Source organism: Hypomesus transpacificus, chromosome 19, assembly GCF_021917145.1.
Source record: "Hypomesus transpacificus isolate Combined female chromosome 19, fHypTra1, whole genome shotgun sequence".
In the NCBI taxonomy this organism is placed as follows: Eukaryota; Metazoa; Chordata; class Actinopteri; order Osmeriformes; family Osmeridae; genus Hypomesus; species Hypomesus transpacificus.
Genome location: NC_061078.1, coordinates 14707412 through 14779500, shown reverse-complemented (window position 1 = coordinate 14779500; position 72089 = coordinate 14707412). Strand labels below are relative to the sequence as shown.

General features: G+C 40.8%; 3 protein-coding genes and 3 long non-coding RNA genes across 6 annotated transcripts; 4 read left to right on the top strand and 2 right to left on the bottom strand.

Annotated features, from left to right (window-relative positions):
- The first annotated feature begins 989 nt into the window (after positions 1–989).
- On the top strand, positions 990–1630 carry LOC124481880. Its single transcript, XR_006957700.1, has 3 exons — positions 990–1099; positions 1332–1450; positions 1533–1630. It is a non-coding gene; the product is annotated as an uncharacterized LOC124481880 (long non-coding RNA).
- Positions 1631–1802: 172 nt separating this feature from the next.
- On the top strand, positions 1803–2195 carry LOC124481881. The gene is made up of 2 exons (XR_006957701.1): positions 1803–1904; positions 2053–2195. It is a non-coding gene; the product is annotated as an uncharacterized LOC124481881 (long non-coding RNA).
- A 12408-nt stretch (positions 2196–14603) lies between these two features.
- Positions 14604–18099, bottom strand: LOC124481896. Its single transcript, XR_006957702.1, has 4 exons — positions 18043–18099; positions 15918–16015; positions 15365–15545; positions 14604–15114 (listed from the first exon to the last, which is right to left on the bottom strand). It is a non-coding gene; the product is annotated as an uncharacterized LOC124481896 (long non-coding RNA).
- Positions 18100–19962: 1863 nt separating this feature from the next.
- On the top strand, positions 19963–24238 carry LOC124482207. Its single transcript, XM_047042647.1, has 5 exons — positions 19963–20042; positions 22489–22637; positions 22762–22959; positions 23291–23368; positions 23749–24238. The coding sequence occupies exons 1-5, from the start codon at positions 19969–19971 to the stop codon at positions 24015–24017; spliced, it is 768 nt and encodes a 255-aa protein (XP_046898603.1). The 5' UTR covers positions 19963–19968; the 3' UTR covers positions 24018–24238.
- A 29596-nt stretch (positions 24239–53834) lies between these two features.
- Positions 53835–57583, bottom strand: LOC124481917 (haptoglobin). The gene is made up of 5 exons (XM_047042207.1): positions 57464–57583; positions 56992–57080; positions 55460–55731; positions 54960–55285; positions 53835–54777 (listed from the first exon to the last, which is right to left on the bottom strand). The coding sequence occupies exons 1-5, from the start codon at positions 57496–57498 to the stop codon at positions 54510–54512; spliced, it is 990 nt and encodes a 329-aa protein (XP_046898163.1). The 5' UTR covers positions 57499–57583; the 3' UTR covers positions 53835–54509.
- Positions 57584–61482: 3899 nt separating this feature from the next.
- Positions 61483–67459, top strand: LOC124481954 (beta-2 adrenergic receptor-like). The gene is made up of 3 exons (XM_047042257.1): positions 61483–61745; positions 63912–64292; positions 65005–67459. Exons 2-3 carry the CDS (start codon positions 63998–64000, stop codon positions 65907–65909), a joined length of 1200 nt encoding a protein of 399 aa, XP_046898213.1. The 5' UTR covers positions 61483–61745; positions 63912–63997; the 3' UTR covers positions 65910–67459.
- Positions 67460–72089: the final 4630 nt, after the last annotated feature.

Genomic DNA, 72089 nt, shown 5'->3' with positions numbered 1-72089 from the left:
AAGGTTCCATGGAAAGGGGAGGGTTCTCGTGTGAAGCCCTTTTGCTTGGTATCAATGTGTCTTTAACTACTGGATGGCCTCGATGGCATCACTTCAGAACATGTTTCTCTAAAAAACACTTCCGGGGATGAAGCAACAAAGCAAAAGAGGGTGTGGTATTTGTCTTTGATACATCACCCCCTAAGCCATTTTACGGATGAGTTTGACACCTGTGCCCGAACTGGTTTAATTTCTGGATAAAAATCAGGATAATTTATCAACATAGTTGTCCACACCTAGATTTTTTTCATTTATTTTTTTAATCAACGTTAGGCACACCATAGTGATGGGAAGTTCGGATCATTTCACTGATTCTGTTCTTTGTATCTCGTTCAGCAAAATGAACGAATCTTTTTTTGAGTCATTCGTTCATTTCAACGGGGGTTCATGCTCAACATGTTATAGCCAATTCCCTGGCCTAAATACGTCCACTGCAAACACGTTCTCATGTTAGTGCATGTAGCCTAAACCAGCAGATACTATTTCAAAAGAAATTCCAGAATTAAAATGTTGTATCATGACAGTTTGTATGATTTGAAATGGTCATTTATTATCACACTAGCATTTAATTATCACGGAAAACAATTACGCTGCACTGAACTAAGTACAAAAAAGTGAAAATAACAAAACCTGTCATTATTACTTGTGAACGAATATCATTCTCGTCTTACTAAACCTATTTCATTGTTTCTATCCATCCATTATCTGTAAAAAGGTGACTCCATTAGCATGTGGATATGTGATGAGATTATAACGTAGTATGACAGTAGTCTTATTATAACAGTCAGCCAAATGTTAAATACGACTTATTTCCAATTTCCGTATTACTTAAGTTTTCTTCTTGAAATTGACCTCAGCTGATGACAAACCTCACATATCCACTTCAGATTCTGTGGAAACGTTTATCTGAACAAAGAAAACTGCTTTTAACCATATAAGGAAGTTCCTCCTCTTAAACAGACATGAAAACACTTGTTCAGGATATCTATAAAAGCAGTCTTTTGTCCTCAGGTCAACAACAAGCTCAGCTCAAAGCACAGGACAACAACTGAAACCAGTGGTAAGATGGAGATTGCATGCGTGTCTGTTTTTCAGTCAACTGCTTTCTTCTAGACACAACTCATTTACTGTCATATATTTTATGTTGCATTAGATATTCAGGCTATGACAGAGTTTCTTACACTCTGTGCCAACGTTAAATATTCAAAGAGAGATACCCAATACGCTAAAACATGTCAAACATTTTGGCTGAACCCATTTGTATGATAATCATGGTTTTACTTTCCTCTCAGTCATTCTCTGACTCTCTAGATCTCAGCAGGAACAATGTCAAACATTGGTAATACCGACAACATCCACTTGGGCTGCAACTCAGGCAAAGTTGGTTCCAATAATGCCTTCACCGTTCAAGGTAGATCTGAGTATGTCTATTCTCTTCGGTCAGGTTGTCTTGACAGTTTCATAAAATCCCTTTCTCGCATGTTCTCTTACAGGATGTGTTGGAACCAATGCTGCTGTGGGCAACACCTCTTGCATCGATATCAGAGGAAATGCAGGATGCATTGGATCAAGCAACACAGTTGATATGAAAGGCAAGATATTCTTCTTATAGCTTATCCTCTTAATAAATTGAATTAAATTGCCAGAACTGTATGAACAGTTCAGTTTATTACGTATGTTCAGATATCAGGATATTAAAGGCAAAAATGTGAGTTTCTATTGTCAGCTTTGAATTCCTTATCTCAATTCTCATATTTTAACAGGAGGAGTGGGAGCTGGTCAACGGGTTGGCAACACCTCCAATGTTAGCGCTGGTTACAACTCCGGATCCATTGGTTCAGGGAATAGCTTCAAAATGAGCTGAGGTAAGAAATGGAAGAGATTTACTGTCAGATATCAGCATATGCGTGTGATATGTTAATTCTTTACCTGTCAATGAATCATTAGTATAATCTGGATTTACTCATCAATATCTTTGATCTTTTTTCCTCTCTTTGTGTTTCTCCCTTTTAGGAAATCGGCCTCCAACGCTTCTAAAAACAATGCAACATTTGTCGAATGTAGAATTCATGATTTCAAATCAACAGAAAGAGTGAGTGATCTGATGAATGTAAAGGAAATATGAGTGTAAATAAAGTAGAGTACCTGCTCTATGAGACCGTCGTTGGCTGAATATTTATCATTTCTACTGACCTTGCTCTGAGGGATATTCACTGCCTTCAAAGTGTTCTCATATTCTTTGTCCTTCTTCCAAACAATGTCATGAATTTGTTTTCATTGTGATATATTTTTGGTCAGTAAACTGACTAAATAGCCATAGGGTTTTCTAAATACATATTCCAGTATTTAACCTAAAATGATTTACTGGGATTGCACACTGATAATCTCCCTTCAATCTGTTATGCGTCTGTAAAACAGTGGCTGCACCAGGTATGACGTAGTTGCGTCATAATAATAGGGGCACATACTCTTACTGCAGAGCTATAGGCTGAGTTAATGAAGAATACGAAGCTCAATATTTTCAATCAATAAACACGTGTTATATTGTCGAAAAAAATGACTTTGGTGAAAAGGTCTTAATGGTCTTAAGTGTTTAATGGTCTTACAGTTTTTTACAGTTTTTTACAGTCGCTAGGACACATTTCTTAATACATAGGTCACTTTTTCAAAACTCTTCACATAGTTCTCCTAACCAACTTTCAGCTCGGAACAGCAGGTAATTGCATATTCTAAATGCACTAAAACTACCAAATCACTTCATACATGTTTCAAATCAACTCATTCTTCCATAACGCTAGCAAAGTTTGACGGCCAACAAATGTACTTTGTCACCCACAAAACAATGACCTAAAAATCACTAACAACAGGTAGCATTATACAATGTTTTCTTATGTAAAACAAGGACACCTCTCTACTGTTTAGAATTCACTGCAATATATGTTACTGGAATGAATCAGACATGATGCTGTATGCTTCAATATGTTGTACATCCTTCTTCTTTTTTTCACCACAGTAATTCCAGCATACAAGAATTTGTATACACACCACTGATACAGATACAATAGGAATGCTACTGCAATCTTCTGCATTTGGCCACAGGTTCTCATCCATATCACATCTTATGTCATCTAGGCCAATACACCTAGGAAAGAGTCTTCTGGCATGCCTGATCCATCCCTGGCAATGTCCAGGCATCCAGCATCCATTGCGTCCAGGAAGGACATTTGATCATCCGAATGGTGGTCATACAGTAAACCTTCCACCTCCATGAGGAAAATAATTATTCTATGGGGTTGAGGAATGGAGAGGTGGGAAGAAAAGTGACACCATACTGGGATGGGCTGCAAATTACTCGGTGACTGCACAGGAGTGGTGAAATGCCACCTTGTCCCATACAAATGTTGGCTGATTTCTTCTCTCTGCATCACTTTCCTCACCTAGCACAACCATTCCGTAGAGATCATTTTATAGCATTTCATTTTTTTCATTACAATACTACTGTGGAAATGTAGCAAATTTCTGTCTTATTCAGTTTTGTATTATGTTATTGTTTTGAACTGAAGTTTAACAGTTTTGAAAACAGCATGTAAGCATGTGCAAATTGGCCTGTAGGTACATAGAGTTTTGGCAGTTGTTGTGTCGAAGTGAGAAAAGAATGAACGTAATTTGAAAGATGTAGTCATTGAATGCATTTTGTGCCAAAACAATGATAAATGATCCACAGTTTAGCCCACAAATACTTCTGTTGTGCTCACTGTGTGAAGAGTTTTGAAAACGTGACTTAAGTATTGAGAAATGTGTCCTAGTGACATTTGACATTTGATTATGAAAGCATTGTGTTGAAGAGCAAGATTTCACAATTACATTTTCCTAGAAGTTCATCAAGGTAGGGAGGGGGGGGGGGGGGGGGGGTGCATCTTATTATCGTGCATCTGGCAACACTGAGAAGGGGGTCACTGTCAAGTTATCTGGGTGTAATGTCAGTGTCTGCCTCTAGATTGACAAAGGCATAGGGCGACGACAGAGGACACGGTAGCAACTCGATCACTTTTTCCACTTGTATTTACTAGGTGAGTGGTAGTAGTAGGAGTAGGTTGAAACCTTTGGGTAGCAAAGAAAAGGGGGGAGAGCATACACAATTACTCATTGCACGCTATATAAAGCAGTTAAACTCAAGTACACGGACCAGAAACAGACGTGTTTCTTTACTTTCACTTCAAACAAACAAACAAACCTAAAACAGACAATCCTCTCCTCAAACGCACTGCTCACTCACCAATACTCTGTTGGCTCCTGCACACTGAAGCACCCTGTCCAGATTTTCCTTTCTGCACACCTGACGCTTTCTGCACACCTGACGCTCATTAATTCAGTGCCTTTTGTATGCTGGATGCTATTGGTATTGCGCGACCATTCACTAATTTGTCTTAACAGTCACCCTAATTAATAGGATCATGGTGTGAACTGTGTTCAGAAGCCACTACTGCATAATCTCTATTATTCTTACAACGAATACATGAACATCACCGTTGTGACTTCATTTGTTCCATGACCTCCACACAGCCCGCCTCTTCAGCACCACTTCCTTTTCAGAAACTTCCCCCCGCTTATTTAAGGCTGCTGTGGTACAAAGTCTCTTCTTTCTGACGGGAAGCCTACTAGACATGGCCCGTCTGGATGTGACTGAGACTGTCGAGGGTGTCTTCTTCCCTGGACACCTGCACACCCAGGACTCCCTGCAGCAGGCCCGGGGCTTTCACTTCCAGGATTCGGACACACTCATCGTCACTTACCCCAAGTCAGGTAAGAAGAGTAAAGCTCACCACTCTTTCAAAACAAAACAGCCCACAACACAGTGGTGCTGCTAGGTTAGTCGGTCTGTGTGTGTGTGTGTGTCTGTCTATCAGGCTCACTGAGAATCTATGACAGTGTGGAAGAAATGGGGATTTCCTGTGTGCTTACATTATTCACTAATCAATAGAACTAGTCATTAGATACTAGTTAGTATGTTCTCGTGTAAGCTTGCTATTAATAAGAGTAGATTGTGCCTATGTGTCAGACTGTTGTAACGTCATTACTGCCTGACTGTCACTATCTACGTTTACATTCTTGTGCCCTATAAAAGATGGTCCTCCGGCCTTCAGAGCGGAGAGAGACGTCGTTGAGACCTAAGCCTGGTGTTGTGTTGTCATTTATTGTCAGGGGTCTGGTTTTCTCTCCCAATCTGCAGATTGATAATACTTATAAAAATCCAGAACTGAACTGAACTTAGTCATTCCGTTTATGAAGAGACGGACAAAACACTTTCCTCATCAACAGGCACCACGTGGATGCAGGAAGTGGTGACTAGTAAGTAGGCGAGGGGATCCCCAAAAGTCCCAGACTGTGCCTAACTGGGAGCGGGCGCCCTGGCTGGAGCAGTACTACAGCAGCCAGGTGGTAGGGGCCTCCCAGGGCCCACGTCTTCTCACCACACACCTGCCATACAGCTTTCTGGGAAACGCGTTGCATTTCTCCATCTTCATAATTGCAGCAGTGTGATGTTTTTTCCACAACAGTATCTCAGCAAATCTTTGATGGATTCAAAGCTGCATTTACGCAGAACCCTGTTCTGAGGATGTCTAAAATATTTTTTGTTCATTTTACCTGCTTTACCGGCTTGGCCACCTCATTGCCGCGTGCAGCTATATTTTTATGTGTTTACCTTCTCGTGATATTTTCAGGCATTTAGCCTACTCATATTGCATTCATTCATTAATAAAGAACCCCCTTTGAAGCTAACACTAACATTTTCCACTGGTGACACTTGCGCTACTAACTTTTTCAGTTACTGGCGCAAAACATGATTTGGTCGCACACATTATTTATAGTAAGCCGCTCTGGATAATAATGGACAATAATGAACCTGCAATGTAAGATCTGGATGTGTTTATTGTTTGCACCTTTCTGCCACAGTAAATCCTGTGTTTGTGTAAACCTACATGGCAAATAAACCAAATTCTGATTCTAATTAGGGAGTTATGAACTTTAATGGAACCCATCTTAACGACACATTGATACCAAGGAAAAGGGCTTCACACAATAACTTGCCCTTTCCATGGAACCGTAACATGGCTTGGGGGGGTGATCTATCAAAGACAAATACCACACCCTCTTTTGCTTTATTGCTTCATCACTGGAGCAGTTTTTTTGAGAAACATGTTCTGAAGTGATGCCATCGAGGCCATCCAGTAGTTAAAGACACATTGATACCAAGGAAAAGGGCTTCACACGAGAACTTCCCCTTTCCACCGGTTTCACCTTTGCAGCATGGTGGGAGTGGGACTCCGCAGACGTTAGTGATCGGTGACTCCATCACTCGTAACATTAGATTGGAGGGACCAGCGACAGTTTACTGTGTACCTGGGGCCAGAGCTACCGACATAGAAGCTAATCTTAGGGTGCTGGCTAGCACTAGGGCTAAGGCAAATGCCCAAGCTAAGGCACATGGCGCACGCACTGATGATAGGTATGAGAATATTGTCATTCATGTCGGCACCAATGATGTTAGGCTGAGGCAGTCAGAGGTCACGAAGGTTAATATTGCTCGGGCATGTGACCTTGCTCAAAAGATGAGTCGGCATCGAGTAATAGTCTCTGGCCCACTACCTGCTAGGGGGACTGACGAGATCTACAGCAGGCTTGTCTCTCTCAACCGCTGGTTGGCTCGCTTTTGCTCAGAACAGGGTTTAGGATTTGTAGATAATTGGTCTCGTTTCTGGGCCAAACCTGGCTTGTTGAAAATGGACGGGCTCCATCCTAGCTGGAGAGGTGCTTTTCTTTTGTCTAGGAATATTGAAGCTATTCTAAAGCAGACCTGACACTCACTAGAACAAGCCGGGCTACAGTCTCTTAGAGAGTCTGATAGGTATGTTGATAGGCATGCTGTGAGCTGTTGGGGCCCCGATAGCTCAGCTTGTAGTGTAGCCAGGGTGGTTGCTGATGTTGTTTTTCCCATTGAGACGGTGTCGGCCCCCCGCCCTTTTTCCAAATTCCGGCCCTCAATTATTAGGAATTATACCAATTTAATATATATTCAGCCTTGCTCACCCGTTGCTCTTCCTACTCAGTTTCCTGATAACAGTGCCACCTTTTCAGAAGTATTATCTACGTCTAAAGCTGCCAAAAACCCATACTGGAATGTTGGGCTCCTAAACATCAGATGTCTATCCACAAAGGCCGTTTTGATTAATGATCTAATGTCTGACTGCAGCCTGGACCTGATTGGTCTCACCGAAACCTGGCTAAAACCTGATGAATATTTCCCCCTGAATGAAGCATCGCCTCCTGATTTTGCGTATTCACACATCCCTCGTGTTTCAAAGAAAGGTGGTGGTGTTGCTATGTTATATAAAGCTAGCTTCAACCTCAGCCTAAAATCTGTAAATACCTTTAAATCATTTGAGATAATTTGTATGAAACCACCAACTACTTTAAAAAGGACTAATTCTACTACTGTTGCCCCCCCTCCTTCGTTTTGTATAGTTACTCTATACCGGCCCCCTGGCCCATACTCCCTCTTCCTTGAGGAATTTGCTGATTTTAGTGCTGATCTTGTGACATACACTGACAATATCTTAATTATGGGTGATTTTAACATTCATGTAGATGACCCAAAAGATCTTCTAAGTAAGGCCTTTACTGCTCTTATGGATTCCACAGGTCTCACTTAGGTGGTTTCTAAACCTACCCATCTTCACTCGCATACATTGGATTTAGTTCTCACGCGGGGAATCAAGATTAGTGATGTCATAGTCCATCCCCACAATCCTATATTATCAGACCACTGCCTGGTAACCTTTAAAATGGATCTCTGCCAGAGCCTTGGAGGCACCCAGAATATTTCTATTAGCCGCTGCTTAACCCCAAATACAGCTCTGGAACTGGCTAGTATTCTACCCGCTGCACTAGAAGCACTTGATGTCCCGAATAAATCATTAAATGCTAAAACAAGGGATCTGAATTTGGTTCTTCAGCAATCCCTAGATTCTGTTGCTCCACTCAAACCAAGGAAAAGAAGAGACAAGAAACTGGCTCCATGGTATTCAGAGGAAACCCGCACTCTCAAGAGGTCCACTAGAAAATTAGAGCATAAGTGGCGTACCACTAAATTGGAGGTTTTCCGCCTGGCCTGGAAGGACAGCCAAATAGAGTACAAGCAAGTCCTCATCAGGTCCAGATCAGAATATTTCTCTAAGTTGATTAGTAAGAACAAACACAACACTAAGTTCCTATTTGATACTGTTGCAAAACTCACTAAGAAAAGTACACTCTGTGTTAGTTCAGATCTCTCTCCCAATGATTTCTTAGATTTCTTTGACCAAAAAATCTATGCAATAAGGGACAAACTACAGACTAGTCCTGGAGGAGTGGCCATCAACACTGATTTTCCCTCTGTGCCCAGCATTCTGCATGTTGAGACTCTCACTCACTTTAACCCTATTTCTATGGAAGCATTCATCAAGCTGATAGATTCCTCGAAACCCACTAGCTGCCTTCTCGATCCCCTCCCTGCCAAACTTTGTAGGGAACTTCTCCATATTATTGGACCGCCCATGCTTAGTATTATTAATGAATCTATTGTAACTGGACAAGTCCCTGACGATTTCAAACAAGCTATTATCAAGCCCCTTCTTAAAAAACCAAACCTGGATCCAGGTTGTCTTAGCAATTACAGGCCCATTTCAAATTTGCCATCTCTCTCCAAAATTTTGGAAAAAGCTGTGGCAAAACAGCTCACTGAGCACCTCTCCTCAAATCAGCTCTATGAACCTCTCCAGTCTGGATTTCGTCTTCACCACAGCACTGAAACTGCATTAGCCAAGGTAGTCAATGATCTATTATTAGCTTCTGACGCGGGCTTTAGCTCTGTCCTTGTTCTTCTAGACCTAAGTGCAGCTTTTGACACTGTAGATCATGAGATTCTCCTGGAACGTATGGAGAACTATGTTGGGATTTCTGGTACTTCACTTCAGTGGTTCAGATCGTATCTATCTGATAGATCACAATATGTCCACTATGATGGTTGCTCATCCAGGAGCTCCATTGTAAAATACGGAGAACCACAGGGTTCAGTTTTAGGCCCTCTGTTATTTTCACTCTATATGTTGCCTTTAGGAAACATAATTAGAAGTTTTGGGGTAGATTTTCACTGCTATGCAGATGATACTCAGCTATACATGTCTATAAAGCCGGGAGAATTTCCACATGCTATGGAAACCTGTGTTTCCGGGTTGAAAACTTGGATGACTGCAAATTTCCTTCTTCTTAATTCGGATAAAACCGAGGTTCAAATTTTTGGTCCGAAAAAACACCGAAATAATTTATCCCATCTAACCTTAGACTTAGACGGCGTCAAAGTATCTTAAAGCCAGCTGGTAAAAAATCTGGGAGTCACAATGGACCCAGACCTTTCGTTTGAGTACCATATTAAGCAAATCACCAGAACAGCATTTTTCCATCTACGTAATATTGCCAAAATACGAAAATTCCTCTCAAAGGATGATGCTGAAAAACTAATACATGCTTTTGTTACGTCCCGATTGGACTACTGCAATGTGTTGTTCTCTGGCCTCCCAATTACCTACCTAAAAAACTTACAGCGGGTGCAAAATGCTGCTGCTAGACTATTGACTAAAACTAGAAAGTTTGATCATATAACATCGACTCTTATCTCTTTACACTGGCTCCCTATCCAAGCCAGAGCTGATTTCAAAGTTCTACTACTAACTTACAAATCTCTGCATGGATTGGCACCACTGTACCTCTCCGGTCTCCTTGCACCCTATTGCCCCGCAAGGACTCTAAGATCTCAAAATGCCGGCTATCTGGTAATACCCAAAGTTAAGAAAAAAACTGCTGGAGGTAGGGCGTTCTCATATAGAGCACCTCTTCTTTGGAACAAATTACCCATCTCAATTAAGGAAGCTGATACTGTCTCGACATTTAAAACGTTCTTGTTTAGTCAATTCTATGATTGTTAAATGGAAGTATGTGTGTACTTTCTATGTAAACCTGGGGTGTGTGCTTGCCTATGTGTGTATCACATGTAACTTTTAAATTTTAATTATAGCTTATGTTCACATTGCCCAGCTAGATGTTACAAATAAAGTAAACCTGTTACTGTATATTGTTAGTATTATTATTATTATAGTTCCGTTGCTGTATATTGTTACTGTTATAGTTTTTATTACTAGTTGGAGGCAACGGGGGAGTGGTTGTTTTCATCCTTATTCGTATAAATATAACCTACTTTAGAGTTCTTTCCCCTGGAACAGATTTCATGTTCCAACTGAGGGGGGCTGTCGTTGTTTTGGTGTGTGGGGCTGCATCAAATACCCTTTTTGCTCTGTTAAATTGCTGCACTAGTCCACACTTGACCGGTGGGGATCTCATTCTATTATGACTGTAACTGTTAGCTGCTCCTGGCATTCTCTAATCCCTGCTCTCCTCTCTGTCCCCCCCCCACACATTCCCTGTGGTGTGGGGGGTTTGAGCTGTCAGGACCTGCTTGGTCGTCGGTCTGCCAACGCTGAACCAGGTCGTCACCCGGAATCCAGTCTCCATGACGGCCAACAGCGAGTTTCCCGGTCCCATCCAACGTCTATAAAGCCGAACAATGGATTTTGGTGTTTCAAAACCCATTGACACTGTATGACTATGTTTAGCTTGTGTTCTGCTCCTCTCTCTTACCAACCGTCTCTGGAGGAGGGGATCCCTCTCTGAATTGCTCCTCCCAAGGTTTCTTCCATTTTTTCTCCCGGTGGGAGTTTTTCTGGGAGTTTTTCCTTGTCTTCCTTGAGGGTTTAGGTTGGTTGAGGGGCAGTTCCATGGGCGCATGTGAAGCCCTCTGTGACATGCTTGCGTGTAAAAAGGGCTATACAAATAAATTTGATTTGATTTGATTTGATCCATGGACCTGTGACATGGCTTGGGGGGTAATGTATCAAAGACAAATACTACACCCTATTTTGGTTTATTGCATCATCACTGGAACTGGTTTAATTTCTGGATAAAAATCTGTATAATTTATCAACATAGTTGCCCACTCAAGATATCTGCCAGAACGCACTTCCAGAGCTGGCAAGAACCGGGCCTGTATACAGCCTGTTGCCTGTGTGTGTTATATCTTTTTTCTTATTTTTATTTATAATAATGCTGCTTGGTGGTGGTGGTGGAAAATAATCGTTAATGTTTGTTATTGGAAGGTGTTTGAGGTGAAAATTCTCCCACAAATACAGTATATAAAAAGTATACATTTGGAAGCTTCGAGTTTGTGAATCTCCGTAATCGTTCGGTAAAGAGTCAAATGATGACGTACATCGATAAAGAGTTGATGACGTTCTGCGTGTGATAGATACATTTTCTGTTGATAAAAATGAGTAGGGTGAATTTACCTACAAACTGTACCTAAAACAGGTATTTGGCCTATATATGGCAGGCAAAATAGAAGTGTAAACCTGTGTCATAGATACGCCGAAGTATGAGACTGCGTTGGGTATTCATCGATAGCCTGACGTTGTCATACTCATAATTCTAGTCAGAATATGAGTCTGAGAACTCTCCGTTGGGCTTTGACTACAGGGCGTGTTTCAAACGAGCCTGGAAAACAAATGCCTCTTCGCTCAATTGGATAGATCTACAACCAATCAGAGCAACAGAGTATGTGACGTATGTTAAGCACCGCATAGTTGTTGTCAACAGAACTAAACTACAAGCAGACTTGAAGTATGCTTGAAGAATGAATACAAACGATTTTTGCCGGTGTTGTAAAATTAATTTAGGGGAAGGGAGAGTACTTGTTCACATGGTCAACCTTTTTGAGCGAAACAATAAAGGGCAATGCATATACGAAGTTCTCCGTTTAGGATTACAACTCCATTGGGGCCAGCTGATAAATTAAACTTTTACCGAATCCCGTAGGAAGGACGGCAAAAACATATTTTCCATCGACAAATGCCTTGATTGCGTCTCTCTGTTCCTCTTTCAAAATTAATGCGCTGTCGATGTCTTCTAAAACAGACTCGATGGCAGTATCATAACATCCCAGATCTCCAGCGGTAGCCATGTTTGTTTAAAACAAATTCAACTTAAGCGCTCTTTTGTGACGTGGGTGATTACGTTACTGTTGATCATCTGTCCATCATCGTATAAAGCCTGCCCTGGCAATTTCATTGGTTCGCCCAGATTCTGGTTTTCTGTAGTTGGTCCCCAATACGAGACCCTCCAGACCCAATTTCCCGAACAAATTTCTTTTGGGCGGGGAGAAGTTGGGCTGGCAGCCAGGCTAATTCATCGAGCCACTGGTGTCGAAATTCATATGTCCGTATCATTCTCACTCACATGCTCCGTTTGACATGGCGAATTGTCCGCTTCATGTTAACACGTCAGATGCTGCGTGCGTCTTGACGAAAGGTAGGCCTAGATTATTATTATTTATTTATTTTTAAATCAACGTTAGGCTACACCATAGTGATGGGACGTTCGGATCATTTTACTGATTCGGTTCTTTGTATCTCAATCAGCAAAATGAACAAATCTTTTTTCGAGTCATTCGTTCATTTCAACGGGGGTTCATGCTCAACATTTTATAGCCAATTATTATCTGTAAAAAGGTGACCCCATTAGCATGTGGATATGTGATGAGATTATAACGTAGTATGACAGTAGTCTTATTATAACAGTCAGCCAAATGTTAAATACGACTTATTTCCAATTTCCGTATTACTTTAGTTTTCTTCTTGAAATTGACCTCAGCTGATGACAAACCTCACATATCCACTTCAGATTCTGTGGAAACGTTTAGCTGAACAAAGAAAACTGCTTTTAACCATATAAGGAAGTTCCTCCTCTTAAACAGACATGAACACACTTGTTCAGAATATCTATAAAAGCAGTATTTTGTCCTCAGGTCAACAACAAGCTCAGCTCAAAGCACAGGACAACAACTGAAACCAGTGGTAAGATGGAGATTGCATGCGTGTCTGTTTTTCAGTCAACTGCTTTCTTCTAGACACAACTCATTTACTGTCATATATTTTATGTTGCATTAGATATTCAGGCTATGACAGAGTTTCTTACACTCTGTGCCAACGTTAAATATTCAAAGAGAGATACCCAATACGCTAAAACATGTCAAACATTTTGGCTGAACCCATTTGTATGATAATCATGGTTTTACTTTCCTCTCAGTCATTCTCTGACTCTCTAGATCTCAGCAGGAACAATGTCGAACATTGGTAATACCGACAACATCCACTTGGGCTGCAACTCAGGCAAAGTTGGTTCCAATAATGCCTTCACCGTTCAAGGTAGATCTGAGTATGTCTATTCTCTTCGGTCAGGTTGTCTTGACAGTTTCATAAAATCCCTTTCTCGCATGTTCTCTTACAGGATGTGTTGGAACCAATGCTGCTGTGGGCAACACCTCTTGCATCGATATCAGAGGAAATGCAGGATGCATTGGATCAAGCAACACAGTTGATATGAAAGGCAAGATATTCTTCTCATAGCTTATCCTCTTAATAAATTGAATTAAATTGCCAGAACTGTATTAACAGTTCAGTTTATTACGTATGTTCAGATATCAGGATATTAAAGGCAAAAATGTGAGTTTCTATTGTCAGCTTTGAATTCCTTATCTCAATTCTCATATTTTAACAGGAGGAGTGGGAGCTGGTCAACGCGTTGGCAACACCTCCAATGTTGGCGCTGGTTACAACTCCGGATCCATTGGTTCAGGGAATAGCTTCAACATCAGCTGAGGTAAGAAATGGAAGAGATTTACTGTCAGATATCAGCATATGCGTGTGATATGTTAATTCTTTACCTGTCAATGAATCATTAGTATAATCTGGATTTACTCATCAATATCTTTGATCTTTTTTCCTCTCTTTGTGTTTCTCCCTTTTAGGAAATCGGCCTCCAACGCTTCTAAAAACAATGCAACATTTGTCGAATGTAGAATTCATGATTTCAAATCAACAGAAAGAGTGAGTGATCTGATGAATGTAAAGGAAATATGAGTGTAAATAAAGTATAGCATCTGCTCTATGAGACCGTCGTTGGCTGAATATTTATCATTTCGACTGACCTTGCTCTGAGGGATATTCACTGCCTTCAAAGTGTTCTCATATTCTTTGTCCTTCTTCCAAACAATGTCATGAATTTGTTTTCATTGTGACATATTTTTGGTCAGTAAACTGACTAACTAGCCGTAGGGTTTTCTAAATACATATTCCAGTATTTAACCTAAAATGATTTACTGGGATTGCACACTGATAATCTCCCTTCAGTCTGTTATGCGTCTGTAAAACAGTGGCTGCACCAGGTATGACGTAGTTGCGTCATAATAATAGGGGCACATACTCTTACTGCAGAGCTATAGGCTGAGTTAATGAAGAATACGAAGCTCAATATTTTCAATCAATAAACACGTGTTATATTGTCGAAAAAAATGACTTTGGTAAAAAGATCTTAAATAGATCTACCACTATAGAGACATACACAGCAAGTCATGTGAGGAGTGTGCAAATATACTTTCAAGACACTCATTAAGTTTACATTAATAAAAACGTTTTTTAATGGTTTGAAAGGTTGTGATTTTCAGAAATAAGAAAGTAGTTGCTTTGGGTCTGGGTATTACAAATAACAAATCATCCTTTGAAAAACCACATTAATTTGAAAAAACTAAGGGAAACTAAGGGAATCAGTGAAAGTGTATCTGAGAAATGCCGCAGCTGTAGTAAAGAAGAGACGAAGGGCAGTAACCCATCAGTTGTATTACATTAGGCTCCCCTCGTAATGTCCATGTGATCTGGATGAGACAAGGTACTAGGCTGAGTGGAGGACAGCTGGCATTGCTGTCTCCGGGGGCTTTTCATCCTCAGAACGTCTCCTCTCATAAGGAAACACCTTCCCTCACAGGCCCTTCCCACACAAAGTTCAGAAGACAGTCCTTCATCTTGGTGCTGAAAACCGTGTCGAAGTGACATTTCTGCTCTTCTGAGAAGGTGTTTCTCCAGTCTCCAATTTGACCTGATCACAAAATCACATGGCATACACAGCAGAATGAGGTAGGGTAGGGAAAAGAAGGGTAGGGTATGGTATGGTAGTGTAGGGTTAGGGGAGGGAAGTGTAGTGTAGAGTAGGGTTGGGTATGGTAGAGATGGGGGTAGGAGAGGGGAGGGATAAAAAACTCCAACACAACAAAGCCCAATACAATTACCAATACAATTCAACACCACACAATATTCAGGTAATGGGACCCTTTACAATACAACTTCACCTTTCCTCATGAAGGTTCCCTTGCTGTGGTCCATGATGTCCTGAGGGACCAGGGTATAGTTCACCATACGGTTCTCCTTCATGCTGCTGAAGCTGCAGTGACAGAGGCAGCGTTTGAGCTCCTCGTCCACTAGGGGCTGCTGCAGGAAAGCGCTCACCTTCTCTATGGACCCTCACAGGTCCTAAGGGAATAAATAAAGTCTTAAAATTCAACAAAATATTACTTCAAAATTGTGTTGTGGTATAAATAGTGACAATAGCGAACTGTGTTCATTATATCATATTATAGCATATAGGGCATATGCTATAATATGATATAATGAACACAGTGCACGTCAATAGGGACGTCTGATCAATTTATTTTCAATGTATATGATGTCAACATATCTCTTCTGTATTTTGCATTGTGTTCCATTGATACTCTATGGAAATGGAACACAATACAATACTAATTTATGCATTTTTTTTTTTGTAAATTGATGTAATGCTGTCTATGGCTGTTGTGTGGTTAATGGCAACAGTAAAACCAGTTTGATCTGGATGAGTTGTCCTACCAGCCACATCTCTTCATAGGAGATATAAAGGAAATTGTCCACAAGGTCGACTTGACTGGTCCAGCCTTTCACATGATCAAAACAAGATCCGTTGTGAACTGTAAAAACATTTGCGTGAGATCAGCCATTGTTGAACATTGTTTAGATTACATTTGATCTACTAGATCTGTATGTAATTTGTGATCGAAATTGTTATATTAATACGTCTGTCTAGTTAGTTGCTGAGAAAGCTGTAACTTTGTGTTCTGATAATATGAACAAGAGCCTGTTGTGTGCTGGTGGCTGCAGTGCTTTCTCCATGTATAACAGGCCTGTCCAGGGCCGGCCCAAGCCTTTATGGGGCCTTAAGCTAAATTGATTTGTGGGCCCCTCGGCGTCGCTTATCGTTGCCGATAAAAAAAAAAGAATATATATACTTTTACATAATACATTAAACTGTAATTTAATTTACTCTTGGGGGCCCTCTGGTAGCCACAGGGGCCCTAAGCAGCCGTTTAGTTCGCTTATGCCTTGGGCCGGCCCTGGGCCTGTCCTTCAGAGGGTTCTTTATCAGACTCTGGCAGACTGTGTATCTGTGTGTTTCTGAAGAAAGCTTTATTCAATAAATACAGCTTTGGGGTTTTGTGGTGGTCTGTCATTAAACACTGATCAATTAAAAATAATAAAGATTACAAATAATGATTTCTATATTACTTTCATACTGTTTTGAATGTGAAAAATAAAATAAACAATGTTTGATCAATACCCTGTTATATTGACGTGAGAACATGGAACGTCAATGGCATTTCGAGGAGCACTATCTGAAGACTAAACTTTCAATGGAGAAATGTCAGTTTGACGCTGCGGAAGGCAGATGCTACACATACGGTTTGAGAGCGTATTTACATGGGGGGGGGGGGGGGGGGGGGGGCTCACAGACTTATTCTGCGGCAGTGTTAATTTCGTCGACGAAAACTATGACGAAAAACGTTCGTTAACGACCTTTTTTCCATGACTAAAACGAGACTAAGACGTGACAAAAACGTATCTTTGAAAATAAAAACTATGACTAAATATATTATAACTTTCGTTAACGAGACGAGACGACACGAAAATGTTGGTGGTTGACGAAGTCACAATACTTAAGAATTGTATATTTAGATAGATTCCTCCTCTCTGATTACTAAGCGCGCTCTCATCTCTACTGCTGTCATTTAGTTCTGTTGACAACAACTATGCGGTGCTTAACATACGTCACATACTCTGTTGCTCTGATTTGTTGTAGATCTATCCAATTGAGCAAAGAGGCATTTGTTTTCCAGGCTCGTTTGAAACACGCCCTGTAGTCAAAGCCCAACGGAGAGTTCTCAGACTCATATTCTGACTAGGGCTGTGTTCGAAAACTTAGACAGCTGTCTTAATCCTTGATGTCTTACTAGACAGGTGTCTAACGAGACAGCTCTCTTCGGGGTAAGGTATCTTAAAAACCGTTGTTTTCGAACAGCCTATTAAGACAGGATGTACGTCATCGCACTGCGTGTACTTTTGTGCTCGCACTAGCGCACTTTGTCAGACGGCAGTCAATTGCATTGAGTTTATTGTCACACTAAGATAAGTTATATGGAGTTAGATTAGTTTCATAATTCAAACAAACAAACGCAACACGATTCAAACAAATTTAACACGATCCAAACAAACGTAACACGATTCATACAAACATAACACGATTCAAACAAACAAACATAACACGATTCAAACAAACGTAACACGATTTTCAAATGTATTTCGTGATTCACAATTGTAACGCGATTCACAAATAAATGACCCTATTACATTCGTTTGCAACCTGACAAACACAAGTTACAAATCCCTGCATTCGTTGGTGTGAATCCTTGCATTCGTTCGTGTGGATTTTTGGAACTTTCCTGACGCGCTTTGATCCACAAATGCATTTTTTCTAAAAGATATCCTCAGCAGCCGATCAGATCGTCTCTTCCAATTTCAGCCAATCACATTAACGTGTCTATGAGGACTTCAACAACCTGCCATAATGACGGACATCGTCTCCTTCAGATCATGAGCAATGTCGTCTGGTAGCATGTAGGTGAAATATTGCTTGTTAATCTTATTCGACCGATAATCATACCTGATTAAATATCGTTGAGAATGGCAGGATTCATGGTTAGTCATTTTCCGTGTTTCCTAGGCTAACGCAGAGCCCGTCTACCCATATTAGACATTCTCCGGTGATTGGCTAAAATTGGAAGAGACGATCTGATAGGCTGCTGAGGATATCTTTTAGAAAAAATGCATTTGTGGATCAAAGCGCGTCAGGAAAGTTCCAAAAAGGTTTTGGGCACATAAAAGAGGTCAACCTAACAGAACATAACGCAAGAAATACAAACTCAATATAAACTGAGTTAACTGAACAAACTAACAATGTTAGTTGATGCCCAACAAAAGACAAAACAGACCTACTGAACTGGACACAAAAGGACATAAAACAAATCGCATGTGTATTGCCTCATGTCTGTAATGTGCCATGTGCTTGAAACAAAGTAAACTAAATTAAGACAAAATGAACTAAATTTAGAAATAAATTAAATTGTAAGTGCAGAGAGTTATTCTCATTTAGACCAGTTGTGAGGCCACAGGTGTGGCCATCAGTCCGTAAGACCAATACCTCAGCTGTGATACTTAAAATGTCAAAGATTGGTCAGCTAGCACATTTTAAGGCACCATGATGTTGTAATAAAGCTCAAATGTTTACATTTTACCCCCAAACTGTTTATAATACTTTTTTTTTTCTCAGATAAATACTGTGGTGCATCTGACTTTTCCGATCACCTAGAGTTGAACTTTCCACAACTAAAGCACTGTGGTGGGTTTCAACTCCTGCGGAGCCGGGGCTGTACAAGGTCTAAGGTCTTGGAAATCATTCCTTGCCCACAAAATGGGTATACTCCAGAGGGCCTGTGCAACAAAGAACTTGGAGTGGGGCAAGCTGTGCTTTACATAAGGCCACTCCAAAAAGATATTGACCTGCAGGTAGTATTATGTATTTCTAGTAGTATGTAGTATTTGATTCTCTGGAGTATGATAGAACATTGGCAAGGAAATCCCCAGCCAGTAACCCTCACAACTGAAATATGTCTGTACATAATCCACCAAGCTCTAATGTAAAAAAAGACGTTTGATTGCGTGATGCATATTTATGTTACTATTGTCTCATTTATGCTAGGATCCTCCCAGTGTGACCCTCACTCCTCAATAGTGATGTGTCGTTCGTGAACGATTCGTTCATTTTGAACGAATCCTTATAAGGACTCGGGAGTAACGAGTCCTCTCAACGAGTAATTCGTTCATTTCCCGACTCGGTCTTTCTACGAGTCTTTGGATCATTTTTCACGTGACCTGCATAGGCTCTGTAGCTAGAGGAAACGAACGATTCGTTCCTTTCCCGACTCGGTCTTTCTACGAGTCTTTGGATCATTTTTCACGTGACCTGCATAGGCTCTGTAGCTAGAGGAAACAAATGATTAGTTCCTTCCCCGACTCGGTCTTTCTACGAGTCTTTGGATCCTTTTTTCACGTGACCCGCATTGTATTTTTTAGTAGAGGAAACAGTTTCCTTATTCCCTTTCGCGTGGCCGCTGTTTGAGTAAGACGTGAATGAATGATATTCGCTCAAGTCATCATACTGACTGGTTTTGTTATTTTCACTTTACATTTACACTTACAGTTTAGTGCAGTGTAATTGTTTGACGTGATAATTAAATGCTAGTGTGATAATACATGACCAAATCATACAAACTCATGATACATTATTTTAATGCAGGAATTTATTTTGAAATAGTATTTGCTGGTGCACATGTCATGCACTAACCTACAGTGGACGTATAGGGGCTATACGTCCTTTGCAGTGGACGTATAGCCCCCAACCCCCCCCCCCCCCCTGAAATGAACAAATGACTCGAAAAAAGACTCGTTCATTTTACTGAACGAGATTCAAAGAACCGAATCAGTAAAAAGAACCGAACTTCCCATCACTACTCCTCAAACAACTGGACCAATGGTGGAATGTGTCTACTGTGCAGAGATATTTAGCTTCTCTGAGATTCAAGGCCACATTGACTGTTGTGAGAAGTGAGACATATTTCTTGTTTATACATGAATCTACATGGTGTAAATCAGTGGTCACCAACCTTTTTAGGCCAAAGATCACCGACCTTTGCCTTGGTGACCCGAAGATCTACCTATTGAGGCGTTGAGAGACAGAACAGACTCCAGACTGAACTTACAACTTAACTTTATATTTGGCCTTATTGTAATTGAATGAAATCAAACACTTTGTGAACAATATGAACAAGAAAAAACACTTTTGCAATGAGCAGGCTGGATATGAACGGTTTTATTTATAAACTGAAGTTACAACACAACACTGACAAATTTCTCATGTGACAAGTCAGTGTGATGGCTGTGACTGAACACTGTCTGTGAGTGCCTTGTAGTTTGGCTCATAAGCAGAGACAGCCAGTCTGAGGCAGTCTGTGAGGTGTCTGTCAGTAAGCCGGCTCCTGTACTTGGATTTGGTGATTTTCATCTGTGAAAATGCCATTTCACAGAGGTAGGTCGATCCAAAGTAGGCACTCACTTTTAGTGCACATGCACTGAGGAAAGGAAACTTCTCTCGGCTGACAAGTCCCCAAAAGTCACTGTCCCTTGACCTGGCTTTCAGCTCAATGTCATTTTGCAAATCAAGCATCTCCATGTCTACTCCACTTGGCAAAGCAAATGCTTTCTCGAATTGGTCTGCAACCTCCTCTGTATTAATAGGCAGGAATGGGTTTGAAAGAAATGCAGCAATATCCTTCATGATTTCTAACTCACCAAAACGTCGACTGAACTCCGCTGCCAGTTTGTCCAGGTGCACACAGTACTGCTCAGGGTGAAAGTCAGAAGAGTCTTTGATGGACTGTGACATTTTTTCCAGGTTTGTAAAGTGTGTCAGCGTCCCTTTCCTCAGATTCGTGGTCCAGACACAGAGTTTGGCCTTGAACGCATTCACTGCGCTGATCATGTGGAGGAGGTGCCGGTCTTTTCCCTGGAGTTCGTGGTTGAGCGAGTTCAGTTTTCCGGTTAGGTCCGTCAGAAACCCCAGGTCCAGTAGCCACGCATCCGTTGAAAGTTCCTCGTGCTCCTCGTTCCTTTTCGACAGAAACGTCTTAATCTCAGGCAGCAAGTCAACAAATCGCTGCAGCACTTTTCCGCGACTCAACCACCTGACATCAGCATGCAGAAGCAGGTCTCCATACGCCGAATCGAGCTCATCCAATAACGCCTTGAATAAGCGATGCTGAAGCGCTTTTGCTCGAATCGAGTTTACCACTTTGACCACCAGTGACATGACATGAGAAAAGTCCACAACTTTCCCAGCCAAGGCTTGCTGATGAATCACACAGTGATACTTCATGAAGTCGGGGAAATCCGGATCATTACGGCACAGTGCTATAAAACCAGCGTGCACACCGCACATTGCCGGTGCCCCATCGGTAGTGATTGCCACCAGTTTCTGAATGGGGATGTTCTTTTCACGGACATAGCTTTTAAAAACGTTGTAAATATCCTCACCTCTCGTTCTCTCTTTTAATTGGAGAAGAGTGAGGAAGTCCTCCTTTGTTGTAAAGTCCTGGAAAGCCATTCTGACAAATACAACAAGCTGAGCCGTGTCCATTACATCCAGCGATTCATCAAACTGCAGTGAAAAATATTCACAGAGTGACAAGTCCTCCAACACCTTTTGACGAAATGACACCTCAGTTGCAGCCTTACTTTGAGACGTAGGTTGTGAGAAAAGCGACTGTTGAGCCTTCAACTCCACTTTCAGCTCCTAAACTTTTTTGGCGCGGATTGCGCTCTTTGGTGGATAGCAGTCTTTGAATTTCGGATGGTTAGTGTTGTGGTGCCACTCCAAATTCCCTCGCTTAGACAGTGCCTGTGGCTGGTGGCACAACATACACACACTCTTGTCTTTTACCAAGGTAAAGATGAATTCCTCCTCCCATTCATGATGGAAACTGTAGTTTTTCGCCCTCTTTCGTGGTGCCTCTGCCATGCTTGCTAACACTATGTGGACAACACGGCCGGGTAAATAAACAAACCAACGGCAACCACGCCCACAGGTATCCTGGGATAGCAGGTCTCTCAAAGGTCGTCTTCGGGAAAAAACGCCCATTTATTCTGTCGGTGAATTGCTTTGCAACACGCACAGGCCAATATGCAAATCCAGGTACAAGAGAACGCGCGTTCAGTTTAAGAATCCTCCGCGTTCATGAATTAGTCGGAGATCAGTATTTCTGAAATTATTTTGGAGATCGACAGGGAAAGTCTCCGAGATCGACACGTCGATCGCGATCGACAGGTTGGCGACCTCTGGTGTAAATTGTGAAGTCCTACGACATTTTATTTTCCTAAAACATCAGTTGACACAAAAAAAATGGTTTTGGTATTTTATTAGTGTCTCACACACTGAACTGTTATTGATGTTTTAGATTTCTTCAGTGTATTAACAATTTCCTGCTATCATTCCAAGAAAAAATAATTCAGATTCAACTGCTGAAGAAACCCTTGAGAATACCCCGTCAGGAAGCTCAGAAGAGGCCCAGGCAGGAACCTCAGCTGCTGCTAGCTCATCAAGCAACCAAAATCCACTTGAAGAAAATCAAAGTAGCAGCTCTGAAGGTGCAACTGTCTTATTGTTTATAACCATATACAGTTAATGAATAAAAGTACTGATATTTATGTTGTCCTTACAAAATAGAAGGAACTTTTAGCTGCTGTGCACTTATAACTAATTGATTTTCAGAGTGGATAACAGAGCCTGATGTTTACGAGGCAGCCAACATGTTTCGACGTCACTTGCTCAACAATGCTGAACTCAAACCAGGGTTGGTTGCCAGGCTTGATCTCAGATCCACTGAGGAAGATCGTGAAAGAGAGATTCAAACTTTCTACAAAAAAACTGGAATTGACTGGGCAAGCCCATTTTCTGTTATACTGACTGGTAGGTATCTTTCATTAAATGTGTTTTACTGCAAAATTTGTAATAAGAACAGTGATTACAACTTAAAACTGAAGTAAATCTTTTAACTAGCTGAATAGGCTTTATGCCCTGCTCCACTACTTCCTTAGATTAAAACAGCTCCTTTATTTCCTGTCTTACATTACATGCCAAATTGATTAATCCAGATGTGCCTTACCGCAGCAGTCACAATAACCATGATCAGGCACACCTTCAGGAAGTAGTTAAGCAGGGAATAAAAATCTATTGAAATTGACCCTTACACATTCCTATTAAGTCTACAGAGTAACTCCTTGTATTTCATGTGATGCAGCTATTGGAGATGGTGTAAAACGGCACTTCCTGTCTATGGTGATGGAAAAAATCCAGTTTGGTTTCGACCTTGACTTCGGTGAGTTTAACAGTTTATTGTATTGTTTGTAAAAACAAAAAAATCATACAAGTTCAAACAGACTCAAACTCAAACAGAAGTAGTGGGGTTGGATTAATTGGCTCTGACTAGGTGGCCCTAAAGCCCTTTTTGGATTTGGAAAGGTTGGTCTCCAAAATTGATCTCAAATTGACATCTGAGGGCGTATTGTGTGTATTCTTTAACGGAAAATTGTCTTCTCTCATGTCTGTTATTTTGACTCACCATAATCTGTTTGTGTGACACTGTATATCATTATCAGAGCTAGATATTTCCTTGAACTGCGATTGAAAAACCTCAGGATAATGCTACTGTCTCACCAGAAAACAGTTTTTTTTTCTTTTTTTTTTTCTAACTCTCAGAGAACACTATCAGAACTCTTCTGTTCAATGGGACAGGCGATCACAAGGTCCCATCCACTTCCAAAGCCCTGATAGATGGAGACCTTTTCCGAGTAGCTGGACGTGCCATAGGACATTCTTTTATTCATGGAGGTCCTCGATTCACTGGACTGAGTCCAGCAATGTTGCAGCTAATTGTTGGAAGTAATGAGGAGTTTGTGGCACCTGAGGTTGCTGACTGCCCTGATACAGATGTTGTTGATGTAGTGTCTGTAGTAAGTGTCACTTGAAGTTGTTTTATTGTCATGACCCTTTTTGTTTTATTCACTTGAATTGATTATTCCTATGCTATCATGCAAATATGTTTACTCGTATTTAACATAGCATAGACCATAAAAGTGGTATACCATTGCCTTACTTTATTAATTGCAGCTTGATAGTCAGAGAGAACTGACCCCACAGGAACGATACGAGGTGAACAACTTGGCCTTCAGCTGGGATCTTCCTCCCATCAATAATAACAACAGGAGGTGGTTGGCACAGAAAATCCCACAGCATGCGGTATATGAATAATTATAAATGAAATTAAGTACTTTTTCTCTTTTTTTCTTATTTATTCTATTATTTTTGTTATTTTTATTTATTTCTTTGCTTCTGTTATTATCATTGTAACTGGGGAGTCAAATAGCTGAGCGGTGAGGGAGTCGGGCTAGTAATCAGAAGGTTGCAGGATCGAATCTCCGCCGAGCCACCTGATGTTGTGTCCTTGGGCAAGGCACTTCACCCTACTTGCCTCGGGGGGAATGTCCCTGTACTTACTGTAAGTCGCTCTGGATAAGAGCGTCTGCTAAATGACTAAATGTAAATGTAAATGTAACTGAAATATCCACATATACAGTGCCCTCCAAAAGTATTGGAACAGTGAGGCCAATTCCTTTATTTTTGCTGTAGACTGAAAACATTTGGGCTTGACATCAAACGATGAATGTGAAACCAGAGATCAACGTTTCAGCTTTTATTTCCAGGTATTTACATCAGGATCTGATGCACAAATTAGAAAATATCACCTTTTTGTTCGAACCCACCCATTTGTCACGTGAGCAAAAGTATTGGAACATGTGACTGACAGGTGTGTTTTGTTGCCCAGGTGTGTCCTATTACATACATTATTCAATCAATAAATACCACTGAATGTCTACACTCAGGTTCAGATTGGGTAAGATAGGTTTTGTCTATGCAGACTGTATTCAGAGGTGAAAACAACATGAAAACCAGAGCGCTGTCTTTGGGTGAAAAACAAGCAATTGTGAGTCTTAGAGAAGATGGAAAATCAATCGGAGCCATTGCAGAAACATTGGCCATAGCCAGTACAACCATTTGGAATGTCCTGAAGAAGAAGAAAACTACTGGTGTACTAAGTAACAGACGTCGAACAGGTAGACCAAGGAAAACATCAGCAGTTGATGACAGAAACATTGTGAGAGCTGTAAAGAAAGACCCTAAAAAAACTGTTAGTGAGATCAGCAACAACCTCCAGATGGCAGGAGTGAAGGTATCACTATCTACTGTTCGCAGAAGACTTCATGAACAAAAGTACAAGGGCTACACCAGAAGATGCAAACCACTCATTAGCAAGAAGAATAGGAAGGCCAGGCTGGAATTTGCCAAAAAGTACAGAGATGAACCTCAAAAATTCTGGGACAAAGTTTTATGGACTGATGAGACAAAGATTAACTTTTACCAAAGTGATGGAAAGGCTAAAGTTTGGAGAAAGAAAGGAACTGCTCATGATCCCAAACACACAAGCTCATCTGTGAAACACGGTGGAGGTAATGTCATGGCTTGGGCTTGCATGGCTTCTTCTGGGACGGGCTCATTAATCTTCATTGAGGATGTAACACATGATGGCAGCAGCAAAATGAACTCGGAAGTCTACAGAAACATTTTGTCTGCCAATTTAAGGAAAGATGCAACCAAACTGATTGGCAGAGCCTTCATCATGCAGCAAGATAACGACCCAAAACACACTGCCAAAACAACAAAGGAGTTCATCAGGGGCAAGAAATGGAAGGTATTAGACTGGCCAAGTCAATCTCCAGACTTAAACCCTATAGAGCATGCATTTTACCTGCTTAAGAGGAGACTGAAGGGAGGAACCCCACAAAACAAACAACAACTGAAAGAGGCTGCAGTGAAAGCCTGGGAAAGCATCAAAAAGGAAGAATGCAAAAGTTTGGTGACGTCAATGGGTCACAGACTTGCTGCAGTTATTGAAAGCAAAGGATTTGCAACTAAATATTAAGTCTTATTCACTTAAATATGTTTTAAGTATATCTGTTCCAATACTTTTGATCACATGACAAATGGGTGGATTCAAACAAAATGTGATATTTTCTTAGTTGTGCATCAGATCCTGATGTAAATACCTGGAAATAAAAGCTGAAACGTTGATCTCTGGTCTCACGTTCATTATTTGATGTCAAGCCCAAATGTTTTCAGTCTACAGCAAAAATAAAGGAATTCGCCTCACTGTTCCAATACTTTTGGAGGGCACTGTATATACAAGCACTTATAAATACAGAGTACACGCACACTTACATAAACTCACACACACACATACAGCATATACAAAATCCCCCCATTAGTTAGGCTACCTTCTTGTCTGGATTTACATCTTTCATTTTACATCTACATCTTTGACTAACTTTTTATTGGGTAAAAAACATTAAAAGTAGTCCAACCCCAAATAATTATGCTAAGTACGTTGTAAAACAAACAGATTCACTAGTGTAATAAGGTCTTTTTTTTCCACCAACAACTGTATCTAAATGATACTTAAACGTATTGATAATTTATTTTTGTAGGTCGTTGAACGGAGAAGAACACAAATGAAGCAGCTCCGTAGGGGGCTGAAAGAGAGCGGTGTTGTCACTATGATCAAAGAGCGTCCGGCCCTAGCCGAGGTCCTTTTCCCAAGATCAGCAGAACAAGTGATGGACTCACAGCTTCTCATAAGAAACTGCTGACTGTTTACATACATATCATTATGGTTATTGTCATTGTAATTATACAACAAATAAGGCTTTAAGTGTAACATTTTGGAGTTCTATCATTCAGGTAACAAGCCTCCATTTTTATATACAATTAAGGTTGCCTTTTCTACCTGTACTTTTCTAAATGTGAAATTTGCAAAGTAGCTCTACTCTGTTGATATACCCTTTAATTGATAGTCTTTGAAAATGTTTTTACTTCTTAGACCATCTTGAAAAGGATCATCTGGCCAATGCCAGATAGTGAGGATGAGGATGACCACAGCAACGTGGAGGAGAAATGCCTGGTCACAGGCTTTTTGAGAGACTACATTGAAAAAGGTCAGATTATACATGTTAAAACAGATCGGATTCGGAACACTGTTCATATCCTAGAGCTGTTGCTAATTATTTACATCGAGTCCATATTTATGGAAACATGTTGGTGAAAAATAAGATTTTGCAAACAATGTTTTATTTTACTATAGAAAGTGCACTTTTTAAAAAAATCACTCTACAGTGAAGAAGTGACTAATTATGTTCGGGTAAACTTCAAAAAGGTATGACTGTCTTTGTAGGGTCTTCTCAGGAACTACACCTACTCCTGAAGTTTTGGACAGGTTGGAGTATACCTCCCCAGCACCTTTATGTTGAAGTATCTCCGGAAATTACTCTGCCAGTTGCCTCAACCTGCCTCACAACGCTAAAACTCCCACTGAAGTGCCAAAGTTACCAGGCATTCGAAGAAAACCTGGAAGCATCTATGAGATCTACAGAGTTCGGGTTTGGACTGATCTGAGAAACTGTCTTTAAAAGCAGAGGTAGGCAGTAAGAGAAGCCCAACTCCCACATTTCCACGCCTGGTTTGTAGTGTTTGTAAATTTTAGGGACGCTTCTCTTTATTTTTCAACAGTTTGTAAAAAGATAGTTCTATGCTCATGTTGAATATATTTGTAGTCAATCATACAGAAGTACCTCCATAAGGAACTATCCCCTTAAACCGTTTAATAATGTTTACATTTTAATATCATACAGTTAAGGAGTGTGATATTTTATTGACAAATGTTTAAGGTTGTGGAATAAAGACAACTTCAAAAAGAAAAAAAATGTTGTGCTTCTTGCTTCCAAAATGCACCTTAAAAATGCACTATAACCTTTACATGTGAACTTAATTGACTGTAATGCTGTTGCCGGTATTTAAAAATGCTGGGTTTGATTCTTGCCATATCAGTAGTGGTTGTAGTTCCTCTGGATAGGAGAAGGGGAGACTGAGACTATCACTGCATCAACTTCTGTAGTGTGGCTGTGTAGATGTCCAGTGCATCCAAGAAGGGAACATTGGGGTCAGGTAAGCTAGCCATGTCCTCCTCGGTCAGGTGTCGCTGCAGCTGCACCTGAGGTACTTCAACTTGTTCCCTTTGACCTCCAAGGTCATCAAAGCCGTACGGTCCATCCCAATCAATACCATAGTCTGCCTCCACCTAAACACAAATAAAAGACGATTGGAATTTCAAGATTATTAAACATTTCATAAACTTTGTAACAGAAAACTGAGGCTTTGTTTGGATACAACACAATACAAAACCTATGGCATCTTAAAATGTTTCACTTCAAGATTTACAATTACAGTTTAAAAAATGCAATCAGTTCTCCTAAGCTTAAAGGAGTCATCCCCTGATGTTTTAACATATCTTGTCTCTGTAATTGTCTCAAAATGATTACACATGAGATTTTGACTGGTCTGGATGCTCATTGTAATAATGGTAATGAGATGCACGTTGATTGAGAATGGGCAGAGCTGGAACAGGTCTGCTGCTGTCCCCCTCGCTTTCACAAATTCATTTTCTTGTTATGTTGTATGTATGTATACATGCATGAACGAACATTTCAAACTCCAAATGTTCAGTCAAGTTTCAACTGAGGTCCAACTATAATATACATGTTTTAACAAGGAAAAATTGGATTTTAAGGTGATGACTCCTTTACATATACATTTTTTAAATAAATGTAGCCACAATTTGAGGATTTTTTTATGTTTAATTGAAATGATGGCTCCTAATATGATACACTCAACCATTTTAACATACCTCATCAGGATCCTTAAGGTTTCTGAATGATGTCCAAAGTTGGTAGGGAGACTGGCTAACTGCTGTTCTCAGGCTATGACGGTTCCAAGCATCCATGAAGAAGGCCAGTTGCCTCTGTAGTTGAGGCAGAAAAGCCCAGTGGAGTGCAAAAAGATGACTCTCATCATCAGGATTCAACATTCCTTCTCTTTCCAGGTTTCGAAAGAGAACATGGAATGGGTCCAGGACTTGGATGAACACATCTCTCCATAGGCGTTCTATCCTGGAAGGGCAAGTGAAACAAAATGAAAAAATGTTTTTGCTTTGAATTTTAATTGACATAATTAAGTTATTTAAAATTAGAATTGAAGACAAAAAACAATGTTCAAAGAAAAGATTGATGTGCATAAAAGCGGTAACTTTAGATAGTCCCGAGTAACAAGCTTGTATCCAGCCAGGATTTAGATAATGACTGACAGTAAAGCTCCGCTGATGAATGAGGTATGGACTGAATAAATGAGGAAATTGAACAGCGCATCTGACCCTACGCACAGTTTTATACATGAGGCCCTGTTCTTGGTGTAGTACTTGCCTAAAGTATGAAAATGCAAGCAAACTACACACTATAAAGTGTTATGTTTTAAGCTTTATGTCAGTGGTCAAAGGAGAGAAGATCATAACATCCAACAATTATGTGAATAGAAAAGAAGAAATCAAAAAAATGTTTGAAAGTATTTCTCTGGTTCCTAAATGTTGTCGTAACCCTTACACACTGTTCAGGTCTATTTTCACTTTCAGAGCCCTACAGTGCAAGTATTTCACTCACATTTGAATGAAATACTCCAACTCTTTCAATAAATATTTAAACAATAACATAAAAACCCTTTATAGGTTTCCCTATAACTATTGTTAGTACCATTATATTCTCCTGAAATGGTTTTCTCATAATACAGTGCTATTGAAAACTTACCGCTGGTTATGGACACTTCTTCCAGTAATGTGAGAGTTCCGGTTCTCTCCCCTGTGTTCCACCATGAATTGGGCAACATCAATGTTCTCACCACCTTTGTCAGAGCGCACACGTGATGGCAAACCAAATGTGTTGATGCCACCAATGAAGCTCTCCATCACAGTAGATGCCCGATTGTTCGTTACAGCAGACAGATAAACAATTAAACGGCTGAAGCCATCTATTCCACCATGTACAACAAATCTCCAGCTATTGGTAAAAGAAAATAAAGAAAAGAAGAAAAAACATTTCTAAAATATATAAGGTATTGTGGAAGGCTGTACCACAGTATCAGATAGCAATTTGAAAAAGGTTCATACACAGCTTATTTGACACAAAGAACGGTAGGGTACAACAAAGAAAAGTTGTGTAGCGGGTGAACAAACTCAATATACTGTATGTTCAAGCATGTACCGTATTAATTTGTGGTTTCCATCTATGTGCCACATTGCGTTTGGTGCAGGAACAGAGTATTGCCTCCGTCTTAGTGTCCGATTGGCCATGGCCCGCACCTCATTCCCAATTGGGTCCACTCTTTTTAAGGAGTCACATACTCTTGTAACTACAACAACAATAGCAAACGTTAAATTTCAAAGACAAAATACATGAAATATTAACAGCACTTCAAAAATCAGTTCTAGCACAGCACAGGTAATGCTAATAAAGGTAAGATTTAATTTATGAAATTGGCTATTTCATTTAAATAATTCTATTTTTATTTTATTTTCTTATTTTAATAATCATGTTATTAATCTTTGAATCATCCTTGTTATATAAAGCATTTTTAAATACATTTTTGTTAGAAAAGTTATACAAATAAAGTTTATTATATTACATTTACATTTGGTAATTTAACAGACACTCTTATCCAGAGCGACTTACAGTACCTACAGGGACATCCCACTCGAGGAAAGTAGGGTGAAGTGCCTTGCCCAAGGACACAACGTCATTTGGCACGGCCGGGAATTAAACCAGCGACCTTCTGATTACTAGCCCGATTCCCTAACCGCTCAGCCACCTGACTCCCCAATTATTGTTATTATAACTTAGGTCAAACTGAGAGAATGTGCACTGATTGAGCTTACAGAGGACTTAATGCATTCATATGGGGATAAACTTCATATTAAACTTACTTTGCACTAGCAGTCCCCTGGCATGAAGGAATGACTTCATCATCCTGTATCCTGTGTTAGGGTGACTTTGGTGAATTTCTGCAATGACTGCATCCAGCTCTTCTTCACTCAGTACAGTACAGTACTCAGTACAGCAGAATACATGTCTGACATTCTAAACAAACAAAAAAACAATTTCTGAGAATTATCTTGGCAAGAGTAAAAAATATGTTTTTTTATTTATTTTATTGACCATTTTCACAGCAGTCATTTTGATGTGATTTTTGTAGCTTATTATGTGTTTGCCACATTATCACATTGTGCTGCTATGGTCACATAGTCAAGTTTCCGAGGGGGATAGTGCACATGAACCTGCTAAAGTCAGGTGCACAACTTGGGAACTCGGTGTGGTTGCTTGCAGATTGCAGAGTTGACATGTAGAACAAAATAAATTGCGTTCACGTTTTGTTAATGGCAAATTAACAATAACTTCGGCAAAAATATTATTTCGCCTATTCATTATTCTTAAAACACAGCTCTCTTGAATACTCGATTAAGAGTTTTCAAGAATGAAACCATTACCCTGTTGGAGTTGTTTCAATAATCATGGCTCACTATACTGTAGGCTATCCCTAATGACATCACAGTGATCAGGTTATAACTTTGGCATAAAGCATCAAATGGCAACAAATAGCCAATATTTAGTTGTGAACACGGTTGCTTTACAAATAATAGTAATAAGGAGTCTGTTACCTCAATCCGTTGCTTTGCATCCTCCGACGGATGGTCTGGTGGCCTACGCCGAACAGCTCCGCTATGTCCTTTATTTTTAAACCATTTAATAAATAGTTTTCGATGGACTCGAACGGGATGTGGATGGTTGGTCGTCCCCGTCCGATTGGAGGCTCCACAGCATCCAGCCGTTCCAGGACTGAAGAGAGGTTTACTATGGCAACCTCATTAATATGTACGTCTGTGACTGCAGAGTATGCAGCCAAGCTCTCTGTGACTTGTTCAACTCGGTCACGGGCATCAGACTCAGATATATCATTAGTTTCTACCATCTCAGCTAATTCTATCAGTGTCTGCACAATTTGAGGGAGCGCCATGATCTGTGATGCGTCCTCTAAAGACCCGGCAATTGAAATCAATTTCCCGGGGAATTTGCCATGTAATGCAATGCGTATGTGCACACCGCCCCCTACCGAACAAGATGGGTAGCTCGGTCAGCAGGGAGCTGAAGAAGAGCGGCTACTGACGTCACTCTGCTGCGCCGCTCAGAATGCATTTTCGTTTTCGAATTATGGGCAGTTCTTTGCTAGCCTGGCTGCCAGCCCAACTTCTCCCCGCCCTAAAGAAAATTTGGTCGGGAAGTTGGGTCTGGAGGGTCTCGTATTGGGGACCAACTACAGAAAACCAGAATCTGGGCGAACCAATGAAATTGCCAGGGCGGGCTTTATACGATGATGGACAGATGATCAACAGTAACGTAATCACCCACGTCACAAAACAGCGCTTAAGTTGAATTCATTTTGAACAAACATGGCTACCGCTGGAGATCTGGGATGTTATGATTCTGCTATCGAGTCTGTTTTAGAAGACATCGACAGCGCATTAATTTTGAAAGAGGAACAGAGAGACGCAATCAAGGCATTTGTCGATGGAAAATATGTTTTTGCCGTCCTTCCTACGGGATTCGGTAAAAGTTTAATTTATCAGCTGGCCCTGCGCCGCTCAGAATGCATTTTCGTTTTCGAATTATGGGCAGTTCTTTGCTAGCCTGGCTGCCAGCCCAACTTCTCCCCGCCCTAAAGAAAATTTGGTCGGGAAGTTGGGTCTGGAGGGTCTCGTATTGGGGACCAACTACAGAAAACCAGAATCTGGGCGAACCAATGAAATTGCCAGGGCGGGCTTTATACGATGATGGACAGATGATCAACAGTAACGTAATCACCCACGTCACAAAACAGCGCTTAAGTTGAATTCATTTTGAACAAACATGGCTACCGCTGGAGATCTGGGATGTTATGATTCTGCTATCGAGTCTGTTTTAGAAGACATCGACAGCGCATTAATTTTGAAAGAGGAACAGAGAGACGCAATCAAGGCATTTGTCGATGGAAAATATGTTTTTGCCGTCCTTCCTACGGGATTCGGTAAAAGTTTAATTTATCAGCTGGCCCTGATGGTCGCGAAGAAGATGGGGCACAATGAAAACCTAGTGGCCATTGTGGTTTCTCCTTTTCTTTTGTGGAGTTGTAATCCTAAACGGAGAACTTGTTCGTATATGCATTGCCCTTTATTGTTTCGCTCAAAAAGGTTGACCGTGTGAACAAGTACTCCCCTTACCCTTAAATTAATTTTACAACACCGGCAAAAATCGTTTGTATTCATTCTTCAAGCATACTTCAAGTCTACTTGTAGTTTAGTTCTGTTGACAACAACTATGCGGTGCTTAACATACGTCACATACTCTGTTGCTCTGATTTGTTGTAGATCTATCCAATTGAGCAAAGAGGCATTTGTTTTCCAGGCTCGTTTGAAACACGCCCTGTAGTCAAAGCCCAACGGAGAGTTCTCAGACTCATATTCTGACTAGAATTATGAGTATGACAACGTCAGGCTAGTTCTTTGCGGGCAGAACATGAAAATGCAATGTCCGCTCTGTTTTCTTTTTGATTATGGCATAACATGTGCAGTCTTGAGGAAGAAAATGCAAATGCAAATAGGATGATTGATTACTAATTTGATTTATGAGTCAAATAATGCAGCCACATTCTTTAAATGAAAATGCATTTCTGGAAATGCATTTGAATTTGAATTGTGGTCACGATTTTGCAGCCACGTTCTTAAAATGAAAATGCATTTCTGGAAATGCATTTGAATTTGAATTGTGGTCACGATTTTGCAGCCACGTTCTTGAAAATGAAAATGCATTTCTGAAAATGCATTTCTGGAAATGCATTTGAATTTGAATTGTGGTCACGATTTTGCAGCCACGTTCTTAAAATGAAAATGCATTTCTGGAAATGTATTTGAATTTGAATTGTGGTCACGATTTTGCAGCCACGTTCTTGAAAATGAAAATGCATTTCTGGAAATGCATTTGAATTTGAATTGTGGTCACGATTTTGCAGCCACGTTCTTAAAATGAAAATGCATTTTTGGAAATGCATTTTCATTTTCAAATTTTACATTTCAAATTGAATTTTGGTATCTATTTGCTGGGGCATATTTTGAAAATTAAATTTCAAATGTCTTTTTCGTTTTCATTTTAATTAAGGGAAAGAATGAGCAGTCTTAAAGAAGAAAATTTAAATGCAAATAGGATGATTGAATACTAATTTCATTTATGAGTCAAATAATGCAGCCATTTTCTTAAAATGAAAATGCATTTCTGGAAATGCATTTTCATTTGAATTTTGGTCACGATTTTCTTCCACACACCGGTACCTCTAGCAAGAATAGGAATTCTATATTCTCCGAGAAACAAATCCCTGTTGTGTACGACAAAGTAAGACGAGAGATAGCTGAGTCATTGGGAAAAACCTTAAAGTAGGACATGAGTTCAATTTAGTGTGTGGTGTTAAATAAGTGTTTACAGCAACTGACTGCCAGTAGCCTAATACAGTTTACAATTTTTTACTTTCAGAGAACACATACAACAGGAAAAAAGGACTAGTTTAGGGCAAGGTCCAGGCCTGATGTTATGTCTTTTGTCAGAGACTTTGTTTAATATGTGAAGTAAAACTTTCACTTGTTAATTGATGATTTGCTCTCTGACAGAGAAATACATCATTATATAGGCTACCATATTAAATTGCATAGCATCATATTATTTTGCATCGCATTTCATTGAATCACATCTTGTCAAATCGCACTGCATCGCAATAAGGGTGAATCGTATCGTATCGCATTAGTAGTTGCTTTTATGTATCTTTAATGTATCGGAGCATTGGCAGTGCATCGAGATGTGTATTGCATTGTCCTCAGTGATGGAGATGCACATCTCTACTGAGAAGGGAAGAAAATGAGTCTAATATGGCTATTAAATGTGACTAAAACTAGACTAAAACTAGACTAAAATGTAATTAGTTTTCGTCGACGAAAACTAGACTAAAATGTTTTGAGTTTTCATCGACGAAAACTAGACTAAAACTAAGAAGGATTAAAATGACTAAATGTGACTAAAACTAATAAGCATTTTCGTCTAAAGACTAAGACTAAATCTAAAATAGCTGCCAAAATTAACACTGTTCTGCGGGGGGGGCCTCATGTGTTTCCGTTACGGGCCTGAGCACATTCTCACAATGGTCAGTTAATAGGTAACTGACTTCTTGTCGTCTGACTTCATCTTCAAGATTCTGTTCTCTCATTCAACTGAAGTAATTAACACAATGTTAACTCCTATCAACACCAAAATAACTTCCTTAACCAAGTGCGACCCATTATCTTATTATATTCTCAAAGACAAATCTCATTGAAGAATAATCTAAATTCACCAAAGCTTGACCACTGAGCCCAAATCTGCCAGAGAAGTCTAAACTTCTTCCCATCTAACAACCATCAACAACCATTAAACAATATCACATCTCCAAAATGTAACAAAAAAAAAAACATCTATCAATACTCAAATAGTTTCTCTAACCTTAACTTTGAAGCTTAACGTGTTTATTTCCTTTTCCCATATTTCTTGTTCCACATATGAGTCTAACAAAATGATTATGCATTCATTACAAATCCCCTTGTACGTTAAAATTAATATAAACTTGATATCACACAAACTGTAGAGGCATGACCTTTCCATGTGTTAACTGAGCAAAATCTCAAAATAAATGTGTTATGCAGACCATACAACCTCCATTTTATTCTCATATCCTTCCTTTTTCCAAAAAGCATTTTCTTGTGGTTTAGTCCAAATTTAAATCTCCATTCCACCATTCCTTTCTCCATCTGTCTGCTGCATTCTGTAATTCTAGTGAAATATACTCAAACAAAAACACAATACTCAGTCTGGGTTAAACACAGTCAAACGTTTTCAACTTAGCAATATTACATCAAACCATCATAATCTTACCATAGAGCCAAAATACTGACGCTATAGTCATAAAACTCCCATAGTCACTTTCTGTTTGGATAATTCAGTCATCAGTCAGTCATAAATGACTAAACGTCATCTCTTCCTCTCTAAGAAGCCTGCGCTTCCCTTAAAGAATCTGTGACAAATATTGTATCAAAGTCACACAACACTTTTCCTCGAAAGACTCCTGTAAACCCAAATGTGTTAAGTTTAGCTTATCAGGACATAGCAACACCATCTCATCACTTCCTGTAAACATGTGTCAATAGGTGCGTTCGACATGGACTGCGGCTGCATGAAACGACCGGCGAGAGTAGCCGCTTGCAGTCGGGGAGGAGTTGAAAACGACTCTGTGAAGTCGGACATTCCAGCTTCTTGTGGTTTGCTGCGTTGATGTCAGTCATGGCCGATCAAGCGCTGTTTGCTTACTTTACTTTATTAAATTCAACTTTTTTGAGCGTTGGCGAAACTGAAGGTGTCCGAATATTCCAAAACACGCTTCAAAGTTGTCGTGTGTGAGTCTGGCCAATCATGAAATAGCTGTGTCGTCACTTGAACCCGTGCAGTTGCTCTTGAAAAAATGCGCTTGGCTACACAGCCGGCAGTTCTCGAATCGATCTCACGGTACTTTGATGGCGACGTCACAGTGACGTGTCCTGGGCGCCGTCTCAAGTCGGACAAAATGTCTAACCAGAATGCACTTTTTCAAGTCAGCCGCCTGCAGCCGGCCGCGGCGCCGCATGAAGTCGGGTCATGTCGAACGCACCTAATATCAAAACGTATTCTAGTTAGTTCATCAATGCTTGCAGGCAATCTAGAAACTTTGAAGTGTGTTTCAGCACTAGCATTTCTCTGTGAAATGATCATCATTATTAGAGTGAATCCCACATTTGCGTACAGCAAGTTGTTTTACAGGTGAAACTTCCCATGTTTCCATCTTTCCCAAAATCATATACAACATCAATGATGTATTTAACCATCAGTGAATGTATTTAACTCTTTTCCCTTTAATGAATTGACAAGCTTACACTGAAGCAACCAACTTTTGAACCAATCTTTAGAGAATCAAACTATTTTAGAAAACAACCAAATTACGAATAACCTCAACTTTAATCTCTTGTTATCTTTTCTTAAAAACACTTTAGGAACAGTTCAAATGAATACCGTTAGCCATTAGCTAGCTAACAAAGTCACAGCTTTGATCTTTTCCTCTCAGATCCCAAAGCTACCCTAACAATTTGTAACAGACTTCGTTCAACAGACTGGCCTAAAACGGAACTAAAATCATATCAACCTTTCTAATCACGTCTTCATAACCCTTTACATATTTCTTTAAACAACCATCACATCTGTGAACTTCCCACACAAATTAAAATAAAAACCATTGCTTGCTTCCATGTCAATGGATATATATGTTGAAATCAATTGTACAGTAACCTCATTCACATAACACAAAACCCCAAAGCAACATTTCCAGATAAATTCAATACGTAGGCCTAAACAAAAATATTCCTTGAACAACATAAACTGACATCCGTTTGAACACATAAAAACTTTCTTTAACCGTTTCAATAACCTTGGATTGTAATTTTTCGAATGAATATCGCTTTCGTTGCCAAAACTGGCCTTTACCAATTATCTGACCCAATAACCGAAATTTAGCAGCGCAATAGCCTACAGTACCTACTGTCCAATATCGAATCAAGCTCATAAGATAGAAAATCGGTCTGTACATGATTTCCAAATCAAAAGTATGGCAACTCACAATAGTTTCTTAACTCTGACAAAGAAACAGAAACACAAGTGTTTTCAAACCAATAAATTTATCTTTTCAACGTCAAATTCTCTTTCAGATGAACGTCTTTTTTTTTTTTTTTCTCTCTTTCTTTTTTTTTTTTTTTTCTCTCTTTCTTTTTTTTTTTTTATCACTCAGTGGGCCACTGCACGCAGAATGAGCCGTTAGACTCAAGCGCATGCGCCCCTTTTTAAATGGAGATTTCAGCCAAAGAATTAACATTAGAATTTTCAAAAACAGACTGTCTTCTGGCAGTAATCATAACGGTTAACACAAAGTTGTAAAACAATATAACAAGTCAATTGTCTCTCCTCTACCAACAATGTCATAACCGATAAACATCCATAAGAATCTGAAGAGAATATAACAAAGTCTCTCCCAAGTGTTTCATCTGTGCAAACTTTCATGGCAAATAAATCCCATTCTGATTCTGTGTACGTGTCTCAACATAGTACGTCACCAGTTCGGACCTCAACTTCCGGTCACGAACCCCTCTGATTTGCGAGTTTGCCCCCAATTTCCAGAAAACTTTCAACAGTGATGACACATCTCCATACATTCCCGTCCATAATGCTCAAATACCCCCAATCAAACCACACATTTTGTGCTCAACATAGATTGACCATTCCTATCCAATCGTGTTGGCATAACTTTGTGTCTTCGACTTTCCTGCATGTTTTCCAACCACATTTAAACATGTTCTGCATTCACTTTGATCAATCGTAACTCAGTGCTGTCCCCTGAGACAGAAGCAATGCCACCCAAGCCTATAACATTCTTAAACTCGATCAGGGACTCAAACCCTTTTGTACCGGAGAGGACTTTAACTTCTCCTTCTTTTGAATATGTATAGGCAATGGTGCAAGTCAAAGCACAAGCCACAATCTTTGCGGGAATCCAAAGCAAATATATAAACAAATTCCAGAATCCTGCTTTCTTGACTTATCTTAAACATAACCGTCTGTCAGAAGACACCTCAGTCGTAAGACAAACGTCTGACCTCTTGTTCGTAGTTTGTTCTCGCTTTGCCAGCAAAACCTCATGCGCCTGCTGCGCATCCACCCGCTAACCACTACGGGCTACGGATGAATACCCACCGCAAACTTTGTCTCCGGAACAGCCATACAATTTGAATCGTGAATCTGTGTGGAAATAGATGAACATTTCCCCACAGTATTCTGTTCTATTATTTATTTATCTCTGACTCTACCTGCCTCCATACAATTCTGAAAAGCCATCCAATCAGGCTTACATCTATTATTTTCCAAATCGTGTAACAATTTCTCTCTGCACAAGCTTTTCATAATTTCACAACAAAACGAACCCACACTCTGAAATCCACATATATCAATCCATATTAGCATTTGCAATAAACTATCGTTACCATACTTTTGCTTCATGTAATCGATGTTTGGACAGGTCAATTCTGCCTCCAGACCATCTTTAGCCCTATTCATTTTCGAATTACAATCCATATTTGAACACATTGAACCAACAATAACCAACGAAGGAAAGACACAATTACCCCTTTCCTTTTCTAAAAACTTTAAAATTCCGATTTCACAACTTTTCAATTAACATATACCCTTACCGAATAGCCCACAATCGTAAATTACAAACCAAAATTTAAATAATTTAAAATTGTAATTTTTGTAATTTGTAGATATAGCTTTTAGTAACTTCTTTCTCATACTTCTTTTAACCTCAAAAAACATAACTTGCAAGTAAAACAAAAATGAACACGCGCGTTTACAAAATCACTTTGAAATTTCATACAACACTTCCTACTTTTTCTTTTTTTAAAACACTCAGCTTGTTACCAATTCAGGGACTCTAACCTCTTTTTAGAGACTTTTAGGGACTCAGAACTCAATAGAATTCCTGACCCAGGGACTTTAAGTCACATAACACGATATCACATGTGAATTATGACCCTTTGTGCGTTCGTCAACGCAACCCTGCATGCTTTTGTACGACTCAAACGTAACAGGACAAATGTTCCAAACGTTTCCTAATTTGTACGGACTTCAACAGTACAGGACAAAGTTTTCCTCCGGCCTCTGCCCTCCCAATTAACTTTAACCGAATTATTGACAATAGTCTATAACCATATTTAGACAATTCAATATCACACAGTGACCAAAGAGAATATCTCACCAGTTCTTTGGAATCCCGCGTCAGCGACAACGCAGTCAGCCAAGCTCCCCCAAAACGGCCCCGCTGTCTCCTGTCAATTTGAGGATGGAGGTTTAGGCGGCTTTTACCGGACTGATCAGGTCACCGTTGGAGGGAGGATTTGTCCGAGATACGCTGAGCAGACGAAGATCCTCATACGGGCCACCAAATGCTATGGAAAAATTCGAGTGGCACTGTGTAGATCTGAATAGTAAAGTCATAGATATGGTTTCAAATACAATTTATTTAGATTATACAATTACATATGATTGAACAAAGCTTTGCTGATCAGTCGTTACGAAGGGTGCGCTAGTCACAAATCGTTCGTAAGAGTGATAGAGAACTATCACACATGCAATGCCTTATATAAACTTTAGATCAAATGGCATTCTATAAGGTCAATCAATCAATGTAGCAAACTCTGTGATCAAGCTGAACAATGAAACAGGACACAGTCCTTCTTTAGCCAAAGTTCAGAGCAACTGCCTTATTGACCCCTTACACTAACCAGAGGACAGAAGGCCATATAAGATGCTTCACCCATCTCCCAGGGCAAACTGCCCACAGAGCCATCAGCACCTCACATTCCTTTGAACTCAACTTAATTATCTATCCTTCCTGTCTCTTACCAATGAACATAGAAGCTTATAGATTTCATACATATACATCTATGCATATGAGCAACATTTCTACAACAGAAACTTGATCCGAAAAACGGTTAGTAATACCTGAGCCATCTGCAAATTGTATTTCAGTTCCAGCACAACAAACAGCTAAGGTTACAAATGCACTTTTGGTCTCCATAGCATCACCAGAGCAGAGACTGAAACATAAAGATGCATAGCTCACAGGAGACTGACCTTGGCTTTGGAGCCTTGCAACACGTTTCCCAGAAAGCTGGTGTCCAGGGAAGAAGACACTTTCGACAGTCTCAGTCACATCCAAACGGGCCATGTCTAGTAGGCTTCCTGTCAGAAAGAAGACAGTTTGTACCACAGCAGCCTTAAATAAGCGAGGGGGAAGTTTCTGAAAAGGAATTGGTGCTTAAGATGCGGGCTGTGATGTGTTGAGGTCATGGAACAAATGAAGTCTCAACGGTGATGTTCATGTGTGGTTGTAAGAATAATAGAGATGATGCAGTAGTGGCTTCTGAACACAGTTCACACCATGATCCTCTTAACTAGGGTGACTGTTAAGACAAATTAGTGAATGGTCACGCAATACCAATGGCATCCAGCATACGAAAGGCACTGAGTTAATGAGCGTCAGGTGTGCAGAAAGCGTCAGGTGTGCAGAAAGGAAAATCTGGACAGGGTGCTTCAGTGTGCAGGAGACAACAGAGACGCCATTGGTGAGTGAGCAGTGCGTTCGAGGAGAGGATTGTCTGTTTAGGGTTTGTTTGTTTGAATCGAAGTGAAAGTAAAGAAACGTGTCTGTTTCCGTGCACCTGAGTTTGACTGCTTTATATAGCGTGCAATGAGTAGAAAGTTTGCTACTGGTCATTCATTTGTATGTTTCTGAAGTCTTTACTTTTAGCGGGGAGCTAATTGTGTATGCTCTCCCCCCTTTTCTTTGTTACCCAAAGGTTTTCAACCTACTACGACTAGTACTACTCACCTTCTAAATAAAAGTGGAAAAGTGATCGAGTTGCTACCATGTCCTCTGTCGTCGCCCTATGCCTTTGTCAAGTTAGAGGCAGTCACTGACATTACACCCAGATAACTTGACAGTGACAGACGTCCTCTTTTACCCGGACTATAGAGAGAACTGTCGACCGCCTTCTCAGTGTTGCCAGATGCACTATAATAAGATGCACCCCCCCCCCCTCCCCCACTCCCTACCCTACCTTAATGAACTATTAGGAAAATGTAATTGTGAAGTCTTGCTGTTCAACACAATGCTTTCATAATCAAATGACTGTAAGAGTCCAATTGAATATAACAGGAAATTGCAATCAAATGATTTGCTCATGGAACATAGTTGACTATTGCTTGATAACATTATAGTTTTTTACAGTCACTAGGACACATTTCTCAATACTTAAGTCACGTTTTCAAAACTCTTCACACAGTGAGCACAACAGAAGTATTTGTGGGCTAAACTGTGGATCATTTATCAATGTTTTGGCACAAAATACATTCAATGACTACATCTTTCAAATTACGTTCATTCTTTTCTCACTTCGACACAACAACTGCCAAAACTCTATGTACCTACAGGCCTATTTTGCATATGCTTACATACTGTTTTCAAAACTGTTAAACTTCAGTTCAAAACAATAACATAATACAAAACTGATTAAGACAGAAATTTGCTACATTTCTACAGTAGTATTGTAATGACAAAAATTAAATGCTATAATATGATCTCTACGGAAGGGTTGTGCTAGGTGAGGAAAGTGATGCAGAGAGAAGAAATCAGCCAACATTTGTATGGGACAAGGTGGCATTTCACCACTCCTGTGCAGTCACCGAGTGGTTTGCAGCCCATCCCAGAATGGTGTCACTTTTCTTCCCACCTCTCCATTCCTCAACCCCATAGAATAATTATTTTCCTCATGGAGGTGGAAGGTTTACTGTATGACCACCATTCCGATGATCAAATGTCCTTCCTGGACGCAATGGATGCTGGATGCCTGGACATTGCCAGGGATGGATCAGGCATGCCAGAAGACTCTTTCCTAGGTGTATTGGCCTAGATGACATAAGATGTGATATGGATGAGAACCTGTGGCCAAATGCAGAAGATTGCAGTAGCATTCCTATTGTATATGTATCAGTGGTGTGTATACACATTCTTGTATGCTGGAATTACTGTGGTGAAAAAAAGAAAAAGGATGTACAACATATTGAAGCATACAGCATCATGTCTGATTCATTCCAGTAACATATATTGCAGTGAATTCTAAACAGTAGAGAGGTGTCCTTGTTTTACATAAGAAAACATTGTATAATGCTACCTGTTGTTAGTGATTTTTAGGTCATTGTTTTGTGGGTGACAAAGTACATTTGTTGGCCGTCAAACTTTGCTAGCGTTATGGAAGAATGAGTTGATTTGAAACATGTATGAAGTGATTTGGTAGTTTTAGTGCATTTAGAATGTGCAATTACCTGCTGTTCCGAGCTGAAAGTTGGTTAGGAGAACTATGTGAAGAGTTTTGAAAAAGTGACCTATGTATTGAGAAATGTGTCCTAGCGACTGTAAAAAACTGTAAAAAACTGTAAGACCATTAAACACTTAAGACCATTAAGACCTTTTCACCAAAGTCATTTTTTTTGACAATATAACACGTGTTTATTGATTGAAAATATTGAGCTCCGTATTCTTCATTAACTCAGCCTATAGCTCTGCAGTAAGAGTATGTGCCCCTATTATTATGACGCAACTACGTCATACCTGGTGCAGCCACTGTTTTACAGACGCATAACAGATTGAAGGGAGATTATCAGTGTGCAATCCCAGTAAATCATTTTAGGTTAAATACTGGAATATGTATTTAGAAAACCCTACGGCTAGTTAGTCAGTTTACTGACCAAAAATATATCACAATGAAAACAAATTCATGACATTGTTTGGAAGAAGGACAAAGAATATGAGAACACTTTGAAGGCAGTGAATATCCCTCAGAGCAAGGTCAGTAGAAATGATAAATATTCAGCCAACGACGGTCTCATAGAGCAGGTACTCTACTTTATTTACACTCATATTTCCTTTACATTCATCAGATCACTCACTCTTTCTGTTGATTTGAAATCATGAATTCTACATTCGACAAATGTTGCATTGTTTTTAGAAGCGTTGGAGGCCGATTTCCTAAAAGGGAGAAACACAAAGAGAGGAAAAAAGATCAAAGATATTGATTAGAAAATGCAGATTATAGTTTTACAATGATCCATTGACAGGTAAAGAATTAACATATCACACACATATGCTGATATTTGACAGTCAATCTCTTCCATTTCTTACCTCAGCTGATGTTGAAGCTATTCCCTGAACCAATGGATCCGGAGTTGTAACCAGCGCCAACATTGGAGGTGTTGCCAACCCGTTGACCAGCTCCCACTCCTCCTGTTAAAATATGAGAATTGAGATAACGAATTCAAAGTTGACAATAGAAACTCTGATTTTTGCCTTTAATATCCTGATATCTGAACATAAGTAATAAACTGGACTGTTAATACAGTTCTGGCAATTTAATTCAATGTATTAAGAGGATAAGCAATAAGAAGAATATCTTGCCTTTCATATCAACTGCGTTGCCTGATCCAATGCATCCTGCGTTATTTCCTCTGACATCGATGCAAGAGGTGTTGCCCACAGCAGCATTGGGTCCAACACATCCTGTAAGAGAACATGCGAGAAAGGGATTTTATGAAACTGTCAAGACAACCTGACCGAAGAGAATAGACATACTCAGATCTACCTTGAACGGTGAAGGCATTATTGGAACCAACTTTGCCTGAGTTGCAGCCCAAGTGGATGTTGTCGGTATTACCAATGTTCGACATTGTTCCTGCTGAGATCTAGAGTCAGAGAATGACTGAGAGGAAAGTAAAACCATGATTATCATACAAATGGGTTCAGCCAAAATGTTTGACATGTTTTAGCGTATTGGGTATCTCTCTTTGAATATTTAACGTAGGCACAAAGTGTAAGAAAGTCTGTCATAGCCTGAATATCTAACGCAACATAAAATATATGACAGTCAATGAGTTGTGTCTAAAAGAAAGCAGTTGACTGAAAAACAGACACGCATGCAATCTCCATCTTACCACTGGTTTCAGTTGTTGTCCTGTGCTTTGATTTGAGCTTGTTGTTGACCTGAGGACAAAAGACTGCTTTTATAGATATCCTGAACAAGTGTGTTCATGTCTGTTTAAGAGGAGGAACTTCCTTATATGGTTAAAAGCAGTTTTCTTTGTTCAGCTAAACGTTCGACAGAATCTGAAGTGGATATGTGAGGTTTGTCATCAGCTGAGGTCAATTTCAAGAAGAAAACTAAAGTAATACGGAAATTGGAAATAAGTCGTATTTAACATTTGGCTGACTGTTATAATAAGACTACTGTTATACTACGTTATAATCTCATCACATATCCACATGCTAATGGAGTCACCTTTTTACAGATAATGGATGGATAGAAACAATGAAATAGGTTTAGTAAGACGAGAATGATATTCGTTCACAAGTAATAATGACAGGTTTTGTTATTTTAACTTTTTTTGTACTTAGTTCAGTGCAGCGTAATTGTTTTCCGTGATAATTAAATGCTAGTGTGATAATAAATGACCATTTCAAATCATACAAACTGTCATGATACAAAATTTTAATTCTGGAATTTCTTTTGAAATATTATCTGCTGGTTTAGGCTACATGCACTAACATGAGAACGTGTTTGCAGTGGACGTATTTAGGCCAGGGAATTGGTTATAAAATGTTGAGCATGAACCCCCGTTGAAATGAACGAATGACTCGAAAAAAGATTTGTTCATTTTGCTGAACGAGATACAAAGAACCGAATCAGTGAAATGATCCGAACTTCCCATCACTATGGTGTAGCCTAACGTTGATTAAAAAAATAAATGAAAAAAATCTAGGCCTACCTCTCGTCAAGACGCACGCAGCATCTGACGTGTTAAAATGAAGCGGACAATTCGCCATGTCAAACGGAGCATGTGAGTGAGAATGATAAGGACATATGAATTTCGACACCAGTGGCTCGAAGAATACCCAACCCAGTCTCATACTTCTGCGTATCTATGACACAGGTTTACACTTCTATTTTGCCTGCCATATATACGCCAAATCCCTGTTTTAGGTGCAGTTTGTAGGTAAATTCATCCTGTTCATTTTTATCAACGGATAATGTATATCACACGCAGAACGTCATCAACTCTTTATCGATGTACGTCATTATTTGGACTCCTTACCGAACCATTATGGAGATTCACAATCTCGAAGCTTCCAAATGTATACTTTTTTTATTCCTTATTTGTGGGGGAATTTTCACCTCGAACACCTTCAAATAACAAACATCAATTATTGTTTTCCACCACCACCACCAAGCAGTATGCTTGTAAATAAAAATAAGAAAAAATATAAAACACACACAGGCAACAGGCTGTATACAGGCCCGGTTCTTGCCAGCTCTGGAAGTGCGTTCTGGCAGATATCTTGAGTGGGCAACTATGTTGATAAATTATCCTGATTTTTATCCAGAAATTAAACCAGTTCCAGTGATGAAGCAATAAACCAAAAGAGGGTGTAGTATTTATCTTTGACACATCACCCCCCAAGCCATGTCAAGGTTCCATGGAAAGGGGAGGGTTCTCGTGTGAAGCCCTTTTCCTTGGTATCAATGTGTCTTTAACTACTGGATGGCCTCGATGGCATCACTTTAGAACATGTTTCTCTAAAAAACACTTCCGGGGATGAAGCCACAAAGCAAAAGAGGGTGTGGTATTTGTCTTTGATACATCACCCCCTAAGCCATTTTACGGATGAGTTTGACACCCGTGCCCTAAGGCATTTTACGGTTCCATGGAAAAGGGAAGTTCTCGTGTGAAGCCCCTTTCCTTGGTATCAATGTGTCCTAAGATGGATTCCATTCAAGTTAATAACTCCCTAATCAGAATCAGAATTCGGTTTATTTGCCATGTAGGTTTACACAAACACAGAATTTACTGTGGCAGAAAGGTGCAAACAATACACACATCCAGATCTTAAATTGCAGGTTCATTATTGTTCATTATTATACCGAGAGCGGCTTGCTGTAAATAATGTGTGTGACCAAATCATGTTTTGCGCCAGTAACTGAAAAAGTTAGTAGCGCAAGTGTCACCAGTGGAAAACGTTAGTGTTAGCTTCAAAGGGGGTTCTTTATTAATGAATGAATGCAATATGAGTAGGCTTAATGTCTGTATTCATACATCCAAATATGTGGGATGAATTTTGTTTTTTGTTTTCCCTCTCCTCCATCTGTCCTCCATCTTTCCTCCAGAATGTACCTTCAGGCATGAATAAATCATGGATGATCCATAAGATCCCTCCTCTTCCCTCTTTTCATTCAACACCCCCCCCCCCCCCTCCTCATAACAGCACACCTTCAGTCACCCTTAACTATGCTTATGTATACATGAATTAAGCACCAGCACCACATTATCAGCTTGCTGATGCACCGACCTTCCTGTGAGTGACAGCATAGAGAGCCCAGAGCGCTGATAAATGAGTTTTTAAAAAGGAAGGCATATCCATTAAAACAGCCCCATGTTATGTCACCCGAGATGGCATGGTAGTCCCACTCTCCTAATGAACCCATCTATTCTCTCCAAGGGGCATGTAGAAAGTAATACTACTGAGGGGAAAAGTGAACCTGAGGATAATGTTAGTTAACCATATACTAATATGGTTCTGCAGTGTGTTTTAAATCACAAATCAACCTACCTTATTTTATTCAACGAGACAACCTGTTTTTAGATCAGCTTTTGGAAGACATAATTCTGTGCATGAGAAACAAACTCGATTCAGCCTGCACTTCTTAGCACAATTTTCATGCAAGTGTACCACCTTCATCTCCATTTGAAGTGATGAAAAGGCATTGGGTTGTCAAAGTTATGCAAAAATGCTTTAACCTTTCTCTCCTGTCATTTCCCCCATGAAAAATCTAAAAGGTCAGGGTACTCAAGTCAGGTGAACCCCAGACACCACCTCCTGACTTACACCTATAATGCATGTTGCTTTGTGTCTGTGTGTTTCTGCATGTGTTTGTTTCAGCAGCAGTTACAACGAAAATGGTGCTTCAACAAAAAAAGTAGCAGAGAAGAAATCTTTCTCTGACAACAAGTAGTTCCTGTTTACCATTGTAAAGGGCTTGCATGCAGCACCTGTGCTTCCAGGGGTGAAGCCACAGGTGATCTGTTCACAGGTAACAGGCAAATAAGAAGGCATACATGCAGGCTGGCAGGAGGAGAAAGAGAAGAATCTAGTGAAAAGATTTGATACAGCTCCATTCATTTAGAGTGAATCAATTCAGTTCAGCCTAGGCAACCTTTATGATCAGACTGTTCTGCACCCTCTTTCAAGACCTTGTTTCATACATTGAACATCTGAAGCCTGTAACTCTGGTTAAAGGCCTGTGCTACCTCTCTCATAGAGGACAACATTATATGGGATGTCCACAGCAGACAGAGCGTAATGACAGACAGTGAGGTTTCTGCTCATCACGTCTTCAATCGGCGGTGATTTTGAAGAGTCCGGAGACTATCGTTTGTGAGCTTTTTGTTTGAGTTGCTTGAAGGTATCTTGTAGATAGCCTTTCTCTTAAAATGGACTTGCATTTGCTTTTGTTTAGTCTCACGAGCACAGCAGCAAAAAGACACACCACCCCAAACAGACTGGCAGCAGAAAAAAAAGGATGACTATGAACTCACAGAGACACGGGGACAGAGCTGCTGCTCCTACAGAGAACTGTTTGTGTGTGTAAGGGTCAGGGAAACTTGAGTGACATGGGGCTTGGGGTTGTTTAGCCAACACATCACCCTTTCATCCACCCTGCCCTCACTGTATCATGGGTTATGACCCAGGGTGTATTTCCATGCTTCAGCACACAGTGTTTAAGAGCAGGGGGCGAGAGATATGGAGTGAGAAACTAAGTGGAAGAGGAAGTAAGAGAAAGCAACAAGCCAGATAGATGTTACTAGAGCTAGTAAGAAAATGGAGCTGTGTTACTGAAGCGAGAGAGAAAGAAATGTCCAATGGCCCTCACTTAAAGACTGAAGGGTCATTGTCAAAGTAGTGTGATGTAAAAGCTCTTGGGGGGGGGGGGAGGGAGACATGGAGAAGAAGAGAGGGACCATGAGGAAACACGGAAGACACTGGATAAGTGGAGAAGCAGAGTCAGGGGCGCCGCCAGGAATTTTGGGCCCCATGAAAAAGAAAACATATATTTATATTTTTTGATCATTCCTATGAGTTTTTCTATTTTTTGGGGCCCCTGTCAGTCAGGGGCCCTTAGAATCGTCCTAGCTTTTCCCCCCTATACGGCGCCTCTGAGCAGAGTGTGTGGAAAGGAGGAGAGCCGAATCTGAGAAGGTGGGATTGAGGGAGGGATCAAGAAGTATATGTTTAGTCAGCGAGAGAGAGGCTGACACTGATCTTTGAAGTCATCTGAGCCCAATTGAACCAGACACCGACCTGAGGAGGGGAGAGAAGAGGAGGTGTGCGGAGAGGAGAGAAAAGGAAATGAAAGGAGAGCAGAGGAGGAGAAAGTAGAAGAAGGAGAAGAGACGGGAAGGAAACTGGGAAAGATAGGAGGAGATGAGGGTCTATTGGTCAGGTAGCCTTAACTGTGTGACAGCCATGGCATTTGCATGGCATTTAATCCCTGTCCACTCCTCTTTATACAATGACAGTCCCTGGTGGTGTCAGGGCCTGTTAAAGCACTTCAAAAAGATGCCTAGTGCAGAGAAGATACTGCATCACTACCCACTGGCACACACTTAAACATTCACACACACACAGAAAGTGTGCATCATTTAACAGATAAACTCTTATATATATAATATTCTAATTACGTGCAGGTCTTCGGCATTCAGTAACTGAGATGGATGGCAGGTCACAAGGGTGTGTGAGTGACAGAATATGTGTGTGTGTTTATTTGCCAATGAAATCCATTTCACAGGTCTATTTCACAACACATCAGTAAAGATATATTTCAGTGCCAGATAAATACACACACTCACACCTGCACACACACACACACACACAGATTATGGGTGCTAGAAGACAGCTGTGTGAGAGTTTGATTTAGGAGACTGTTCAGCTTTAAGGTTCTGATGGAGAAGTGTGGGCACTGTCTCAAAAAAGAAGGGAGTACACAGACAGAGAGAGAGAGAGAGAGAGAGAGAGAGAGAGAGAGAGAGAGAAAGAGAGAGAGAGAGAGAGGGGGAGGGAGAGGGAGAGGGAGAAAGGCGTGTGTGAGAGAGACATAGAAAGATAAATGGACAGAGAGAGGGGGGAGAGAGAGCGAGAGAGCTGTCAGCCAGTACAGCTCAGCCTAGGTTGTTAGAGTCTACCTTGTCTGCTAAACTGCTTGTAATTATGCTGTGACTTCAAAGCCAGAGGCCTTGGCACTTTACAGCCCTGATGAATGTTTAGACTGGCAGACTTGGGCTACTGCTCATGTGTTGAGGCAGTCACTTGAAATGCAACCACAGATTTCTGAAGGTATTCTGATCTGAATCGCCTGAAAATCACTACTGCATTTTCTGTAAGCAGACCACACACAAATAAACACTTATTCTGAATTTTGGTCATGCATAGTTGGTGTGAAAGCTGAGATATCTGCTGGAAATGACTTTCCTTCTTAATTTTAGTTGTGTGTGTGTCCATTATGTTTTTTTTTATCCCAGACATGCCAGATATATTTCATCCATCCATCCACTCTCTCTCTCTTTCAAACCTTCGAAGAGAAAGCATCTAAAATGTTTCACGTTACAGTCTAGGCAGTACAAACTAGAGTTAATATTTAATAGTGTTTGTCTGACTGGGATTAAAATGGATGGTCTACTCTAAAGTATCAAGCATCAAGGAAGTGGTTGCAGGTGTAGAGTGAGAGACTAGGTCAGAGCAAAGAGCTTGTCATTCACAGTCGATGTCTGTATACTGACTACCTCTGAAGGTCATAGTGTTTGTTAAGCCCACAGGGATTTGATAAGGTCTCTGTAAATATTAAAGACAGATATGGTGGATGATGAAAAGAAATACACAACAGTAGGCCAGTCTGAACTGGAAATTCTACACTGAGATAAGAAACAGCACAAAGGCTCATAGCCTGATTATTTTAGGGTCATTTGCACGTTCCTCACCTTTATTATTTACCAATGAGAACAAAGTTCCTGTGTTATCAGGTAGATCATGTTCACTGGTGGTGAGAGACATACCACAAAGGCATCCATGGTACACACTTTAGTATTCCATACATTACTGTAAAGCTGTTCTACTCATCCTACGGTTGCATTACGTTCCCACTCCTGCAAGGCTGAATTTAACTGGAAAATCCATATGACGTGAAGATATTTGTACTGGCATGATAACATGCAAAGCAATTCACTGTGGATGCCTATAATTTTGGAGCACTTTAACAAGGCCTCTACTTTACTTACCTCCTAAAAGGGACAGATTCAGTGGTTCTCAGGGCATGATTGCCAGTGCAAAAGGTTGAGTCAGAAAGAAATATGAAGACCCTTGTAAAGTAAGAGATGGGAAGAGAATAATAGTATTTCATCTTCCTGTAATATTGATGATAACCAATATCTCCATTGTAAGTCAAATTTGTCATTGAATGATTAATATTTCTGAAATGTGAAACCATTAGTATCATTGTGGAACTGTAATCACTTTCTCATCTGTAGTTATCAATAAAGTGTCAAAGACTCCCTGAAGAAACAGACAGTCAGTTTTCCAGCACTCCCTTGTGTCTACACTGAAGCCAAACACTGTTGAAAATGCTGGAATTTGAGGCGAGTTGACCATATCCAGACAGTAGGAAAGGATATTTCTGATCGGAATGGAACTTTCTAGAACTGCTGCAGCCAGCACAGAACCACATAGGAATCCTTTAGGAGTAGTAATGAAAGTTAAGTCTGTCCATTATTTTGTTTCATTTTGCTTTACTGTGTGTTAAATCATGTCAAAGAACAAGCTTCATTATTTAACATTATTTAAGTGAATAAAAAATCTGCCCAATATTCTATATATGTGGACGGTTTGATTTAAAATTCAGACTGTCGATGCACAGATTTAGTCATGATTTTCCCTGGGTCTACCAGCTAAAAGCATGAGGAAGCTATGATGATGCACACCATCTGAAACATCACACAGAAACGTGCCCCAGTCCATCCCATGCATGCAGACTGCTGCCCACTGTCAGACCCAACAGCTCTCCCAGTATCTCTCCCAACCCTGCTGCCACTGCTGCTCTGATATCTCTTCTGGAACAGCCTGAGGAGCAGGGTGTCTCATCTTAACATGGATTTTATATTAGAGGGAGTTGTTTTCATGGGTTAAATGACTCACAAAAAGAAACACTGCTTTGTATTGGTGCATGCTTTACTTTTTTAAAGCTTTTGCATTATACGTGTGCTGTGTGAGTTATCATGTTCGATGACACAGGTGGTGGTGGCTCTATCTATTGTTGCTGTTTGAAAGGGATGAGAGAGAGAGAGAGAGACAAAAAGAAAGAAGCAATTATTTTCCCAGAGATTAGAGCCTTGGAGAAAACACACAAATACACACACATTCATGCACAAATACGCACCCCAAACACACACGTACACACAGGGAGAGAGAGAAAGAGTCAAAGATCGGACCATAAGAAAACATGAGGATCGTGATGAGAGAAACTACACAGGAAATGAAGCAAGGTTTACAGGCCTCTTGCATCAGTCCACATCACACACAGCCAACCACAACATCAACTCAACCTTACGTTTAATGACACATGAGGATCAGGATCTGTGCCAGGGATAGAGCCAGTCTCAGGGTTAGACCTCTGTTTAGCTCTGAACTCTAGTGGCAATAAACCACTGAGACATGTGACATGTTTTGTGTTTATCAGGCTTTATATTTTGCTGAACTTAAAACGAAACTAATTCAGTGTCTGAATGACGGACCGGATGAAGTGAAAAAGCCTGGTGCTGCAGCTCCCTACCGCCCCCGCCTCCTTACATAACCACCCCAGTGCTGCAGGACGGGGGTCGGGTGAGGGTGAGGGAGAGGGGGAGGGGGATTGGACTGGCCTGGGTGCTGCTCTCTGAGAGAGGCTTCCAGTGAGTAACCACCCCTGACAGGGGTATTAATATTTCAGACACACCAGAGGTGCACCAGACCCCCCCTGCCATCAGCCACTAAAAAAAGACATTTCCATCCAACACGATATTCGTGTTTCAGTTGGAAACTACTAAGAATAGTGTTGAGTCACCGTAATGGTGTAATAGGACCGTCTGTCCCAGGAATACGGATGTCTGAATGTACATATCATAAGAAAATGGTATGGCCATTTAGCCATGGTGTAAGTCAACAATGTAGGCTACATTGTTACATCAGCAGGTAAACGTTGTCATACTGCACATACACACGAACAAACACCCACATGCGCACACACACTCACACACACACAAACACACACACACAAACACACACACAGACAAGCACCAACCATCACTAAACAAAAGCAGGATGTTGTGCTTTGAAACAAGAACATGTGGCCACAGAAGACAGCTGAGAGATTCTACTTTCTGGAACTTCATTACCTGATATTACTCCTCTGGCTTATCCCCTGCTTCCTTCCCACACCTCTTTTGCTGCTATACAATACACCCACTCTCACCCATGTGATGTGCTGACACGTACAAGTACGAGTCTGTAAACATGTGTGTGGAGACTAGAGGCAGGCCTGTGAAGATTTTAAATAAATCTGACCAGGAGCTTGGGTTCCCTTGTTGAATGGGTCTCTGTGGGTACTAACCTTCAGAACTCTCACGAGCAGGAGAAACAGCTGCGTCTGCTGAAATGGATGAGACAAAGCTTTTCAATTCCTTTTTTAGTTTTCCTCTTTTATTTACCCTTTTCTACTTCACAACATTTATGTTTATGCCTCCCTCTTTCCAGTAGCACTCTCTCTATCTTTCTCTCAGACCAACTTAGAAACCCTTCCTCCGTGCTTGCTGTTCCACTTGCTGTGGTGATATGTTACGGTACGCCAATGCTATAATGGCAGGTGTGACAAAGTTGGTCACCACTTCATGCATTTTAAGAAGTAAAAAAAAAACAGCTACTGTTGGTTCGAGTTTACATAATTTATTTTCAAATTGGATGGAATAGCAAAGGTTTTAGGATCAACCATGCCTAAAATAGCTGATGTCCATACAAAACATTCTGCATGTCCTTATTTCTCCCAGTAATTAACTACTCATTGTCAACAACAAACAGGTTTTGCCAAGTAATGGGTGTGACACACATGCATTCACTTAACAATTTGTCAATTAAGATAAGGAACTGAAGGGATTGTTGCTGGCAGTTTGTGCACGGAGACGGATACATTATATTGCGTAGTTATACATACTCAGATTACGCATGAATGAACCCTGCTCTTCAAGAGAGAAACAATTTCAGCCGACTGCCACTTTTATGCTGACTTGAGCATTAAGAGCTTTCAAAGAGAAGTTCTATTAGGTATGCTGTCCAGGAAAAAGCCAGTTTTTCAAAGAGGTATTTTTATACTTTTGAATAACAAAATGTTCACTGGCATGATATAATATTATAGCTTATCTGGTACACCAAGGACAATGTTTGACACTATCCCAAAATAAAAAGAAAAGAGTTTATGTAAACAGATTTGTTTACAAAACTGTGAATGGCAACAGTCAGAGACACTAAACCACTCTAAATAATTCAAATTAAGCGCTGGAATAACCCAACAAATAAGACAAGTGTGTTGCGAGTGTTCAGCTAGCAGTTTAACCATCCACTGCTCTGTCTCGTGAGGACCATTGCCAGGAGTGCATCTCAGATACGACAGCAGCGCGTCGAGTGGCTGACTCCTCGGTGTCTCCCCTCAGAACGCTGTGGATCCAGGGAAGGTAGGCGGACAGCTTCATGTAGATGGCATACTTCTCAGTGGAGCAGGCCTTGTCAAAGGACAGTATCCCAGCTGCATACACGTCTCTGTGGGTCCTGACCACCAGTGCTCCCCCTGCATCCCCGTAACACAAATTCTCCTGGTACCTGTGCAGAATGCAAACCCAGAACAGTGTACTTTACGGGTGCACTGGTAGCTCACCGGTTAAGTATGCATACCACATTCGCTGAGGTCTCACTACAGTAGCACAGGTTTGAATCCGGCCCAGTCACAATATACTCCACTGTCGTACCTCAGTAAACAGTATGAAAATGTGACTTTGATTTACCTGCTTGGCCCTGTGCAGAACATTGTTTCATCCACAGTCGGCCTGCTGTACAGAAACCTTCCACTGTTCTCATTTGTTTTACAGGAGATGTCATCGGCTAATGGTAGTACTAGATGTTTCAGTGTCTGAGCGGGGCTGAAGAGAGCCCCCCAGCCCCAGCCAGCAATGACCCCTACTTCTCCCTGGCTGTCTGCCAAGTGCTGACCCAACTCTGGCAGGGGAATGGGGTACACATTTGGCCCCAGTACCACAGGTGTCTTCAGTTGGATCAGAGCCAGGTTGTTGTCCCAGTCAGACTGGTTCTGGAAGCCTGGGTGTAGGAACACCTAGGAGGGGGATATTGATTTTGTCTCCTGATCTTGTCCTGGGTTTCATTGTGAAGGCAACTTGTATAATCAACCTATTCTTGCATTTGTACATCATTCTTGTATCATATAACTAGATATTGTAATTCTCTGGAGAAACATATATTTTTTTAGGTCTCATAGGATACTACTCACCTTCTCCACAGCAACCTCTTTTGAGGCGTCAGCCTGGGGCCGCCCTGTGATGCCCAGGTACACCTTAGGGATTGCTGCCTCTGTGCCCTGCGTGTCCATACGATTCTTCTTAACAAACAGGTTCCTGCCTGCTGTCAGAACCCAATTTGGGGCAATAAGAGCTCCACCTGCATAGCTTCCATTCAGCTCCTCCAGGGACACCATGGCTTGCCAGGGCACCAGAGGAGCCAGTGTTCCCCCAACCATGCGCCTGGAACGTAAGGATGTCAACCCTAAGTAATAAAAGACAACTATTAAAACGTAATATTTTCAGATGGTTGAGCGGTTAGGGAACCGGGCTATTAATCAGAAGGTTGCCAGTTCGACTGCCGGCCCGGTAATGCCAAATGACAATGTCCTTGGGCAAGGCACTTCACCCTACTTGCCTCGAGGGAATGTCCCTGTACTTATTGTAAGTTGCTCTGGATAAGAGCAACTTACAATCAATGTAAATGTAATCCCATACTCTTATTTACCCATTGCTGTTTTTGGCTTACTGATTACCTTTAGTCATTGGCTATAAAAATTGCTGTGATAATAATATTGAGACAATTGTTGTAGAGCTAACTTTACACTTGATAATCAACCAACGACTGGATCTCAGCATACTGTTTAGATTCAAGAAAGGTTTTATGTTGACTGTTTGACACTTGATATTTATCTCCAGATAACAGGGCTTTGGACTTGTTTCTTGACCTTTTCTGGAGTCATACTGCATTTATATCTTGAAGTTTGGTGTGACTTTTAGAAATTCCCAATACAGTGTGCTCCATGATATTGCACAGCTATAATTTAGCCAGAGCTTCAGTGTTGAAACGATCATTTTGGTCAATTGCAGCATTCTTCTGGTTCAATGAAATGTTGAGTGGTTGCCATGGAGCTGGATGGCAGCTAGACAATTATGCTTCTCAAGGTCTATAATATACATATTTTGACAAATGTGTATGGACCACATTGGTTTTTGTAGATCAACTATGAAGTGACTTTTATGCTGATATCTCCAAAGGCCAATCTCTGGAAGATACGTTTTGACTAGAACTACAATTTAATTTGCTCTCTGTTGACTTAAGTGAAGGTCAGATGGAGTTGCACTCCATTCAGGATAATATGTTGTATATTGTTATCAATCTTTTAACAACTGTGAGCTTGGAGCAGGATGGTTCCTCCTTGCATGGTTTATGCTCCTGTACCACACCCTGCTAGCTCTCTGATGGAGACAGAACAGCCTCCAATCACTGCTGTGATAGTCTTGATTGCATATAAACAGCTAGTTACAATCATTAAATAAGGACTTGGATAAATGATTTTAGTATTCAGATACAAATTCAGAGAAATGGTAATTTACAGGTTTGCATCTCTCTTTGCCAACATTTCATACCTCTATTCATCACGGAGCAGCATGACGAAACATGATTTAGTTGTGTGTTAGATACCAAAAGCTTGAATGCAAAAAGTGAGCTCTGGAGTTTGAGGTGTGTGTGTTAGATTGTTACCTGAAGCGTGATGTTTGATCCTGTGCTCAGCCAGAGCCTCATCTGCTAGACAGACACAGGACGCCAGCAGAAGCATGGCCAACAAAAACCTAGGGACAGCACACATACACACACACATCTAACAGACCCACACCAACACCCCCCAACCTCAACACACACTGACAGACGGCCAGCCCTTGCACTACCAAGGCTGTTCCTTTATATAGAGAGAAGTGTCCTGATGCATGTACAATATTCATCCACTCTACATTATTTAACATCAAAGTATTATAGCCAACATGACCAAGGTTTCTCTCTGTCTTCCTTATCTAGACAGATATACTGTACATGTACATTTTGATATGCAGTTACTGTATCATGAATACATTATATATATATATATATATTCCTGAAAGTGAACCATCCTCAATTGGAGTCAATGTTACAAGAAAATGTACTTAAATTATGCTTTTGAATTGTAAAAATAACATACCACATGTTGGAATCCATTTTTGTCAGTGTGGTCATCTGAGACAATGTATTCTGATGATGTTTGCAGGGTGAAGTCCTGGGATCTTGGCTTTATATCTAGTGAAATCTGCCTCCAACCCCCACTACCTTGACGTCCTGGGAGTTTTTACTGGAAAGTAAGCCTCTGTTGCCCAATCCCCTCTTGTTGTGAAAGCTCTAAACATTTTGTCCATTCACCTTGCCCTGTCAACAGGTCCATAGCTACACCAAGACCATGTTGTCACAGATGAACATGAATCATTTGAATTATGGATTTGGAGCGACGCAGAACAACATATCTATAATTTGTGTTTCAGCCTGGTCAGGCTTTTTTTCCAGGGATGTGAAGCAGTCTTCTAGTCTTGACGTATTGTTTTACCAAGAAGTAGGATGTTATGTGCATGTGACAGGATTTTTTTTTTTAATTTAGTGTTTTGTAATGCTAAGCCCCTTGAGAGTAAGGAGCATAACAATGACACAGGGACACATGTAGGCAACCACCTTCAAGTTTGTGCTACATCGTTTGTGCCATAACATTTCACAAATATTTTACCTTTGTGCAATGATGTGAATTTCACATGGAAATCCATGTGATACACCTCCATGAGTCTGTGTTCTTGTACAAAAGCAGAATTATCTTTTATTTGGTCTATTTGTCATCTGTCCTGTTATTACAATATTTGCATTCATCTGGTGAGGTTCACCCAGAATTTGTACATTTTTACCTTTCAACTGACCTTAGTTAAACTAATGTGACCTTAGTTAAACTAATATTTAACTAAGGTCTGTTGGCTGCACAGCTAAGTCAGGTCAACAGCAGTGCTATCCTTTGAATTTCTGTAAAAACAAAGCAGGGAAAGTCCAGTTTTACAGCCCCTGTAGTGTTGGATAGAACTGCAAAATCACACCTGTCCAGTCTGCAGATAGATTATCTTGCTACTTTCTGTTCTAGGGGGTTCTATTGGTGCTGTGTACCATGCAAGCTTTCTTTTATTTTCCTTGGATGTGTTTATGATGACTTTCTGCCATGAACACCTTGCTAACATGTTGTATATAAATCTAATCTGCCCCAATAAGGTTTTATTTTAACCTTTTAATTTGGAGTACACAGTATTCAACTTGTCATTTTATCGGGTATGTATCTTGAAAAATTATACAACTAATCAATTTGATATAGAAATCTGTCATTTTTGACTGTGACCCAGAATTCCTTTTTGTTTTATTAATGAATTAGCTCGCTGAACTGAAGCTCACAGACTGAATCAGCTGTAGCAGTAGGTGGAATAAAACGAGCCCAGGTTAGGTTAGTTATCCCTTCTGGCTGTAGTCCACAGTCATCACTACAGAATGAGATGATGTGAGGGAGAACTGGGCCATCTACATGGCTGAGTTGTTTCATTCACCTGGAAAAGAGGCGTTATATAAACTGTTCTTTTTTGTTATTCTAACTGCTCTGTGTGTTTGTGTGTCAAATGGACTCATTCATGTCTGTGAATCACACGCTCACTCAGGGTGGAGTGGGGGTAATGATGTCTAGATCAAGGGGCTATGGCTGCAGGGAAATCTTGTGGTTCTGGTGTCTTAAAGCAGATAGGTGTGTACTTTCTGTTCCAGTGTTATGTAAGAGATGACAATGTCACAAGATTTTGTGTCACACGCATGGGTGCAGACATGTGCGTACATACATGAACACAAACTACACACATGTCCTTACTATAGACATCACAGACCATGTTGAAGCAGATTATAAGTGGAGTGGTACACGGAAGTACATGGGTTCTTACGGAAACTTAGAACCCTCATAATTCCTGCAAACATACCAGCCAAGTCCATGTCTTCACCCTGAACAAAGTAGAAAGAGAAAGCAAGGGAGAAGTGAACTGTTAATTTTGCAAGGCCATGACCTGTCAACTGTCCTGTCAGTGATGTTGTGAAACCTCTCCGTCATCCTTTCATCCTGACTTCTCTGCTTCTATCTTCTCCTTTTGTTTTCGACTTCTCTTTCACCCCTCTTTCACATGCCCTCATTTGATCTCCACCTGTAGATTATTGCTCTTCATAACCTATGCCTCCAGAGTTGTTTTGCTTCATTAAACTTTACTAGAAATCTTGTCTGAAATCGACTGCAGTCCCTGTCAAGAAATATTGAATGGCTTTTTTTTTAGATATGTTTAAAATCAGTTGTGGTTTGATTGCAAGCGTTACAGTACCTAATCTAAAAGCAACATAGTCCCATTGGGACCAAAGCTTGTCAAGGATGTAATTTATTGATCAGAACACATTATTTATGATGTTTATGCACTTGCCAGAAAGTGAAATTCTGGTAGCTGTGTCCTCACATTTCCCCCAGACCAGAGAAGGAAGCCAGAGGCAAAAAGAAAAGCTACAGGTTGAGAAGCTTTACTTCTCTGAAATGAACACACACTGTGTGGATTCATTCGCAACCACGTCCAACGTCAATGAGTCTGATAAACCCACCAGAATCAAGGTTATCCATGACGGCACTGAGAAAACATCCCTCCACAATACGAGATTTGCAACAAAGCATTGGCTGTCTTTGTGAGGTTTCCATTCATGAAAAATTACTGTAAGGGTGACCTGTCAAATGTCTTCTTAGAGACTCTAAGAGAATGTTTTAGGGCTCAGTGGATTCACAGTAGGCTACTGTTCAAATAACATCTTAATAAAACTATAATTACTGGTGCATAGTGCCCGTGATAAAATTGGTGGCACACACACAGATTCCTAGAATTATAGATAGGGCACAGTGCCCGCGATGATGATTATGCAGCCTTCATTTGTCTGCTGATTCCTACGTTATAAACACTGTTATAAGCCCCAGCCCGAACCCCGACTCCAGCCTCGGTCCTGCCCTGTGCCCCAGCCCCATTCCTGCCCTGTGCTCCAGCCCCGTTCCTGCCCTGTGCCCCTGCCTCGGTCTTGCCCTGTGCCCCTGCCTCGGTCTTGCCCTGTGCCCCTGCCTCGCCCCGAGGTTGTGCCGCCCAGTGCCAGGTCAACCGAGGTCTGGCCGCCGTCTCCTCCTCCCAAGGACTTCTGGACGCCGCCTCCTCCTGCCCTCCTGTTTTTGGTTTTGCCCTGCCCTAGTGTCAGCCTGTCTCATTGTCTTCACCTGTGTCTCGTTCAGTTCTCGTTAGTTTCATTGTGTCCACCTGTGTCTTGTTTGTTTCTGTGTATTTAGGTTCCTGTTTTGTGTCCAGTCTTGGTCTTGTCATTACCCTTTGTCCCTGTAAGTACCCTGTCTGTTTCCCGGTTTTGAGTAATAAACCCTTTGTTCGACACGATGCCTCGCAACTCTCCTGCGTCTGGGTCCTACCACTCACTGTGACATGCAATTAATAGAGAGGTGTTAGACGTGATATGGAAATGGTGAAGCAGGGGTGGAGGCTATCGCTGAAGAAGAGGGGAGCATGTAGAGGGGCGAGGCTGAACTGGGTCCAGCAGGCAGGAAGAAGTGATCCATGTCAGGAGGCATCCTCTCAGACAGCAGAATCCAGGAAGCTGGGGCAGAGCGGGGCTGGAGGTGGTGAAAAAATACAGTCCACTCCATCTCTTTTCTCTTTCTTTTTCTATATTTCTATCTTTCTGTGCCCTCATAAGGAAGTGAAATTGCCTTGTCAGGGGTAAGAGAGAGAGGGGAACAGTACAAATGAGAGGAGCAGGGTGGCAGCGAAAATGAAATGTTGAGAAGGGGAGTGTTTGTTTGTGTGTCTCAAAGAGAGGTGGATATATGTGAGGATGGAGGGTTGAGTGGAGAGGAGAAAAATGTTGGGGGAGATAGACTCGAGCTTGCAGCTGTGGAGTGCATGAAAGAGAGAGAGACAGAGAGAGAGAGAGCGAGAGCACAGTGCATATGTATTTGTATGTAGACAGAAAGCAAGAGTGAGAGTATAAGAAAAAGAGAGAAATAGAAAAGGAAGGGGGAGTGTTTGATGGAGAGAGGGTGACGAGTGCTGCTTAGAGATCCAGAGAGAGAGAGAGAGAGAGAGAGAGAAAGAGAAAGAGGGGGGGGTTTGAAGCGGAGAGTCAGAGCAAGCCTGTTTCTGTACGATGTCCCTGGCTTGCTGCTGATCCTCAGGAGATCTGGGAATACAAGAATCTTCTTCTGTCCAACCATCTCATCTCCAGGCTATTGGATTCAACTGTAGACTGACTGGGATGGCCTTTATTGACCAATACTGGACTGTATACTTGTCTCTATTGGAGGCAGAAGAGGAATTTTACTAAGCAGAGTTGCAAATATGCAGGTGAGAAAGCTTTGTGTTTAAGGTAAATACTTGTTTTACCTACTGGTTATGGTTCTCTAAAAATACATATTTGTTTAAAATGGTCTTGCACAAAAAATATATCAACTCCAGTTTATTTCTTTTGTGAGCTTTTTTCCTTGTCCCCAAAAATTATGGCTGAGATTTTAAACAAATAGTTTTGATTGAAAATAACGAATCATAAAGTATTGCTGTCTACAGCATCAGAGGACAACTGCAGGTATCACCAAAGAGCATAATGAGAATGGACCAAAAGAAGCTTACTGCTTACTTTTGCTTTGTGATATTTAACAGATTTTCAAAACATACACAAACACACAACACATGAGCGTGCACATACACACACACACACACACACACAAGATAGGTTGATTCCTGCGTTTTTGTTCCTCTTGACTATTGAGCCGCAATTAGACACCACTCTAACTAAAACACAGACAAACATACATACATACATACATACATACATATGGTTAAACACAGGCAGCCAACAGCAAAATGAATCAATATATATATGTATATGTATATATAAAGATAATACATTTAAATTTGGTTTAAGGGTTCACATCATGCTTCACATTTGGGTTCACAGTATTATGTAAAATGTAAAAAGAAAGGTCAGACAGAGGTGAGAGAATGAGGTGTGAAAAGATGGCGATGGTTAGAGATGTTGCTGTGTAAGGTGAAGAGGGAAATAAACTAATTTGTAAATGTTGCCATTTAAAAACAACATAAAAAAAAAAACACTAATTTAGCAAACCCTTCTATCAAAAGCAACATTTATTTGCAACATCTTATTCTGCAGTCAAATGCTCTACCACTGAGCCATACCCATCCCCAAAACATAAAGGCTGTTGCGTCTTAAGATTACAGAAGATGGATTGGGAGGAATGAATTCACTTAACAATTCTGACAATTCTACATGTCAATTAGGCTCTTGTTTGCGCTGCATAACAATTATAGTGCTGGGGAAAAAAATGGATGTTTTGAGCTCATCTAATTGTGTGTGCCCGCATCCGTGTGTCTGCTTGCCAGCATGTCTGTGTTTAATCCTGTCAGAGCCAAGCTTTGTGCCTGAGGTGAGGCAGAGGCCTACAGGGGAGACTTGCCCCTGTCTTCTCTCCTCTGGTCTCAACCCCAGCGCATGTGAAGGAGAGAGCTATGTACTGTACAGTCTGTGATGTCTCCCAACAGTGAATATATTACTCTAGATAGTTGTGCATTTCCAAATGTTAAGACATGGAGGATGCTGTACACACAAACACACACATGCACCAATACAGATGTACAGTATACTTTGACTGTTTTGACTTTTGAAATAATTCATCCATAAATCCATTTCTGTCATTATGGAAACTCAAGAGGTGTTCAATCCTCCCTGGATTGACTTTGTGTCAATGGGGTGTTTGTCAGTTGATGAAAGTAATGATGTCTCTTCTCCAAAAACGTGGAAGCTTACCTCTGTTTTTGTGATGTTAGAAACGTTCCTCTTTTCACATGCCTCCCTGTGGTGATAGTGGTGGTCAGAAACCATGGTAACCCTATCAGCTCAGCCTGCCTGTCCTGTCCCATTGCCTTTTGTTTTCTGAAGCTCTGTCTCTCCAGATCTCTTCATGCTGTCTGGTGGAGTGAGTAGGGTGGGAGACTGAGTATCCTGGGTTTGTTTAATTGTCAGATAAAAGAAATATTTGGAACTGAGCACTGAGTCTAGAGACTGTTTGAGCTGTCTACCAACATCACGTTAACTGCTGACAGGTTTAGAACACAAGCATGGCATACACAAAAAACAGGATTCAGAGTATTGTTCACTGTATTTTCTACATTAGGTCCTCAGTCTTTACAGAAAAACTGGTGGGGTAAGATATTGTGGACCATTTGTTTACATTACAGGCGGTTGACTGAATTATGAATACACACACCATGCCTAATTAGAGACATTTGACAGTACGATATGTAAACCCCAAAAAAGTGTGGACTTTTGGTCAGCAACAACTGGTTTGATCCACTGTGGTGTAAGAAGCATGGACGTATCTTCTGTTGAATACACCTGATTGCCATGATTCAAAGTCTATTCATGTTTGAGCTGAACTGTTTATCATCATTATCATCACATTATCATCACATCTCCCTCTCTTTCCATCCATGCAGAAGGATCTTCAAGCCCAGGCCAGGGGGTCCAAGGGAGGACTGTCTTAGGCGGCTCTGCCACCCACCTTCTCCCACCTTCTGTCTCCATGACCGCCCTGCTGGCTAACCTCAGTCTCCCCGGGACTCTGTTGGGCCTGACAAAGACAGATAGCACCCCCAACCTAACAGGGCCTGTACAGTTACCACAAACAGTGGGGAGAGGAGAGCTAGGGGGCTCACTAGCCCCTCTCTGTACCTTCTGCTGCTGTGGTCTCCTGAATCGCACCCTAGCAGTTGTCTTCATGGTTAGTCTGGCCTTTGCCATAGTGGTGGGGAACGTGGTCACACTCACGGTCTTCATGCAAACACGACAGTCCCGGACGCCACAAGGATACCTAAAAGGTACAGTTGGTAGTGAAACTTGGTGAAGTTGGTGATAATTTTTTTATTTGATCTGACTCAGTTCTTCAAGGTTCCTAGTGTTCATGAAAAATGGTGTTACTTCTTTTGTGTCTTTGTCTAGCTTATAGATATTCTCCATCATGGTGGTTTCAGGACACCATAGAACTGCAACATTTATCATTGGAACATTGTAGTCACGTTATTTGCTATTTTTTTGTTTAGTGTTTGCACATACAGATGATTTCTTTGATCTTTCACAATCTAAATCCCTGTTTGGCAACATTCCTCCACATGAACAACTGGAGGGGAAATTAATTATGCAAACTCTTCATTCACTGAATTTATGTTTTGAGTACAATATGCAGGAGTGTTTGTTGTTAAAAGCACAGCTAAATCAATAGGCTGTTAATGAGTCACAAATGGTGTTCTGGCTCAATCAAAGACTCATTTGTCCACATTCCATAAACACAGAAACCCCTCCAGAACCCCCAGCTTCTCTTGTTCATAATATTTATACAGAAAACACTAAACTCACAACCAAACTGTGTCTGCACTGTATACCCTAGATCAGTTGCATTGTGGACATCTGAAAAATGGTGCCTCAATGTATGTGAGTCTCAATGTAAATGACATTTCTTGAAAGGATTCCAGGGCAGCGTTTATGTGTGTTTATCTGTGTGTGACTTTCTTGTCACCCTTGTCCTTCCCACAGTATCTCTGGCCATAGCCGACATGATGGTGGGAGTCCTGGTGGTTCCTTTCTCTGTCTACACAGAGATCTCCCTGATGGTGACCAGCAGCCCACCAATCTGGTACCAGGGGGGGTCCACCCCTTCCTCGCCATTGTCTCTGGGTGGACTGACTGCACCCTGGCAGCCCTGTATGCTTATTGGCCCAGTGTTTGCTGGCTGTACGTTTGTCTCCATCAGCACCATCTTCCTGATGACAGTAGAACGCTGCATTGCAATCCTCCGCCCCCTCCACAAGGACGCCCTGGTGACCAGGCGTCGCACCCTGCTCCTCATCCTCCTTTCCTGGGCCGGCTCCTTCATGCTGGCCATGGCCCCCCTCATTCTCAGCAACAACTTCACCCTGGAGTACAACGAATGCAGCCGCATGTGTAACTATGCCCCCCTATTGTTGGGAGGGGAACTACCGCCGGATGCCAACATCTTATTACTGTTTCCAGCCTTTGATTTCATCCTGCTGGGGGTAACACTGGCCGTCAACATCCTCTCCTTCACCAGCATTCGCCGGTATACCCGTAAACGCAAACTCCTGTCAGAGGGAAGTCTAGGGGGAGATGGGGGAGGAGGGGGAGGAGGAAGCGGGGGAGGGTGCCCCCACAGACCCTCTTTCTCGGACATCAAGGCGGCCAAGACGATCGGCATCCTGACGTTTGCCTTCACAGCGTCGTTTTCTCCAATCGCTGTGTTTGTGCTGGGGAATGTGGTGGGCTACATCTGGTGTAACTTCTCTTTCTTTGCCTTCTGGATTTTGACCGGGAACAGCTGCTGCAATGTCATCATCTACAGCGTCAGGGACCAGCGTTTTAGGAAGGGCGTCACACTGCTCTTCCAGAGAGACCACTCGCCTCCGCACGGTGAGAAGAACTGAGGGGAGAACAGGGCTTTTACACAGCCACACTTCTCCATCACACCCCTCCACCCTTGCACCTCTTCTGCTCCCTAGAGATGAGTGGGGTGTCGAGACTTTCCCCCAACCTCCCCCTTCGGAGAGGGAGAATAATCAGGGACCAAGCTACAGTTAGCATCCGCACACCTCCACCCCAGCCAGCATTACTGCCACTGCTGCTGTAACAACACCCAAGCCCTTCCTTCACTCACTTGACTCAGACCCAACCCATTTGCCCATCTCCCTTTCATGTCCCTCCATCCTCTTTCTCCCTTCCAAGTCATTTAAAATCTAGTCATTGAACTGTGAGGCAAATTGCATCCTGTGATTATCTTACAGCCAATGACTGTGTATTCTGAGCAAGGTACTAGACCCTGCTCTTGGGCTTTACTATGAAGAGGGCTTCTTCAGGCATTTCACTTCAGGGACCAACAACCGGACACTCAGACTCAGTCTTCACACTGTGTCTGACTCATTCATATTTGGAGAAATAGATGTCTGTGACACAAAAGGTGTGTGACATGATGGTTAGAAGCCATTAAAAGTCTTATTTACACAACCGCGCAAAATGGCAATCTTGTTTGAGTAAGGCAAACATGCTACATGCAATAGTGTGCAGACCATTCAATTGTCACATAACAAATATTGCAGTTTGCACGTACTTCCATTTTGTATTCAGTAGCTCGGGTAATATAGTTGTTTAGAGAATAAATCATACTTCATTCTCTAACTCAACTGTCTGGAGACCGCTGTGTTTGTGAAAACATGCACTTTATCATGGCGGATGAGTTATATGTAAAAACATTTGTTTCCTTGTGTTAATTTTGGGATTGACTGCTTTTTATTTTTGCATCTGAATCTATTTTTATTGAATCAACCTTTAATTAGAGGATAAATTGTCTATGCCAAATTAAGGAAACACAGAAAGACATAGAGAGAGGAAATCACCCAATTGCAGAAGCCGTGTGTTTTGTTCTGACTGACAGTTACTTAGTAAGACCAAACCTATATGAATCTAATACCAGTCAACCTCAGTTACTGTTATATTCATATTGTGTCAAAAAGGGGCTACATTAAAATCACCTTCTTATAAAAGAATAACCGTTACTACAGTTCATTTTACAGTGCAGTGAGTGATTTTCACACTTTATCACTTTGTAGATACAAAGAGTAATACATTCCAGGTTTTACTGTTGTTTTAGTATGTGATTTTATAAACTGCCACTATCTACAGTATCAGGGAAGAACACATGGCACATTGATCACTTATTCAGAATACTTCTAGAAACACAAACTAATACATCTGAATGAATATGAAAAGTGGCAGTCAAATTTGAATTTCTCTATCCTTTTGGTATTTATTATTGAAACTATCCTTGTTATGAATAATTTAATGATTGATGCCATTACATGACAATAATTGTAAAGGATGTATTGTCATTTATTTTACACAAAAAAAATACATAATTTAGGACTTCCATCGACTTGGAGGGATTATTGTACCAAGTGCATATTGTTGCTTTGATATTGAAACACTGTACGTAGTCTTGATCGTATTGCATTATTCATATGAAAATTTGATTTGGTAATAAATGCATTTGGAGGCACTTCATTTGTGGGTTTAATGCTGTTTAGCCACTGAGGGATATGTGTGTAGACAAGTCTAGCTGCTCTAATATGTACGGCCTCAGCAGCAGTTACCGTATTTTTTGGAAAATAAGCGCATTGTGTATATACCCGGCCCCCACCCCCCCCCATTCATACTTAAAAAAAAAAGGATCGCTCAGGCTGTTGCATTTATACTTCGACAAACAGTCGCCTGTGTTCAACGTTCGCGTGACACTCGACGTACTGACGTAGGTGGACAACGTCAACTGAATTATTTTATCGTTACATTGTTAGCGCCTTGTAGGTGATGATTGGAAAAAATGGCTGTAGCAAATTTCCACTACCGTCAAGCCAATTGTTTTCGAAATCTCCCCCATGAATTAAGTAACACTTGGGCATCTTTATAAAGTGGCAGACAGGCATTATAGAGGTGAGGTTATTTCCTCACTTGCTATATTTCCTCTATTCCCTCCATCAAAAACAGCTGTTGGAAACAGCTGTTGAGCGCTTGCTGAAAAGTCAACAACGCATGCCGTCTATCTAGCCAATCACACTTAAGCCCAATTTATACTTAGGTCACAGACACTTTTGAAAAGGTCGCCGACAGCAATGACGTCACGGTCAACATTTTTAACCGTCGCTTGGAAGTGTTGCCTACCAGGAGAAATTTCTACTGGTGCTGTTGTCGTCACATAGTGTCGCGCAAGTGCGATTGGCTAGATAGACTGCTCGTGTCGTTGACTTAATTGTTTGAATTTTCAGTGACAATCAACAGCTGTTTTCCAACAACCCCTCTCTCTCAAAATTTGCTACAGCTATTTTCTCCAATCGATCACCTAGGCTACAAAGCGTTTACAATGTAACCATAGATGAATGTAACGGTAAAATGATTCAGTTTATGTCACGCAAACCTTGAGCACAGGCAGGGGCGGTCTTTCCTACAGGCGGTATAGGCGGTCGCCTAGGGCGCCACCTTTTTTTTTTTTTTGCTGGGCAGTTTTTTTTTGCGCCCCCTTCTATATCTCCAACCAGTATTTTGACATTCAAAAAATAAATCTAACGTTAGCGTAAAATGAGCCAGATATACGTACCCCTTAAAAAAGGAAGGGGTACGGTACCTCCTTGGTGTTATCAGAACATGCTAGCACAGTGAGGCGTTTGGTTAGTGTGTGTGTGTGTGTTCAAGAACTCTGAAGAACAAAATAATGAAGAGGCAAAAGCTATATGGGGGCGAAATTTAAGAAGAAAAGAAGGGAAGAATAAGAGAAATTTGCAAAGGCGAAAGGTAAATCCTTAAATTCTGATCTTATCCTATGATGAATTCCAGATAAGAAAACATTCATGAATGCGTGAATTGGCCCAGGCACTTTAGTGGAGTTAAGAAGAAAAGATGTACCTTATCATTAAACGTGTTCCTACTCCCTCTCACGTAACCTAGTTCTTTAAGGATTTTACAGAGGCGGGTAGCCTATATCAAAAATGATATGTCCATTTATTCTACGTTATACAAAAAAAACACGATTAAAATAGGGGCGCACATATAAAGCCAATAGCCAGTGCAACAACACTACAAATATCTCGTTGCGTATAGCACACCCAATAATTGCCTTGTTTGTCTTCCTTAATGTCCTTAATGCCTAATGGGTGTGCAATGCAACGACTAAGATATTTGTAGAGTTGTTGCATTAGGCTAGCCTGGCTGCCAGCCCAACTTCTCCCCGCCCACAAAAGGATTTGGTCGGGAAGTTGGGTCTGGAGGGTCTCGTATTGGGGACAACTACAGAAAACCAGAATCGGGACGGACCAATGAAATTGCCAGGGCGGGCTTTATACGATGATGGACAGATGATCAACAATAACGTAATCAACAATGTCACCAAAGAGCGCTTGGGTTGAATTTGTTTTCAACAAACAACATATTACGTTGCTCTGAATGGTTGTAGGTCTATCCAATTGAGCGAAGAGGCATTCGTTTTACGAGTTCGGTTGAAACACGCCCCGTAGTCACAGCCCAACGGAGAGTTTTCAGACTCATATTCTGACTAGAATTATGAGTATGACAACGTCAGGCTAGCATTAGGCATGAAGGAAGACAAACACGGCAATTTGTCAACAAGTGAGGAATGGTAAAAATCCAAGTGTTGTATTGTCAACTTTAGCGAATGGATTGTATGTAATCTTCGCAGATAGTTAGCTAACGCTACCTAACCAGTGACTTCTGACGTTCCTTGTTATTGCCATTCAGTCGAAACATCAGTTCAAGTTCAATTTGCGTCATTTTCGATGTGTCATGAAATTTTGGTGAATTCCGTTTTGTCTAATTTTCTTTAGGTAGATTGATTGCTTAAAATGAGTGATCATGTGCCACAAGTGACCCAGACCTTCTAAGATTGTTGTTTGCCAGGCATCAACAGAACAGAAGACAAAAAAAACATTATTTGCAGGCGATGAATGAAGAATGATGAGTGAATGTGACCGGGCATCGTGTGTGCACCGTTGAACAGGGGGGCGTGGCCAAAGCGTAGTTCAGACTTGAATTTTTTTCAGGGATTTTGTTCTTTATTTAATGTTTATTCATCGTTGTGATTGTTGTTGTGTTTATTTGAAAGAAATGCAGTCTTGCAGGGCAAAATAGCGTTTGAAAGTTGCAATTCCGTTTTCGTGCAAAATCGTTTTAAACTTTTTTAACCTTTTTTTGGGGGGGGGGCGCCACGAGTGAAGCTCGCTTAGAGCGCCAAATGTGCTAGGAACGCCCCTGAGCACAGGCAACTGTTTGCCGAAGTATAAATGCAGCAGCCTGAGCGACACTTTTTTTTCCGTTGGCAACCATTTCAAAAGTGTCGGCGACATAAGTATAAATTAGGCTTTACGCGACACTGACAACATTAGCGCTAGTAGAAATGTATCCTGGTAGCCGACATTTCCAAGCGACGGTTAAAAGTGTCGACCATGACACAATTTCTGTCGGCGACCTATGTACAAATTGGGCTTTAAGCCTGATTTATACTTATGTCGCCGAAACTTTTGAAATGGTCGCCGAAGAAAAAAAAGTGTCTCTCAGGCTGCTGTATTTATACTTCGGCAAACAGTCACCTGTGCTCAAGGTTTAGATTAACTCAAAAACAAATTACAATAACTCAAAACGGAAATGGTTGGTCCTGGTACTACACTTTGTCGCTGAATGGATGCAGTAACTAACAATAAATAAGAAATTGATCGACAAAAGTACAAAATGCAATAGCCTGACAGAGTTACGTGCACCAGGACATTTATTAGGGCATGTAGCAAATAGGCTACTTATGCAAAAGCATAAATTGCGTGTTAAACGTAAAAGTCGATAGCCAAACAACTATCCTATTACGGTATACAAGCTACAGCACTATAACTACTTTGTTCCTTCTCCCGCTCTTCTTTTCCTGTCCATTTTCATCTTTTCATCCTCAAAAAGGTTTGTCTTTTGACCCTACCAGGATCAAACTTTTGGATTTCAAAGTCTGAGGAAACACAATGTTTTCTCTGATCAGTTTGGCACAGCATAATGATAGGTTGGAGAGAGCATTGTCCTGACAGCTTGCCTGGAAACTGAAGAAACAAGATGATCTGAGAGCACAGGCAGTGACAAGACTTACTGCAAAAGCAACATTAAAAGCTTGTATTATAATTAACAAGAGCACAAAGCTCTGCTGCAGTTTCATCCGATTACTAAAAAACTGAATTATGTCACATGATAGAAAATGAGATCAATGACCTATCACCATCAGTATTGGATGTCATACAATCAATCATATAATGCATGTCCCTAAACTGAGCAGAGGAGGAAGTCATTGAGTCCACAGTAAACTGAGGAAGCTTTCCCTCTTTATGTTGGCTTCTCCATTAGTGGTGAAGATAAGGAGGATTTAATAGATAATAGATCAAGCACTGAGTAATACATTTAGTTATATATTGTATATATAAAAGTGTTTGTATAAATATGTCAGATACTGTCAGATACATGCTTTATCTTATTTGTCTGGTTGTTGTTCGGAAAGAGGAGAAGAGGGGGGGACAGAGGAAGTGATTAGGGAGGGTGTTGTTGAGAAGAGAGATATGAGGAGGGAGTGATGGATATAGTGAGACGGAGGGAGAGAGAGGATGATGTCTGATATCAGGGCCGGGAGAGGAGATATGATGAAAGCATATCCTCCAGCAGTTCCAGGAAATAAATGATATGACACATGCATGTGACTATGCCTACGTCTTGGGCATGGCTCCTGTATTTCAGTCCTTGTCTAGTCTCTTTCCCCTTTTTCTTGGTTCCCTACACACCTGTGTCTCATTCCAATCAGTCATCTATTGCCTATTGGGATCCCCCTGCCCCCCATGTCTGCTTCCTTGGCCAGTCTGAGTAGTCCTTCACCTGCCATATTTTCGGTTAAAGAAATACATGTTATTACTTTCATGCTGCCTGCGTTTACACCTTGACAAATGAATAATTTGACAGGTCAGTTTAACCAATCAGGTGTCCAAAAGTGTATGTAACTATGTAACTTGTGTGAAAAGATGTCTTAAATT

Excerpts from the sequence above, each read along its gene's own strand:
- LOC124482207 (XM_047042647.1), top strand. The coding sequence starts at position 19,969 with ATGGTGGAATGTGTCTACTGTGCAGAGATATTTAGCTTCTCTGAGATT. Across the intron at positions 22,638-22,761 it reads TCAAAGTAGCAGCTCTGAAG|AGTGGATAACAGAGCCTGAT; the intron begins GTGCAACTGTCT and ends ATTGATTTTCAG. Across the intron at positions 22,960-23,290 it reads ATTTTCTGTTATACTGACTG|CTATTGGAGATGGTGTAAAA; the intron begins GTAGGTATCTTT and ends CATGTGATGCAG.
- LOC124481917 (XM_047042207.1), bottom strand. The coding sequence starts at position 57,498 with ATGACCACACTGACAAAAATGGATTCCAACATGTG. Across the intron at positions 57,081-57,463 it reads AAAATGGATTCCAACATGTG|GTTTTTGTTGGCCATGCTTC; the intron begins GTATGTTATTTT and ends TGCTGTCCCTAG. Across the intron at positions 55,286-55,459 it reads AAGAGGTTGCTGTGGAGAAG|GTGTTCCTACACCCAGGCTT; the intron begins GTGAGTAGTATC and ends TCCCCCTCCTAG.
- LOC124481954 (XM_047042257.1), top strand. The coding sequence starts at position 63,998 with ATGACCGCCCTGCTGGCTAACCTCAGTCTCCCCGGGACTCTGTTGGGC. Across the intron at positions 64,293-65,004 it reads GCCACAAGGATACCTAAAAG|TATCTCTGGCCATAGCCGAC; the intron begins GTACAGTTGGTA and ends TCCTTCCCACAG.